The sequence below is a fragment of the Brassica napus genome, chromosome C4 (assembly GCF_020379485.1).
Source record: "Brassica napus cultivar Da-Ae chromosome C4, Da-Ae, whole genome shotgun sequence".
Lineage (NCBI taxonomy): Eukaryota > Viridiplantae > Streptophyta > Magnoliopsida > Brassicales > Brassicaceae > Brassica > Brassica napus.
Genome location: NC_063447.1, coordinates 55,474,823 through 55,530,166, shown reverse-complemented (window position 1 = coordinate 55,530,166; position 55,344 = coordinate 55,474,823). Strand labels below are relative to the sequence as shown.

The 55,344-nt window shown below is 38.3% G+C and overlaps 5 protein-coding genes across 5 annotated transcripts; 3 read left to right on the top strand and 2 right to left on the bottom strand.

The window, feature by feature from the left end:
- Positions 1-10,711: 10,711 nt before the first annotated feature.
- LOC106397052 (poly(ADP-ribose) glycohydrolase 1-like) lies at positions 10,712-18,330 on the top strand. Its single transcript, XM_013837594.3, has 20 exons — positions 10,712-11,225; positions 11,319-11,504; positions 11,724-11,827; positions 12,169-12,373; positions 12,469-12,573; positions 12,643-12,761; positions 13,013-13,156; positions 13,307-13,439; positions 13,569-13,760; positions 14,602-14,943; positions 15,037-15,222; positions 15,442-15,545; positions 15,887-16,091; positions 16,187-16,291; positions 16,361-16,479; positions 16,731-16,874; positions 17,025-17,157; positions 17,287-17,478; positions 17,684-17,746; positions 17,938-18,330. Exons 1-20 carry the CDS (start codon positions 10,977-10,979, stop codon positions 18,088-18,090), a joined length of 3,183 nt encoding a protein of 1,060 aa, XP_013693048.2. The 5' UTR covers positions 10,712-10,976; the 3' UTR covers positions 18,091-18,330.
- A 144-nt stretch (positions 18,331-18,474) lies between these two features.
- On the top strand, positions 18,475-21,335 carry LOC106446992 (probable poly(ADP-ribose) glycohydrolase 2). The gene is made up of 9 exons (XM_013888831.3): positions 18,475-18,815; positions 18,930-19,219; positions 19,305-19,515; positions 19,990-20,094; positions 20,181-20,299; positions 20,378-20,521; positions 20,607-20,814; positions 20,884-20,946; positions 21,033-21,335. The coding sequence occupies exons 1-9, from the start codon at positions 18,531-18,533 to the stop codon at positions 21,174-21,176; spliced, it is 1,569 nt and encodes a 522-aa protein (XP_013744285.2). The 5' UTR covers positions 18,475-18,530; the 3' UTR covers positions 21,177-21,335.
- A 2,776-nt stretch (positions 21,336-24,111) lies between these two features.
- On the top strand, positions 24,112-27,659 carry LOC125585096 (disease resistance protein RML1A-like). The gene is made up of 2 exons (XM_048753524.1): positions 24,112-24,976; positions 25,065-27,659. The coding sequence occupies exons 1-2, from the start codon at positions 24,498-24,500 to the stop codon at positions 26,311-26,313; spliced, it is 1,728 nt and encodes a 575-aa protein (XP_048609481.1). The 5' UTR covers positions 24,112-24,497; the 3' UTR covers positions 26,314-27,659.
- A 6,725-nt stretch (positions 27,660-34,384) lies between these two features.
- Positions 34,385-36,090, bottom strand: LOC125585095 (B3 domain-containing protein At2g24670-like). Its single transcript, XM_048753523.1, has one exon. It carries the CDS (start codon positions 35,808-35,810, stop codon positions 34,578-34,580), a length of 1,233 nt encoding a protein of 410 aa, XP_048609480.1. The 5' UTR covers positions 35,811-36,090; the 3' UTR covers positions 34,385-34,577.
- A 231-nt stretch (positions 36,091-36,321) lies between these two features.
- On the bottom strand, positions 36,322-39,745 carry LOC106401385 (ankyrin repeat-containing protein At5g02620). Its single transcript, XM_013841893.3, has 3 exons — positions 38,751-39,745; positions 37,810-38,219; positions 36,322-37,330 (listed from the first exon to the last, which is right to left on the bottom strand). Exons 1-3 carry the CDS (start codon positions 39,424-39,426, stop codon positions 36,464-36,466), a joined length of 1,953 nt encoding a protein of 650 aa, XP_013697347.1. The 5' UTR covers positions 39,427-39,745; the 3' UTR covers positions 36,322-36,463.
- Between the last annotated feature and the right edge of the window lie 15,599 nt (positions 39,746-55,344).

Genomic DNA, 55,344 nt, shown 5'->3' with positions numbered 1-55,344 from the left:
TGCAGCCCTACTGTGCATAAACACATATCGTGTCTGAGATCTAGCATTGTGTGGGTCAGATAAGTACCCAGCATCTGCATATCCGGCCAAGCTCTTTCCCGGCTGGTCGGTATAGAACAATCCAAGGTCCGTTGTTCCTTGCAGATATCTGAACAGATGTTTTATTCCATTCCAGTGCCTAAGTGTCGGACATGAACTGAATCTAGACAGTAAACTCACGGCAAAACTGATGTCCGGTCTTGTATGGCTAGCCAAGTACATTAAGGCTCCAATGGCACTTAGGTAAGGCACTTCCGGCCCGAGCATCTCCTCGTTCGGCTTCTTTGGTCCGAATGGGTCCTTTTCCAGGTCTAAGGACCTCACGACCATAGAACTTGACAAGGAATGAGCCTTGTCCATATTACACTGCTTGAGTATCTTTTCTGTATATGTCTTTTGATGCACAAGGATTCCATTGTCTACATACTCAAATTGCAGTCCCAAATAGAACTTAAAACTTAGTTTTTCCTAAGTCTTTCATTTCGAATTCTTTCTTTAGACATTCGACTGTTCGGGAAATCTCTCCAGAGGTTCCTATTATATTCAGGTCGTCCACATAAACCAACATGATCATGAAGCCCTTGCTGTAGAATCTCTTTATAAAAATACATGGACTTATTGGATCGTTCTTATAAACTTCTTTCACTAATTACTCTGATAATCTGTTGTACCACATTCGACCTGATTGTTTCAAACCATATAAGGCTTTATTCAGCTTAATACAATGCTGTTCTCGAGAACCTTTCTTATCTTTGAGCTCAATACCCTCTGGAACTCTCATATGAATTTCATTATCCAATGGGCCATATAGATACGTAGTTACTACATCCATTAGGCGCAGATCAAGTTTTCTTTCACAGCCAGACTGATCAAATATCGTAATGTAGTTGCGTCCACCACAGGGGAGTAAGTCTCCTCATAATCTATTTCTGGTCTCTGTGAGAATCCTTGTGCTACAAGCCGTGCTTTGTATCTCACTACTTCTCCTTTCTCATTTCTCTTTCTCACAAAGACCCATTTGTATCCCACTGGTTTGACATCTCTTGGTGTCACGGTTATAGGGCCAAAAATGCCTCTTTTCTTTAATGATTCTAACTCCACGTTTATAGCTTCTTTCTATTTGATCCAATATGATCTTTGCATGCATTCATATATGGACGTGGGTTCTAGATCCTCATCTTTTTCCATGATCTCAAGTGCTACTTTATATGCAAATATATCATCGACGTTGATATCTTTTCTGTTCCATTTTGTTCCAAACATTATATAGTTTATAGAGATCTCTTGACTGTCCGGCCCTTGTGTCCCATGAAGTTCGGCGTTCCGAACCCCATCATTTGGAACGGTCGGATCATTTGGTGTGGCCGGCTCACTTGGCTCGACCGTTCGGGTCGGCTCGGCCGGTCCATCAATGTTCTGGACGGTTTCCTTGATGCTCTCGGATCCAGCACCTCTCTTGGACTTCCGAGGCTGTTTATCTTTGGAACCAATAGGTCTACCACATTTGAGACGTTGTTTAGACTCTGTAGCCACTTGACCTTGTCCCTTCTGGACGTCTATTCTTATTGGTGCATTACAAGCCGATATGTATGACTTTGTCACTCTATTTGGGTCAGCAAATGAATCTGGCAGTTGATTAGCTAGCTTTTGAAGATGTATAATCTTTTGGACATTCATATCACATTCTTTAGTCCGAGGATCTTGCCAAGATACTGATGGTTGAGACCATTCGATTTCATTGCTCAACCGGCCGTTATCTCCCCCTAAGGTCGGATATGTGGATTCATCAAACTGTGTCTGCGTATCTGGCCTTAAACAAATCACCGGTTGTTGGCTCAAGATACTTTATAATGGTTGGGGAGTCATATCCAACATATATTTCCATCCTTCTCTGTGGTCCCATTTTCGTTCTCTGTGGTGGAGCAATTGGAACGTAAACGGCACATCCAAATATTTTGATGTGGGACACGTCTGGCTCATGACCCGTGATTAACTGGGATGGTGAATATCTATGCTCACTAGGTGGCCTGATGCGAATCAGTTCTGCTGCATGTAATACTGCATGTCCCCATGCTGATACCGGGAGTTGAGACCGCATTAGTAATGGCCGAGCTATCAGCTGGATACGTTTAATGAAGGATTCGGCCAAGCCGTTCTGTGTATGTACATGTGCCACGGAGTGTTCTACACTTACCCCCATGGACATACAATACTCATTAAACGCCTGGGACGTAAACTCACCAGCATTATCTAAACGTATAGTCTTTAGAGGGAAGTCTGGAAAGTGTGCCCTCAGTCTTATTATCTGAGCAAGCAGGCGTGCAAATGCCAGGTTTCAGGTGGATATTAGACAAACATGTGACCATCTGGTTGATGCATCAATCAGAACCATAAAGTATCTGAACGTCCCACTAGGTAGGTGTATTGGTCCACATATGTCTCCTTGAATCCTTTCCAGAAAGTTTATGATCTCTTTATTAACTTTAGCTGGTGATGGCCTAGTTATGAGTTTCCCTTGTGCACATGCTGCACATGTGAGATTGTTTGGGACAACTCCTTTGAACGTGTGCCCTTGTGAATTCATCATCAACTTTCGCATCATGTTATTACCGGGATGGCCAAGCCAGTTATGCCATAGAGTGAAAATTTCGTAGGCATTAGCCTCGATCATACTGATCTTTGCATAGTATAGACCAGTAGACATTGCAGGTATGGTTTCTAGGATCTTTCTGTTGCCTTTGGTGATCGAAATTATATTAAGGAATTCTTCATTTCCTTCTCCCCATGTTTCAAGATGGAAACCATTTAACCTTATGTCTTTGAAACTCAATAAGCTTCTTTTAGAGCTTGGGGAATACAAGACATTTTTGATCTCTAGATGAGTGCCATTAATTAGGCATCAGTACATATGCATGGCCGTGACCTTCAATCAGGCCGGCTACACCTGCAATGGTGTGTACGTTTGCACTTTGCATTGTGAGATTTACGAAATATCTTTTTTTCTCTAAGTATTGTGTGACTTGTGCCACTATCCACCACGAGTATGCTCATATCATCTTTCATTTCTATAAGTAATAAGATTTCTAATCTCAGAAACTTTATAAAACTTTAAAACTTTCATTTATTAAAGTTTCAGAACACCAACAATAAAATTAAAAACACCAAAGCAATCATAAAGCAATCATAAAGCAATAAAACAAGTCGTATCGAAAATTTTAGTCTTTGAGACAATCAGAAGTCTCAAAATTCATTTGATCATCATCAGCAGTGTCGGAATCATCATCAGCCTCATATCCGGAATCGTGAACCATGTGAGCCTCTGGGTTCTTGTTCTTAAGACTTTCTTGGTAGAGCTCACATAAGTGCTTAGGAGTTCTACAATTTTTGGCCCAATGGTTGCCCATCCCACATCTGTGACAAACGGATTTGGTCGAGTAAGACGGTTTGGATATACCGCCTCGACCTCGGCCACGGCCGGGATTGGAACCACGACCACGGTTATTGTGGTTTCCTTTCCGGCCAGCCAAGTATTTGTCTCGGTTTTTCGAGTAATTGTCACGATCACAGTTCTTGTATCCACCTTGGCTTTTGCCGTGTGATCTCTTATCATTCTAGATGTAACTGCACTCGTTGGGATCTTTCTTTTCAACCTCATTGGCGTCTGGTAATGCTGCTGTTCCAACAGGTCTAGCTTCATTGTTCTTCATCAGAAGCTCATTGTTTGCCTCGGCCAGTAGCAGGCACGAGATCAGATCAGTGTATGTGGCGAAGCCTTTCATTCGGTACTGCTGCTGCAGTATTATGTTTGATGAATGAAATGTAGAGAATGTTTTCTCAAGTAACTCTTCTTCGGTTACAAATTCACCACAAAGTCTCAGCATTGAGACCGTCTTAAATAAGACTGAATTGTACTCATCCACTGACTTATAATCCATGAATCTTAGATTCTTCCAGTCATTTCTAGCCTTTGGGAGTAACACCATTTTCTGGTGATCATATCTATGCTGTAAAGCATCCCAAAGCTCTAGTGGATTTTCCATCGTGATGTACTGATCTTTTAGACCTTCAATGAGATGATGGCGTATAATACTTATAGCCCTGTACCGATTCTTATCAGCCTCATTGTTGCCCCTGATGATTGTATCACCAAGTCCCTTTGACCTTAGACTGATATTTGTATCTAGCGCCCACTGCAAGTAGTTATCTCCGGAGAGATTAAGGGCTGCATAGTCTCTGTTTGAGATTTTCGACATCTGAATCACATTATCATTCACAATTTAGGTTCATAATGTGATCATGTGGCCGCATGGTAATTAACAAGCTCGGCCACAAACCTGTCTTACGCATTTATGAAAAACTAATCGACCATGGTGCGAAACAATCATCAAGCCACACGTCCATGTAGTTCTATCTAATGCAACCGGTTTCAAGATTGTATAAACTACATGATGGTCGATTCTTATTTAAACAGTATGAATGCAATCTATATTCAGATTCATATGTATGCAAGTAATCTAAAACAATCCTAGGGTTTCCGATTTAAACACTAGTAGGATTCGATTACAAATTTAAGGTTTCAAGGCCTTTAAGATTTAAATTCTAGATCAGATTATTTCAATCAATCTAACAATCCTAAACCTCAGGTTTTATCAATTCAATCAATCAATCAAGAACAAAATAAAATCGGATTCAAGTTTTAAGTTTAGGGTTTTTCGATTCCAAAATTAGGGTTTCTCAAATTCGGATCAGAAACAAATAATCAATCAATTATGTTCTAATGGAATCGATCCTTGTTACTAGTTATGGGATTTGTAGATTTAAAATTTTTAATTTCTAGGGTTTCATCAGGAACAAAGTTTCCATAATAATGGATTAGAGTTTTGATCTTTCTAGGTTCCCAGATTAAGTTATACCTTTGCTTTGTAGAGGTTTAGAACCGGACCACCAAAGAGAGAGAGAACAGGAACGGATGAAACTCCAAGCTGAGACAAACGGACGCTTGCTGCCTCCTATCGGGTTGCGGAATCGGGCCGGACGCGAGCTGGGGGGTTTGTCTCGGGTGCGAGGTGTCTCGGATGCGATCTGCGAGCTGGACGGGTTTCGTCTGAGCTGGGACGTGAGCTTGGGACGTCCAGGGGTTGAGATGGATCGTCTGATTAATTGAACTGACGAAGAACGTTCTTAGGGTTTAAGAGAAGTCGCCGGTTTAGGCTTTTAGGTTTCGATTTTGGTGTCGGGGTTTTGGAGGCTATCGTGCTGATAACGTGTTGTAAAAGATTGGGGAAACTGTATATCTTATTTCTGAATAATAAGTTCCTTTTATATAAGGGTTACAAGGAAGAGATAAATGGAAAGAGTACAAAACCTAATCCAAGAGGAAATAGGAAAACTACTAAAGATAATAAGAAAATGAAAACATCATAATCCTAAGTCGGCCAAGGCTAGACGACTTAATACTAAGTCATCCAAGGCTAGCCGACCTAATACTAAGTCGGCCAAGGCTAGCCGACCTAATACTAAGTCGGCCAAGGGTAGCCGGCTCTCTCTCTCTCCCTTGGTCGCGGCTGCAGCTGGACTTGGTCGTGGCTGATGGGTCTTCTCTTCTGATTTTGGTTAATAGCAATCCACTCCATGATTTATAACAGTTACGTTAGATTTGTGGAGTTATCGTTATTTGACTTTACAAATATAGCTTGGTTTAATAACATACAAAACTCGGTTTAATCTAAAGTTTTACTGAACCAGATTATATTTAAAATTCGATGGCCCACATAAATTAGTTATCTTCATTTTCATTTTGCAAATCTCCATCATTCCGTCTTTGTAGCTGATTTATCTCACACTTTCTAATAAAAAATGGTATTTGTTTCAAGACAACTTATCTGGGACTCGGTTTTGTGTGTGTGTGTTTGTTTTGGTTTCTTGGCTTTCAAGAAAGAAAGCATGTTTATAAACAAATTGCTTTATTATTTATATTGTTGTATAATAAAATGTAAATTTCCATTTATAGATTCTTCTTTCAACAAATATGGAGAAATAATTGGGGTAGAAATGGAGATAGACTGAGCCAATCATATAACTAAGATCACATGGTGTACGTCAATCAAACTCCACATTCTTTACCTATAAGGAAACAATCGATCAAAATAGCTCATTGGTTTTCTTTTGAAAAACATTTTAAATTTTAAATTTTATTTAAAAATAAATATTTCCATTATTTTGAATTACCAAATTCAATAATTTTATCATTTTATGAAATGTATAAAATATAAATATGTTTTTTTAAATGGATTTTCAAATAACTTCTTTTTTTCATTTCAAACAGTTTTATTTTTTTTTAAACTGTGAAATATTTTTTTTTTTTCTTAAAAAGTTTCAAATACCATCATAGTATAGGTGGTACTTTGATTCATTACTTTTTCATCAGAAAATGTCATGTAACCCCTCCTCCCCTCCCTCCCCCATCAAATCTTATTTGATAGATGTTTATTAACAAAATCAATATTTTTCAATAAATTAGAACTAGATTTTGAACCCACGCGCCCGCGCGGATATATGTTAAAACTTATTATGTGTTAAACATTGATGTTACTGTTTCATATTTTTTGAGTTTTTAGATTGATGTAAACCTAAAAGAAAGCTCGGTTCATTTTATTACCAACATTAAACCCAACATGAAAAAGTAATTGTTTTTAAATTTGTTGTTGATTGTTTATATTGTGATGGGACATTAGACAAATCAAAACGATTTATTATATAAGATATTTGTCAATTAGTAATACTTAACTACATTATCCTATTTATAATGTAATTATATATTTATGTAAATTTATAATTCTAAATTTTCAAAATAAAACATCTTATGTAAATTATAAATAGATGGGTTGATGTATAAACGATATGTATTATATTAACAACATGACAAATAAAACAATAACTACAGTAAAACCTCTATAAATTAATAATGTTGGGACTTTGAAATTTTATTAATTTATAGAGATATTAATTTACAAAAGTTTCCTTATTTAGATTTTTTATTTTAAGATATATTTATTCTAAGATAAGAAAAATATTTTATTTTAGTGTATAGACATTAATTGTTATTTTTTTAAAATTTGACATTTATATTAGTTTTATTATATTATTTGTTGTATATAATATATATTGCATAGATCTTCAATGTGGTTTTAGATATAATATTACTACATCTCATCAAAAATATATGAAGTGTTAAGAAAATATAAAAATAACTTCATTGTGAATATAAAACAAACAATACAATAATAAATGCTTATTTATATAAATTATGTATACATATAAATTATTAATTTATAACCATATATTTACATAGAATTTTCCAAAAAAATATTATCTTATTATTTTATCGAGTTATGTCAAATTTTGAAACCGGCCCAAGTTGAGATTGGCAAAATTTATTAATTTATCCGAGTATTAATTTATAAAGGTTCTACTGTATTTGATATATGTGGATTAGGCTTTAATTATATTTTAATGGACCAAGCCCATAAAATACTAAACATGTTAGTCTGGTTAAATGATATGATTTTAAACGTGATTTGCAAGATAAGAAATCCAAAAAATCTTGTGCTAGTTATGTGAATGATTTGATATCGTGATTGTTACAAAGACTTGCTAAAATATAGGAATAGATTTAGGAAGGTCATTTTTTTTAGAAAATTAATAAATGATTAGTTTTGATTTTAAACAAAATAATTTAGACGGATATTATCTTATTGTTTTGATGTTGATTTTTTTTAATTTGTATAAAACATTATATATATATTATGATCGAAAGAATACAATTGTCAAGCTTTCTTAATCAATTACATGGATTAGTTCTATCTAATATTAGTGTTTTGATTGTCCAGACTGAGAAAACAGGTGGTGTTATAAGATGAAGATGCCATGTAATACAGGAAGAAGGTACTATCACAATTTAATACAATGTTTTATCAATGGTTTTCCTTGATATGTAGGAAACCAGCTCATCTAGTTTGATGATTTTTAATGGTTTGTTTTAGTATCGGTTTCTAATTGTATGGTTTAGTAACAAGGCAAAACACTGTGTTTTATTAATTGTATAGAACTATATGTGGGCAATTGAAGATGAATTGGTTTAGTAGTTTTCTAGTTTATTAATAAGGAAAATCGTGTATTTAATTAAAAGTAAAATTTCTGTGTTTAATATCAGTGGCGTAAGAAAGTAATTATTGAACAAAACTAAGGGTTAAGTACAAAATGTACTTCCCTTTTAATAGATTAGATTTGAGAGAATTTTTACTAATGACTAATCAAATAAATTTGAATTAGTCATATGTGATTTATAAATGCTAGATACAATAAAAAGGGGGTTTTAAAAAAAAATCCTCTCAAATTCTTAAAGAAAATCCTCTCAAATTTTTAATCTAATAACATTTTCTTAATATTACAAATTGAAAAAACACCCGCACGGGCGTGCGGGTCAAAATCTAGTTTTTCTTTATATATGGAGAAAAAAATTTCAGTAAGGTTAAATATTTTTGATTCAGAAGACTTTCAAGTAAGTCTAATAGAAGACTTACTAGACGACTTACTTATAAGTCACCCAGAACACTTCAATATTTTTAGCGAGAAACTAAAATATTTTTAGCGGGAGTTAGAAGACTTTCAGAGAAGTCTTCTAATCGCCAGAGGACTTACTTGTTAGTTGTCTAGACCGTAAACATAACCCCTAAACTAAATTAACTAACGAAACACTTCATAAAATCAAATTAAACTTAAAAAATGTTTACTATACACATAAATAAACACATAAAAAAAATTAAGCTTTCTAAAATCTAACCCTAAGAATACATACAATACTACAACATATGTTGTCAAACTCTAAGCCAAAGAATATCATGATTAACTATTTTCACTCATCTATGATGAAAACTATTCAATTTTATTATATCTTAATTATATCACTTAAAACTGTTTATAATTACATGATTTTAATTTTTCGCTTGTCAAATATTTTTAAAAAATTTTTAAAATTATTTTTAAGATCGACTACACCAGAAGACTTCCTTGGAAGTCGTCTAAACGACTTACAATCTATCAGAAGACTCAGACGATTTTTTGGGGCTATATTCGTAAAAATGAGTTATGTTTTTTTGTTTGGTCACAAAGGGATGACTGTAATTTCACAAAGCTTTTAGGTTAGTTTTGCATTTGATTCAACTTTGGATATAGTTTTGTATTTAAAATCAAATTTTGAGTCATATTTGGCAAATCCTCCTAAAATCTACTACCCGAATCCCCTATATGTTATTTGAGAAGCATTTCAACTTTTTTTTGTACCCACATGTCATCAATAGAATGATTCTTAGAATCATTAGAGAAATATATTGGTCCATCTAATTATATAATAAGCTTTTTATTAAACTAACAATAAATTCATCATTAATGTACTTTATCATTTCCTTAAATAAAATTTACGGAATTGCCTAATATGACTAAAGTATATATGACAATTAATGATTTTGAATAATAAAGATTTGATAAAAAATAGTGTATCTTCTATCATATTTATTTAATTTTAAACTATTAAATAAATTAAACAACCACAATAACCATATAATAAAAAATTTAGATTTTTATGTATATCTTATATTTGAATTTTTTCAAACAGTTATAAATTACTAAAACTGTTAAAAGTCTCACATTCACATTTTATGATCGATGGTTTAAAATTTTTGTTATGACAAAATACAAATGATTACAAAAATTATATAAGTAAAAAGTCTAATTTAATTAATTATTAAGATTAATAAATATATCGTTTTAAATTAAACTCTACACCATATAAAATACAATATTTTAGTTTCAAAATTTACTTTGAACAACTTTTTTGATAAAAGTTTTGAACGATCATTGACAAATTATTTTTTTTTTAAATTATAAATTAGTAAAACTATTAATCCCACAATGAAAATTTTGTTATCAGTAATTTAAATTTTTTTCTATAAAAGATACAAATGATCAAAAAAACTATATGAGTAGAAATCATCATTTAATAGACATTAATATTAAAAATATACTAAAATATATTATCTATGTTAGTATCATTTAAATTTAATAACATATCCTATCAAATATTAAAAAAATATTTTTTGGATTAATAAAATTGATTATTTGTTCACAGCAATTTAATTATATATTTAATAGTTACTGACTTTTAATAATTTAATATATATTTATTATTTTATAATATGTAAAAATATTTAATACATAAAATAATTTATATATATAATGTTGATCCCGCGCAAGATGCGGATCTTAACCTAGTACTTATTAATTTGGGTAAAAGATCGACTTTGAAACAAATATTTCGGATGCTGGTCAATTTCAAGAAGGAAGTTTACTAACCTTTTAAAAGTTGAAGAAACTTAGAAATGCTTTTAATAAATTTTCATAATTTTTTTGACAAATTAATCTATCCATAATTTTAAATCTAAAGATACAAAATTTCAAAATCAAATTATTACATATATACTGAGAAAATACAATAAAAATGCGAATATAACAATATTTAAATAAGAAAGCTTTATTCAATTTTTAATTGATTTTCTTTAATAAAGAAATAAATATCTAAATGTATCATTTGGATACACATTCTATTCGATTTTTATTATAGGATTTGATTGGTCTTGGGCTAAAAGCTGTGGATAAATCACGAAAACCAAAGCGATAAACCACATAGCAAACCGGGGTGAACCGGTTCATTTCGGTTAAGTTCAACTTCCCGGTTCAAGCAAACTGGTTCACCCCGCCGTCGTCCTCACTCTTTGACTTTTTCACAGACTTCAAGTTTCTCTCCGAGCGGCGGCAGAAACTTGTCGCAGAAGCGATTCGCATACTCTTTCCAAGACCAAGCGAGATCAGAGAATCCGAAAATGGAGAGCCGGGACGATCTCAACTCCATTCTCCCCTACCTCCCGCTTCTCATCCGTTCATCCTCTCTCTATTGGCCACCGCGCGTGGTGGAAGCCCTTAAAGCCATGTCCGAAGGCCCGTCTCACAGCCGAGTCGACTCAGGAGAAGTTCTATGGCAAGCCATTTCCGATATGAGACAATCACTCTCCCTATCAGCTCGCCTTCTCTCCCCCTCTGCTCCTCAAGGCTACGCCCTCCTCTTCGACGAAGTGAGTGATTTGTTTTTTTACATGCAAAATCGAATTTTCTTGTGATGGGTTTAAGTAGTGGGATTAAAAGGTTTCATCTTTATATACTTGCAGCTGATTCATGGGAGAGAATCAAAGAGATGGTTCGATGAGATTATCCCGGCGTTGGCGAGGTTGCTCCTTCAGCTTCCATCTCTATTGGAAATGCATTTTCAGAAGGCTGATGATGTTGTTAGTGGAGTGAAGACGGGTTTGCGGTTGTTAGCGCCCCAACAAGCTGGCGTAGTTTTCCTCAGCCAGGTATTGATTCAAAGTGCTATTAACTACATGATGTTGCGAGTTTGTTAGATATGAAAGTTTTGTTCTTTTGGTTTTTTGCATAGTTTATTTGTTAGATTTTATTAGGTTAGTGGAACATGTGTTTGGAAGAGTAGTGATCTGGTTTTGTTGAAGATGTAGTGTTAGTCTCTGTGGATTATCTGCTTTCCTTACATGTCCATTGCACTTTCAACTTTGCAGGAGTTAATTGGAGCTCTTCTTGCCTGCGGTTTCTTTTGTTTGTTTCCAGTTTCTAATAGAGGTGCAAAAGACCTTTCAGTCATCAACTTTGATAACTTGTTTGCGTATGTGATCTCTCTCTCTCTCTTTGACTTCTAAACTTTTCCTAACTATTAGGCCTACATTGGTTATAGGTATGGAAGAAATGTGTAATATTTAAAAGTCTGTTTTATTTAGCCTAAGTGATAAGTGATCAAACAAGTTCTTTGAAAGAAAGGAACTTTTGATTTTTATGTCATTAAATAAAGTAAACCATCTAGAGATCCTACATGGGCTTCACTATCCATTGAAAGCTCACTTGTTAAGCTGGCCACCATCTTGTCTTGTGTCCAATTGAGTAAGTCTGTTTGAAGTCTTCAAATTCTTATAGATGCAGTGAGACATCATAGTTTCATTTGCTTTTCAGGAGCCTTTATGAAAGTTACAGTGAAAGTCATGAAAGCAAGATACGGTGTATCATGCATTACTTCGAAAGGGTCTGCTCCTGTATGCCCACTGGGACTGTTTCATTTGAACGCAAGATTCTTCCAGCCGAATACCCCAATTCTTCTACCACTGCTCCTGACGCTGATTTTTGGAGCAAGTCTGACATCTCCCTTTGTGCTTTTAAGGTAATTATAATAAGGTTGTAACATTACTTACTTTTGCGCCAAAATATTTGCAAATGCTTGTAGATTAGATATTCCAACAGCTTTGAATGTTTTAGGTTCACTCTTCTGGGCTGATAGAAGATCAATCTGACAATGCTCTGGAAGTGGACTTCGCAAACAAGTATCTTGGAGGTGGTTCCCTGAATAGGGGGTGCGTACAGGTTTGAGACTCATAATGCATATTCGTTCCTTTTTGGGTATAAAAGACTTCTAAACGGATTCTTCTGCAGGAGGAGATACGCTTCATGATCAACCCTGAATTAATCGCTGGCATGCTTTTCTTGCCTCGCATGGATGACAATGAGGCTATAGAAATAGTTGGTGCAGAAAGATTTTCATGTTACACAGGGTGAGATTTTGTAGTTCTGTAGCATCGTTCTATGTTTACTTGTTAACCTATGTAGATTGATAGTTCTATGGACCAGTAAGCTCGTTGCATGTCAGTCTGTAAAAATCCTGTTTTGGTCACCGCTGAATTATAGTAATGGAAGTGTGCAACTAAACTATATGTTTTATGACGTAGAAATGGTTGGCATCTATATCACCAAGGTTTGAATAATGGTTGATTCTTTATAGTTATTGCCCTTCTTTCTGCTGTAGGTATGCATCTTCGTTTCGGTTTGCTGGTGACTACATTGACAAGAAGACAGTGGATGCTTTCAAAAGGCGAAGAACCAGAATTGTTGCAATAGATGCATTATGTGCCCCGAAGATGAGACACTTTAAAGATATATGCCTTCTGCGGTATGTGAAACCTTCTTTTGGGGATTCATAGGTTCTTTAGATAATCTAAAGTTTGTGTTTATTTGACATTTTGGAGGCTTTTCTACTCTTTGATTCTCTTTACACTTGAAATCTAATGTCTTTTTTTTCCTCTATTTTTGTCTTTTGCAGGGAGATTAACAAGGCTCTATGTGGCTTTTTAATTCAAAGAAAATCTTGGCAGCACCAGAATAAAGGAGACAATGAAATTCAGCTTGCCAGTAACGACGAAGATTCTGGTCTCTTGCATACAGAAACCTCAACGGTTGGAACTTTTGCTACAAATCTGTAGTGCCCTTTTTCATTTGTGGCCTTGTAGGCATTATTTAGGTAAATCTTTTCGAAAGTAAAAGTTTCAGACTCTTTTTGTTTTTGTCTGATGCTGCTGGTACAGTCTCATGGAGCTGCATTGGATGATGCCGAGACAAATAGACAAAAACAAGCTAGCAATTTTGTCAGAGATGTGGAAGGATCCGATTGCATGGATCATGAAGCTGTTGGTGTGGCGACTGGGAATTGGGGGTGTGGGGTTTTTGGAGGAGACCCAGAACTAAAGGCTATGATCCAATGGCTTGCTGCCTCCCGGGTACCATTTCTCATCATAGTTATTACTTCTCTCTAAGACCATGAACTTAGTGTGTGTTTTTTGACTTGAAGACGCACCCCTCGTCAGTTTTGAGTCCTGACTAATACTTTCTAGAATTAAACTCAGATTTTTGGTTTGGAAGATGAGATATATATATAAATAAAATTGATTATTTGTTCACAGCAATTTAATTATATATTTAATAGTTACTGACTTTTAATAATTTAATATATATTTATTATTTTATAATATGTAAAAATATTTAATACATAAAATAATTTATATATATAATGTTGATCCCGCGCAAGATGCGGATCTTAACCTAGTACTTATTAATTTGGGTAAAAGATCGACTTTGAAACAAATATTTCGGATGCTGGTCAATTTCAAGAAGGAAGTTTACTAACCTTTTAAAAGTTGAAGAAACTTAGAAATGCTTTTAATAAATTTTCATAATTTTTTTGACAAATTAATCTATCCATAATTTTAAATCTAAAGATACAAAATTTCAAAATCAAATTATTACATATATACTGAGAAAATACAATAAAAATGCGAATATAACAATATTTAAATAAGAAAGCTTTATTCAATTTTTAATTGATTTTCTTTAATAAAGAAATAAATATCTAAATGTATCATTTGGATACACATTCTATTCGATTTTTATTATAGGATTTGATTGGTCTTGGGCTAAAAGCTGTGGATAAATCACGAAAACCAAAGCGATAAACCACATAGCAAACCGGGGTGAACCGGTTCATTTCGGTTAAGTTCAACTTCCCGGTTCAAGCAAACTGGTTCACCCCGCCGTCGTCCTCACTCTTTGACTTTTTCACAGACTTCAAGTTTCTCTCCGAGCGGCGGCAGAAACTTGTCGCAGAAGCGATTCGCATACTCTTTCCAAGACCAAGCGAGATCAGAGAATCCGAAAATGGAGAGCCGGGACGATCTCAACTCCATTCTCCCCTACCTCCCGCTTCTCATCCGTTCATCCTCTCTCTATTGGCCACCGCGCGTGGTGGAAGCCCTTAAAGCCATGTCCGAAGGCCCGTCTCACAGCCGAGTCGACTCAGGAGAAGTTCTATGGCAAGCCATTTCCGATATGAGACAATCACTCTCCCTATCAGCTCGCCTTCTCTCCCCCTCTGCTCCTCAAGGCTACGCCCTCCTCTTCGACGAAGTGAGTGATTTGTTTTTTTACATGCAAAATCGAATTTTCTTGTGATGGGTTTAAGTAGTGGGATTAAAAGGTTTCATCTTTATATACTTGCAGCTGATTCATGGGAGAGAATCAAAGAGATGGTTCGATGAGATTATCCCGGCGTTGGCGAGGTTGCTCCTTCAGCTTCCATCTCTATTGGAAATGCATTTTCAGAAGGCTGATGATGTTGTTAGTGGAGTGAAGACGGGTTTGCGGTTGTTAGCGCCCCAACAAGCTGGCGTAGTTTTCCTCAGCCAGGTATTGATTCAAAGTGCTATTAACTACATGATGTTGCGAGTTTGTTAGATATGAAAGTTTTGTTCTTTTGGTTTTTTGCATAGTTTATTTGTTAGATTTTATTAGGTTAGTGGAACATGTGTTTGGAAGAGTAGTGATCTGGTTTTGTTGAAGATGTAGTGTTAGTCTCTGTGGATTATCTGCTTTCCTTACATGTCCATTGCACTTTCAACTTTGCAGGAGTTAATTGGAGCTCTTCTTGCCTGCGGTTTCTTTTGTTTGTTTCCAGTTTCTAATAGAGGTGCAAAAGACCTTTCAGTCATCAACTTTGATAACTTGTTTGCGTATGTGATCTCTCTCTCTCTCTTTGACTTCTAAACTTTTCCTAACTATTAGGCCTACATTGGTTATAGGTATGGAAGAAATGTGTAATATTTAAAAGTCTGTTTTATTTAGCCTAAGTGATAAGTGATCAAACAAGTTCTTTGAAAGAAAGGAACTTTTGATTTTTATGTCATTAAATAAAGTAAACCATCTAGAGATCCTACATGGGCTTCACTATCCATTGAAAGCTCACTTGTTAAGCTGGCCACCATCTTGTCTTGTGTCCAATTGAGTAAGTCTGTTTGAAGTCTTCAAATTCTTATAGATGCAGTGAGACATCATAGTTTCATTTGCTTTTCAGGAGCCTTTATGAAAGTTACAGTGAAAGTCATGAAAGCAAGATACGGTGTATCATGCATTACTTCGAAAGGGTCTGCTCCTGTATGCCCACTGGGACTGTTTCATTTGAACGCAAGATTCTTCCAGCCGAATACCCCAATTCTTCTACCACTGCTCCTGACGCTGATTTTTGGAGCAAGTCTGACATCTCCCTTTGTGCTTTTAAGGTAATTATAATAAGGTTGTAACATTACTTACTTTTGCGCCAAAATATTTGCAAATGCTTGTAGATTAGATATTCCAACAGCTTTGAATGTTTTAGGTTCACTCTTCTGGGCTGATAGAAGATCAATCTGACAATGCTCTGGAAGTGGACTTCGCAAACAAGTATCTTGGAGGTGGTTCCCTGAATAGGGGGTGCGTACAGGTTTGAGACTCATAATGCATATTCGTTCCTTTTTGGGTATAAAAGACTTCTAAACGGATTCTTCTGCAGGAGGAGATACGCTTCATGATCAACCCTGAATTAATCGCTGGCATGCTTTTCTTGCCTCGCATGGATGACAATGAGGCTATAGAAATAGTTGGTGCAGAAAGATTTTCATGTTACACAGGGTGAGATTTTGTAGTTCTGTAGCATCGTTCTATGTTTACTTGTTAACCTATGTAGATTGATAGTTCTATGGACCAGTAAGCTCGTTGCATGTCAGTCTGTAAAAATCCTGTTTTGGTCACCGCTGAATTATAGTAATGGAAGTGTGCAACTAAACTATATGTTTTATGACGTAGAAATGGTTGGCATCTATATCACCAAGGTTTGAATAATGGTTGATTCTTTATAGTTATTGCCCTTCTTTCTGCTGTAGGTATGCATCTTCGTTTCGGTTTGCTGGTGACTACATTGACAAGAAGACAGTGGATGCTTTCAAAAGGCGAAGAACCAGAATTGTTGCAATAGATGCATTATGTGCCCCGAAGATGAGACACTTTAAAGATATATGCCTTCTGCGGTATGTGAAACCTTCTTTTGGGGATTCATAGGTTCTTTAGATAATCTAAAGTTTGTGTTTATTTGACATTTTGGAGGCTTTTCTACTCTTTGATTCTCTTTACACTTGAAATCTAATGTCTTTTTTTTCCTCTATTTTTGTCTTTTGCAGGGAGATTAACAAGGCTCTATGTGGCTTTTTAATTCAAAGAAAATCTTGGCAGCACCAGAATAAAGGAGACAATGAAATTCAGCTTGCCAGTAACGACGAAGATTCTGGTCTCTTGCATACAGAAACCTCAACGGTTGGAACTTTTGCTACAAATCTGTAGTGCCCTTTTTCATTTGTGGCCTTGTAGGCATTATTTAGGTAAATCTTTTCGAAAGTAAAAGTTTCAGACTCTTTTTGTTTTTGTCTGATGCTGCTGGTACAGTCTCATGGAGCTGCATTGGATGATGCCGAGACAAATAGACAAAAACAAGCTAGCAATTTTGTCAGAGATGTGGAAGGATCCGATTGCATGGATCATGAAGCTGTTGGTGTGGCGACTGGGAATTGGGGGTGTGGGGTTTTTGGAGGAGACCCAGAACTAAAGGCTATGATCCAATGGCTTGCTGCCTCCCGGGTACCATTTCTCATCATAGTTATTACTTCTCTCTAAGACCATGAACTTAGTGTGTGTTTTTTGACTTGAAGACGCACCCCTCGTCAGTTTTGAGTCCTGACTAATACTTTCTAGAATTAAACTCAGATTTTTGGTTTGGAAGATGAGATATATAGCGGTTTTCATTTGATGCCTGTTTCTTGACTTGGTCATGTCTACTTTCCAGGCGCGGAGACCATTTATATCATACTATACTTTTGGAGCGCAGGCCCTCGAAAACCTAGATCAGGTAACCTCTCTTGCTCTTTAAAACTCCACAAATCTAAATCCTCTTTTTCATATTCTTCTTTTCCTCCTCTACTTTCAGAGCTGATATTTACTAAGAATTGGGTCTGTAGTAAGCGGAATGGAGTATCTAGTGTATAGGACTGTTTAGGCCGTGTGTGTACTTACAACTAATATATCATCTTGCAAGGGCAGGTGACCAAGTGGATCCTTTCCCATGATTGGACCGTTGGAGATCTCTGGAACATGATGCTAGAATATTCTGCTCAAAGGCTGTACAAGCAAACACATCTTGGCTTCTTCTCTTGGCTACTTCCATCTCTATGTAGCAACAATGAGGCCATCTAGCCGTCTTGACTCTCTGCAAATTCGCCTTGATCAAGTCGATTGCCGCATTTCAAACTGTACCTAAGCGTTTTCCCACACAGATATGTAAAAGTGATTATTTTCAACTAAGTTGTATTATCACTAGTCTGATCATCAAGCATCATTCATTAAGTGCAGTAGTCATGCTGCTGTATGGTGGTACTGGTCAATTGTTTGAATCACTCTTAATATTTGAATGAAACAACTTCTTTTGTCTTGTTATATGCTGAAATTTCCCGGTTACACAAACATTTGTTGACAGAGTAAATGAATGTAGACTGAGTCTCTGAGTAAAACCTGTTCTTGTTTGACTTTGTTGCCGTCTGTTATAAAGAGATAAAAGTAGATATATATATATACAACCTCAGATAATTATTTCTTCTCCTTTAGTCCATTCCATACTTTTATCTTCTGCTTTGTAAATGTCTTTCTGGAAATTTGGAAAGGCGAAAAGGATGGAGAAGAAGGAATATCTTGGGTCGTTTCTTAAGTATTTGCCTCTTGTGGCTCAGTCTTCATCTCTAGCCTGGCCACCTTCTGTTGAGCAAGAGCTCCAAACAATCTCCGAGGGACCGACCAAGTCTATGGTCAACTCTGGCGAGGTTCTTGCCTCGCATATCACGAACATGCGCAAGTCCCTCTCCTTGGATGCATGTGATCTCTCACCTAATCCATTACTACAAGGGTATGCTACTTTCTTTGACAAGGTAACAATTCTTATTATCTTTTCATCTATCCTCTTGTTTTTATTTTGTTTCTTAATTCATTGTCTCATTAAGAAATGGCATGGCCTCACAAAAGATTGTTTTCTTGTGATGCAGAAAATTTCCAGAGAAGAATCAGCTAAGTTTTTTGGTGAGGTGGTTCCTGCGTTGTGCGGATTACTTCTCCAGTTACCTTCAATGTTAGAAACGCATTATCAGAATGCAGACCATGTTCTTGATGGAGTTACATCCGGCCTTCGCCTATTAGCCCCTCAAGAAGCTGGCGTCGTGTTTCTTAGCCAGGAGTTGATTGCAGCTCTTCTTGCATGTTCCTTCTTTTGTTTGTTTCCTGAAGCTGACAGACGCTCAAAGCATCTTCAAAGCATCAACTTTGATGATTTGATTTGGTATGTTGGCTCCTTTCTTATCCTTACAAGTCACAACTATACACTGCCTGGAAGTAACAAATCCTACTTTTGTTTTTTTTTAAAGGTTTCCGTTTATGAGTTACTGCTCGAAGCGGGAAAACAAAATAAGATGTCTTCTCCATTACTTTGAAAGAGTATGTCAATGTATGCCCACCGGCTTTGTTTCATTTGAGAGGAAAGTTCTTCCGCGAGGACACAAACATAATCCTCACTATGTTTCTTATCCTGACGCTGAGTACTGGGCCAAATCCACCACCCCGCTTTGCTCCGTTGAGGTAACATCGAAACACTAGTTGAATTCATTTCTTTTAGACGATTTTGTAAGTATGCTTTAGTTTAGGCTTGCGGGTTCGGGTAGTTCCGTTCGACCAAAATCTTGCCAAATTGAACCTGAAAAAGTTCAGTTCTGTTCGGTTTTTAATTTTTTACCGAAACTAACCGAAGTTTTTGGTTTCCATTATATTTTGGTTAAAAACTCAGTTAGATTTGGGTAATTCTGGTTAGTTTAGTTAAAAACTCAGCTAGTTTGGTTATTTCGATTCGAAATTTTGGTTAATTCGGTTAGTTTGGTTCAAAATTTGGCTAACAAAATTTTTCTTTTATGAAAAATCGAAATTACCAAATCAAAAACCAAGTTTTTTAAACCTGCCGAATCAAACCGAACTAACCAAAATTTTGGTTCAGTTCGGTTCAAAGTTCCAGCCTACTTTAGTATATCATCCTTTTAATCCATTTTTTTACTGGAGTAGATTCATACCTCAGGAGCTATAGAAGATCAACCTGGTGAAGCTCTTGAAGTGGATTTTGCAGATGAGTATATTGGAGGCCTTACTCTGAGTTATGATACTCTACAGGTATATGACTTGTTACCTCCCTTCTTTCTCCATTTCTCTGCAAACGCTACCATCTTATGAACATGTCAAAACGTCTTCCTGTGTAGGAAGAAATAAGGTTTGTGATTAATCCAGAACTTATAGCCGGGATGATCTTCTTGCCACGTATGGATGTAAATGAAGCTATTGAGATTGTTGGTGTTGAAAGATTTTCACGTTACACAGGGTAAGTACCCACCAGTGAACTTAAGTAGATGCTAAGCTTATTAATAGTCTTCATCTAACACATGGTGGCACCATTTAGGTATGGACCTTCGTTCCAATACGCTGGCGATTACACAGACGAGAAAGACTTTGACGCTTTCAAGAGGAGAAAGACAAGAGTCATAGCGATAGATGCACTTCCCAACCCAGGAAGTACACAGTACAAACCTGAGCGCCTACTTCGGTAATCAAAACTTGCCTCTTAGGTCCTTTCTTTTCATCTAGTTTAAGGTTTGTAAATTTCTCAGTTACTCCTGTTTGGTCTATAGAGAGATTAACAAGGCCTTTAGCGGATACTTGCATCAATGTAAACATCAAGCTGGTCCTCCTCCATCGTCAGCTGTAGAAAGCTCAAAAAGATGGTGTATGGATGATCATGAAGAGAAGATTGGTGTAGCTACAGGGAACTGGGGTTGCGGTGTGTTTGGAGGCGATCCAGAAGTAAAGATCATGCTTCAGTGGCTTGCCATTTCACAGGTACGCTTCATTGCTTCTCTTGTAAAAAACAGTTATCATTCTATAACACTCTCAATCTACTTTCTCCAGTCTGGAAGACCATTCATGTCATACTACACATTTGGACTTCAAGCCTTGCAAAATGTCAATCAGGTTATTAGAATCCTAACTCATTGAAACTACATCACTATCTCAAGACCTTAAGAAAGCATGTTATATATACAGTATAAGCTTTTCAGGTGATTGAAAGGATTGGTCTGCAAGAAATGAAGGTAGGAGAGCTTTGGAGTAAGCTAGTGGAGTATTCTGCAGAGAGGTTAAGCAGAAGCACAAGGCTTGGCTTCTTCTCTTGGTTCATGGCCTCACTCTCTGCCACCAATTGAGTAGAAGCTACATCTTCTTTTCTTAATACTATGAGATCACATTTCTCTTATCTGTTTTATGACAATCTTAAGTCTGTTTATTTGTTGTTTCTTTGCTGCATTGTATTTGCGTGGATTATATCTTTCCTTTGTGTAAATAATTGGTTTATCCTGGTTAAAGCATTTACTCAACCACATAGTTAAACCATATTGAAACGCAAATCACCAACAATAAGGAAAAAAGAATAACCAAAAAATTCATTTGAATGAGCTGACTTGGTTTAACCTAGATTCATCGCTCCCATAAGCATCGATGGGAGCGATGAATCTAGGTTAAACCAAGTGTCTGAAGTGAAAAATGGTGGAAACTGTGAGGATGAACCCATAAAAGTGCCTGGAGACCCTTGCAATAGTGATAGACTATGTGACTTGAAATCAGAGAAGGTATTCGAAGTAGACAATGTCAAAGGAAAAGAACACATAAACTGTTGGAGTTGGCTCTTCATCTGCTTCAGTCTCTCCCATTACCACGTGGAAAATTAAGGTTTGAGAGATGGGGAAGAAGGCTCAAAAATCTAGAAAGGAGTTGTTCATCACAAATACATCAGCAGGCAAAAATGATGGCGCGGTAATTGTGGCAGAATACTCTTGTTGTTTCTTTTGTATTTAGCTCCTGAGGTTTATCAGTGATTGAAAATCTAATCCTCTGGGTAATCTGAAATCAGGAAACAACTTGCTTGATCCGTAAGTAACAAAAGATTTTGAAACCGTTTCAGGTCATAGTGAACATCATCAATTCTGTTCCACGTCTTTATAACAATCCCCAGCTGATCTCATTGTGTTTTAATGAGTGAAACTGGAAGAAAATGAGTAATCTGCTCTTCCTAAGTGTTACTGGAGAAGATATGAAGGAAAGGTTCATATGCTGACAACAATCATGAATATTTCACCACATCTAATGTGACTGCGTTGGCTTTCATTACCCGTATAAGATCAAAGTTGGTATGTCATATAGCAAGCTGCCGAAGCTCTGAAAAGGAAAGTCTTGTTTTATATATCAACCAAATTTCAAATCTTTATTGAATTCAAAGCAGAGCTCGAGTCTTTCAAAGCTTGAAGGTCCGCACAGTAAAAAAGTTTAGCTTCCTACAAGACTTAAAGAACCAAACATTTTTTAAAATTTTTAGAAGGGTCTTAACTTTCTCTTTTTGGACAATTATGTATAATTCAAACAGTAGAAGTACTTTATTTAATCCAATATACAAGGCATAAGCTCTGAAATTATCGAGAAGAAAATTTAAGACTATATTTTTTAAGCTTCTTCTCTCATTAGTCATAAAACTTGTTTATTTTACTATGTCTTTCCAGTAAAAATGCAGTATGAATTGTGTGGTTTTGTTCCCTCAAATTGTCTTAAACTTTTTCTGTGAGTAACGCAAACAGTTTACTACAATGGGTTTTTGATGTTGGATGGTCAAGGTTGAAAGAAGCCAGGAGATTTCCCCGGGAAAACGGCTTATTCATGCCCCCACTATGAAGCCAGAGAAAATACATATCCAAACAATATTAATGTGCCACAAAACATTCCTAAACTAAATAAGAATTTGAATTGCGTACCTAAACTCATAATAAATAGCTAAAACATGTCTATATCCGGTTATATGATGATTTGGACTATTTTTTTTAAATTTTTTGTAGTTTAGTCCCTATAATTCTATTTTTTGTTAATATACCTTAAACAATTTAAATAATCAAATTTATCGTATTTATAATTTTAATTTGAAAAGTACAATTTTTTTTACCAGATTTTAATTAAATTTAAATAATAAATTTAATTATTTATCAGAAATTTAGATAGTTATCATATACAATATATTAATTAATTTAGTTATCAAACTATGTTATCTACCTTATTAAAACATGAGAATTAATTATAAATAATCTTACTCATATGTAATATTTACAAGAAATACCACTCAATTTATATTTATATAAATTTTTTTTACAAATATAGTCATTCAAATTTTAATCAACATAACTAAAAATACTCTTTAGAAATTTGATTTTACAGTAGATATCTTTAATAATATCACTCTTACTTAATAAAAAGAAAAGAATGGCTAGTTAACCACTAGACCATATTACATTATTTTTATTTTGCTACAAAACTAGTATGTAATATTAATAATACACAAAAAGTTTACAAAACTATTTCCCGATTAATTCTCGTATAATTACCAAATAATTGATTCGGCGCTAGGTTAGAGTCAAGCGCACACATTATGCATAGTGTATTGGTTTTGATAACTACAAACAAAAATTACAAAATTTTAATTTTATTTATATTATATATATCACGCAAGCATATAATAAGATTTGCAACTAAAATAACCTAAGAAAATATAAAAAATATTTTATAAACTTTAAGAACTAGTGAGATTAAATTAGGCTTTAAATTATGATACTGTTTTTATGTTGTTTTCTATTTATTTAAATATTTTTTGTATCAAATATTTCAATATGAAATAATAATAATATATTTATATTAGTAAATCTATTTTATTTGATAAAAAATATTTCTATTTTATATATCACCATATATTAAAATTTATTTCCAATTTTGAAATTATAAATAAGGCCAATTTGATGATTTTAATTATTTGTGGCACTTTACAAACAAATAAAATGACAAAAACTAAAAGATAATAATTTTAAAAAATAAATCAATACATTTTAAAATGGACTGACACGTGTCAGTTACGAAACATGTTTTACCTATTTATTATGAGTTTAGGTATGCAATTCAAATTCCTATTTAGTTTAGGAATATTTTGGCACGTTAATATTGTTTGGGTATTTATTTTCGCTAACTTCGTAGTGCGAGCATGAAAAAAGCTGTTATCCCATATTTCCCCTTCACATGAGATATAAGACAATCGAAGATCTCAATTATGATGGTCATGACCATTTTGTCACTGTGAGACTGTGAGTCACCTGTTACCAATTAACACCACCTCTTCGTAACGCGAAAGGTTATCCTAATTTCTAATATACAGATAGAGTTTGCGTGTGATTTGTTTTCTAGTTATGAACTTGAGATAATATTTAGATAGTGTTTGTGTGTGCATTTTTCTTTAGATTGTAGGTGATGTGTTCCGGTCTACATAATTATATTAACTCAGGGAAGAGGTCAACATTTTTCTCCTCTCATGAGGAGACTGACTTGGTTATTGAATCGAAACCAAAGATACAAAAAGCTCGACTGAAAAAAGCAAAGAAACTTCATCTCCAGAGACAACTTTGTATATCTGATCTGTGCAATTTCCTTGTTACCCTAGTCTCATGGCTTCCTCCTCTTCTTCTTCTTCTTTACCTCAAACCTGGAGATACCGTGTCTTCACGAGCTTCCACGGCCCGGACGTCCGTAAAACGCTGCTCAGTCATGTACGCAAACAGTTTAGTTGCAATGGGATTTCGATGTTCGATGATCAGTGGATCGAGAGAAGCCAAACCATTGCTCCTGCACTCACACAAGCGATTAGAGAATCCAGGATCTCCATCGTGGTGCTCTCGAAGAACTATGCTTCTTCCAGCTGGTGTTTGGATGAGCTGGTCGAGATTCTCAAGTGCAAGGAAAGTATGGGACAAATTGTGATGACTGTCTTTTACGGAGTAGATCCATCTCATGTTCGGAACCAGACCAGAGATTTTGGGATTGCTTTCGATGAAGCTTGTGAAGGGAAAACAGAGGAGAAGATGCGAATATGGAGACAGGCTTTGACCAATGTGGGAAACATAGCTGGAGAACACTTTCTAAACTGGTTTGTTTCAATTAAGTTTGGATTTTATATTACTGTTTGGGGCATTTTCCTTGTGAAATTTCACATGGTGATTTCTCTACGTTGTTAGGGACAATGAATCGATGATGATTGAAAAGATTGCTAGAGATGTTTCACACAAACTAAACACTAGAATCTCTAGAGACTTTGAAGACATGGTGGGTATTGAAACACATTTGAAGAAGATGCAGTCTTCGTTACATTTAGATGATGATGATGAGGACGAAGCTATGATAGTTGGAATCTGTGGCCCTACAGGCATTGGCAAGACTACCATTGCCAGAGCTTTGCATAGCCGATTCTCTAGCAGTTTCCAGCTTACTTGTTTTATGGAGAATATTAGGGGAAGCTGTAACAGTGGCCTTGACGAGTATGGATTGAAGATGCATCTGCAAGGAAACCTTCTTTCAAAGATTTTGAACCAAAATAGTATGAAACTATACCATTTAGGTGCGATACAGGAAAGACTATGCGACCTAAAAGTGCTTATTGTTCTTGATGATGTGGACGACCTGAAGAAACTTGAGGCTCTGGCTGATGAAACTAGGTGGTTTGGTCCTGGAAGCAGGATTATCGTAACCACAGAAGACCAAGAGATTTTGGAGCAACATGGTATCAGCAATACATACCATGTGGATTTTCCAACTAGAGAAGAAGCTCGTCAGATCTTCAGTAGATTTGCTTTTAGACAGAGCTATCCGCCCTATAATTTTGGAAGACTTGTGGAAAGAGTAACAAAGCTTTGCAGCAACCTTCCATTGGGTCTCCGTGTCATGGGTTCATCTTTGCGCGGAAAGAAAGAAAATGAGTGGGAAGTTATTCTGAATAGGCTAGAAAATAGCCTTTGTCAAGATATCGAGAGAGTACTCAAAGTTGGATACGACAATTTACATGAGAATGATCAATCTTTATTTCTTCACATTGCATGCTTTTTCAACTTGGAGCAGGACGATTATGTGATGGCCATGCTCTCTGAGGGTAACTTAGGGTTAAAAACCCTGGCGTATAAATCTCTAATAGAAATATCCACCCAAGGAAAAGTAGTGATGCACAAGTTACTACAACAAATGGGTTCACAAGTTGTTCAAAGACAAGAGCCTTGGAAACGCCAAATCTTAATTGATGCTCATGAGATTTGTGATGTCCTGGAAACTGATTCGGTAATTTCTTTTTCTATATTTGATAATCCTTTAAACTGGATAATTTGGCAAAGACCCTCCTCATATGATCATATATCTTACAAATCTCAAGAAGATGAATCTGAACGGGTCCAAGCATCTGAAGGAATTCCCGGATCTTTCAAATGCTACGAATCTTGAGGATTTGGTTCTGGATAACTGCGAAAGTTGCTCTGTTGGAAGTCTTCATAAATTAAAGTATTTGTTTATGGCAAACTGTTTGAATCTACAACATGGTCCGACTCACTGTAATTTGGCATCTCTTAAAATTTTCAAGCTGATAGGAAGCCGGAACTTGAGGAAAATTCCAGATCTTTCCACCAACATCACTACACTCCTAGTCATGGAAACAATGTTGGAAGAAGTGCCTGACTCATTTAGGCATTGGTCTCGCCTTAGGCGTCTCTGTATATATAGCTGGGTGCCAACTCTTGAGAAAATTCCAGAGTTCATCAAATACCTTCATGGGTTAAAAGTGCTTCAGTTACGAAACTTGCATCGCTGCCAGAGCTCCCTGGCTCGCTCACAAGTCTAATGGTAGCCTCTTCTGTATTGCTGGAGACGGTATCCTTCTCTTTTGACTCTACAATTGAGATTCTCTGTTTCCCCAACTGCTTCAAATTAGGCAGAGAAGCAAGCAGAGTAATTACGACGATTGCATTGCCTACCTGGAAGCAAAATACCTGTGGAGTTTGATCACCGAGCTGTAGGAAACTCCCTGATCATTCGTTCAGATTTCAAAAGATTTAGGATTTGTGTCGTAATTTCCCTTAAGGAGAAGATGGAAAAAGATTTTCCCGAGTTATTGTGTCGCATAGGCATAAACGATTGCTACGCTGAGAAGCTCATACCCGAGGGTGTCCAAAGAATAGAAACAGAGCATATGCTTATATCTTCCTTCGACTTGCTTGACAAAGACGGGTGGCTTCGTTTGAATTCAGCGCCACGTCTCAGAACCTCGAAATTATTGAATGTGGTGTCCAGATCTTGGTAGACAAAACCGACTGAAACAGAAGCTATTAGATCAAGAACACTCCAGTAACTCGCGAGGAACATCAAAAGCTGTTCGACAGCAGCAGGCAAGATGATGACAATGCTGTTGTTTGCAGAATGCTCAGCTGGTTGTCTCTTGCTCCTTTAGCTTTTAGAGGTTTCTTAGTCATTGAAAATCAAATTCTCTTTGGTGATCTGAAGTTTGGAAACTCTTTCGGATCATAACCAATGGATTTTAGAGTTGATTGTTGGATCTGGCTCCTCCTCTGTTTTGAATCTCTCCGATTTCCTTAGAAGCACTGCAAGCTTGTTTTGGAGAAGAAGACAGATATAATCAAGCTAGAACGTGTTCTTTGTTTGACTTTGTTGCCGTCTGTTATAAAGAGATAAAAGTAGATTATTTTTTTTTTTGAAACACAACTTCATTAAATTTAGTGACCAATGTTTGGTGGTGCCATAATGGCAAGTTCATCTAGTAAGCTATGTTTTGCTAAGCTATCGGCTATTACATTCCTCTCACGAGGGATCCATACAAAAGAGATGCAATTAAAAGAGGCGGCAAGCTCAATGATGTCCGCTACAACACCATAGAGTTCCGCGCTGGAGGTCTCCGAGTTCAGAGATTTGATAAGGGTTGTCGAGTCCGATTCACACCTCACCTTCGAGATACCAAGTTCCTTACACTTCAAGACGGCTTCTCTCATTGCCAGTCCCTCCGCCATGAGAGGAGATCGAACGTGGTGTGCTGGGGCAGAATATGAAGCATTGAGTTCTGCGTCATCGACGGTCCAACCGAGTCCGGCAAGCTGTTTGTCCTCTTTCCAGGCCGCATCAGATTTAACAATAGCTGTATCTGCAGTAGGATACAGAGGCGGAGCTCTGGGTTTCCCTGAAGCTATCTTTAGTTGGCACTGGGTCCACTCACGCGCCGCTGCTACCGCTTTGGAGACGACTTCATCTGAGGAGCAGCGTCAGTCATTAAAGACCAAGTTGTTCCTAGCTAGCCACAATTGCCGGAGGATCCACGGGGCCAGAGGGCCCTCTCCAACCCCCGTAGGAGGAAGGGATTTACGTTGACAAAAGCTTTCCCATAACGACCTTAAATCTAGTGATCCGCTAATCTCAATTCCGGGAGACACCGGAACGCATTTCCAAACCTGTTGGCTGAAGCTGCAATGGAGAAAAAGATGATCTATAGATTCAGGTAAGCCGCAGCTTTTGCACTTTCCATCGATCTTAATCTGTCTTGCTCTGAGCTGTTCTCCCACCGGCAAAGCCCCATGAAAAATTTTCCATAGGAAAAGCTTTATTTTGGGCGCGGTGTGTAGGTTCCACACGTTCTTCTTCCAGTCAAACGGGGTGGGGTTCATATCCGGTGGATTTATACTCGCGATTCTGGAGCTTACAGCCGCATACCCCGATTTAGTAGAGTACTCTCCTGACTCGTTTTTCGGCCAAATTGGCTTGTCCGGGGTGCCTGTTAAGCTTGGTTTGATCGTCAGGATGGACTTTTCTTCGAAGGGGAGAACCTGTCGTATTCTTTCCACATCCCAATCATTTTTCTCTGGGAGAAAGAGGTCTGAGACAGTTAAGTTCTGGTACTGTTCTGGAGCAGGGCCCATAGGTCGTTGCTGGTTTGAGAGATTTAGCCATGGAGCCTCCCAAATGTTCAAGCTGGAGCCGTTTCCTACCGCCCATCCTGCATCGTTGATGATAACGTCTCTTCCCACCAATATGCTGCGCCACCCGTGGGAGCATGAGGCTCGTGTTGGGCAGGTAAGGAAGCTCTCTGTATTACAGTACTTTCCCATGAGAATACGCGCTAGTAGCCCTTCCGGGTTGTTCATGATCCGCCAACTAAGCTTTGCAAGGTATGCATCGTTCACACTCTGTATATCACGAAAATCCAAACCGCCTTGCTCTTTAGGTAGAGCCATCTTTGCCCAGGCTACCCAAGCCATTTTGCGGGTTCCGGCCTGTCTGTCCCACCAGAATCGTGAAAGCTCAGACTGTATACGTTTACACAGTGATACCGGGAGCTTGAAGCACGTCATTGAGTAAGATGGTATAGGGGACAGAACACTCTTCAGCATGATCATCTTCCCAGCCGAGGATAGATATCTATTCGACCAGTTACTCGCCTTTTGTTTGATCCTGTCTATGGTGGAGGAGAATATATCTCTATTCTTTCTCCCGAAGTGCTCCGGGAGACCGAGGTATTTGCCTATGCTGCCTTCTTTTTGGATTCCCAGAGCGTTCATTGCTGCCAGTTTCAGCGAGCCTGGGGACTTTCAAGAGAAAGTAATGGAGGACTTGTCAGCGTTAATAGACTGTCCCGATGCCTCTTCATATCTCTTTAGTAAACGACTCAGCGCCAAGCTAGTTTCCTTTGTAGCTTTGATGAAAAACATAGTGTCGCCTGCAAAGAGGAGATGGTTTAGTCGAGGACTCCCTCGAGCTACACAGATTCCGCTTAAGGAACCATCCTCTTGTGCTTTGTTACACAGGCCCAAAAGTACCTCACTACACAATAAGAAAATGTATGGTGAGAGAGGGTCTCCTTGACGGATTCCTCTAGTCGGGTTAACTCTTCCTCTAGGCGAGCCGTTGATGAGGAAAGAGTAGGTAACAGTGGATACACACTGCATGATCATCGCGATCCATTTCGGGTGGAAACCTAAGCGCTGGAAGACGAGCCGGATGAAGTCCCATTCGAGCCTGTCATATGCCTTGCTCATGTCCGTCTTCACCGCCATGGAGCATCTTTTCTCAGCTTTGGAAGTCTTGAGGTAGTGGAGAACCTCGTGGGTGATGAGAACGTTATATGAGATCGCTCGTCCCGGTACGAATGCGGACTGGTTTTCGGAGATGATCCCATCCAGCAGGGGCTTGAGCCTCTTTGTCAAGATCTTTGAGATAATTTTGTAGTACACATTGCAAAGGGCAATGGGTCTATACTCCACTACCGTCTTCGGACTACGAACCTTCGGGATAAGACGAATATGGGTCTCGTTTATCTTTGGCGGGAGCGTTGCTGTTTCGAATATCAGTTGGATCTCCTTAACTATGTCTTCGCCGATCTCCAGCCAGTGGGTGTGAAAAAATCCCGCAGAGAATCCATCGGGTCCCGGCGCCTTGTCCGCGTGGATAGAGTAGATAGCGTCTTTGATCTCTACAGCTGTTGGTATGCAGATCAGCCGTTGGTTCTCTTCCTCAGTCACCATCGGCGATAAGGCGTAATTCACTGTATCTTCTCTGTTCCTGTCCATGGCAGTGAAGAGGCTCTCGAAATAGCTGACAATGACTTTGGAAATTTGGTCCTCTTCATAGACGTTTGTTCCATCAGCATTCTCGATGACTGAAAGCCATTTATCCTCTTCCTGTTCTTTGCCGTGGCGTGGAAGAAACCCATATTTCTATCACCAAGGCTGAGCCACATCAGTCTACTTATTTGTTTCCAATAGCTCTCTTCCGCCAGATATGCTGCGTTTAGCTCTTCAGTTACCTTGGTGATTGGTCCGACGTTGTTCTCTTCGCTAGACAGGGCAGCTTCGAGCTCTTTTTTTTTCCTCTCGATAAGAGCTCTGCTATTGAGCCTTTGTTGCTTACTCCATTCAGAGATGGCAGTCCTTACTCTTGAAATTATGTCATTGACAGGCAAGTCTCCCGCCTCTTTCCAGGTTTGTGTGACCAGTTCCTTGACCTCGGGGTTGTCTTTGAGACGTCTATCATAGCGGAACATGGGTCTTCGTTTTTTCTTGTTCGGTTCAAAATAGGAGATTATCGGTCTATGATCCGAGCCTTCATATGCCATGTACTGTGATCTCGCCTTGGGAAAGAGTTCTGCCCAGTCGCTATTGGCCACTGCTCGGTCCAATCTACAGCGGATGAAATGATCACCTCTCTGTCCTCTCCAAGATAAGAAGTCCCCCGACTGTTGTAAGTCATAGAGGTCTCCTTCCGAGAAGAAAGTTCGCATCTCCGAAAAGGATCCCTCAGCTCGCATAGGCCCTCCACTCTTTTCATCATTACTGAGTAGATCGTTGAAGTCTCCGGTAAGAAACCACGGAGCTTCCCGTGCGTTTTGGTTCAGTAAGTGATCCCACAACTGACGTCTTTTTGGTTTGTCTGTGTCCCCATAAATAAAAGAAGCATAGAAAGTCTTTCCTTCAAATATAATCCGAGTATCAATACAGTTAGCATTTGAGCTTAGAACTTGTAGATTAACTTCTTGCTTCCACAGGAGGGCAAGACCGCCCGCTCCATGCCCCACAGGAGCCACCAGGTGAGAGTTTTCGTATTGTAGGGACTCTGTCTTCGAAAGTACGAAGGCATCGGGATTTTTGGTCTCCATCAGGAAAGTAATGTCCGGGGAATTTGATTTCTTCAGTTCCCGGAGAGGTCGAACTGTCCGGGGGTTCCCTAACTCCTGACATATCCAGCTTAGTATCTTTAAGGACCGAGAGAAGGCGGATTGTGAAAATCCACCCTTCTCTTTGTGGCCGTCGGGATCAGGTTGCAAAGTGGTTGATTCTCGGAATTTTTGGTCGAGCTTGTAGTGCCTCTAGAGTCTCTGGGTCCTCTGGAAGTTCCTGCTCTTTTTGGTTTTGGGGTTCGCACTTTACCGGCAACATTGTTAACTTTTCTCCTAGGAAGCGGGGGCTTTATCACTTGTGTCTTCCTTTTCCTTGAGCAGGACCCCTTAATCAGTTTGGGGCTCACCTGGCTTGCGTGTTGTTTCTTTATTCCAGGGGGTCGGCCCGGTTTGCGTTTTGTAGCTGGTTCCTGCAATGTAACAGTAGCCTCCGCCATCGGAGTAGAAGGGGGCCCCAATCTCAGGACCGCAGGGATTCTCTCTGCAGATAGTTGTTCTTCAACCATGGGAGGAGGGGCAGGAGACGTGACCCTAAGGGAGAACTCGGTTGTAGGTCCTTGGGCACGAACCATACGAGCCGCTGCTTCTTCTAGTTGACCCTCTTCTTCAGCTTTTCGGAATCTCTCTTTTCTTGCTGCACTCTCCGATGGGTCAGCGCATTGAGTATATTGTAACATAACTTCTCTGACCTCTCCTAGTGCTTCCTCAAAAGCAGCAGGAGGGGGAGCTAGATCCTTTTGGACCCGAAGAGGATTCCCTCTTGCAGGTTGGATCGTAGCCTCCTTTGATGATCCAGATTCTTCTCGCTGTTCAAGTCGATTAGTTCTTGTCGTATTAAGTCGAGCAGACCGGTCATGGGACCCTAGTCTCTCCTTTTCTTCCCATCTTCCTGCTGATTTCCTAGCGTAGTAGTCCCCTTGCTGTGGAGTAGATTCTCTATGGTAAGGGTATCTGAAGTCATTTGACCTCTGCCAGTCTCTTGGCGGTTCCTTGTAGGGTCGTCTGGATACACTTTCCTGGCTTGAACTATCCCTTCTACGCGCATCTAGTACGTGTCTAGCATCATGACGGTAGTCTCTCTAGCGGTCAGATGCTTGGTAGCTTCTATTCTCTGTTCTGTTCTCTCTAGCAGTAGAGAAGTGATAGGGTTCTGGGTGTTGAGCAGCACAAGGTTTACTCTGTTCCATGACTGAAGCGTTGGACACAGGTTCTTTTTGTTGTAGGGCGCGCGCCTCATGTTTAGCCACAAGGCAGTCTTTAACTTCATGGTCCAATCTGAAGCACTTCAGGCAATCTCTTTCAAGTTTTTCATAGACAAAAGTTGCTGTTACCTCATCCCCATTGGGGTACTCTATGACCGAAGATTTGATTAGAGGTAGCAACCCATTGATTTGAACTCTCATCCTGATTGAGAAGTCGGTAATTTCCGCTTCTTCATAGATTCCTATGTCTTCTCCTAGGCTCTTAACAGTCTCCTCTTTCCACAAATGGAGGGGGATCCCTTGAACCTTGATCCAAAAAGGGGTAAGAGATGGAAAGGAGGTATCTACTGTGGGTTCCCAGCGCTGGAGGATTATCATCCATTTAGCGAAATGGTAGGGTCTTTTATCCAGGACAGCAAGTAGGTCTGCTTCATTTTCAAACTGAAACTGGAATTGGCCATTTCCTAAATCAGAGCCGACTGGCCTTCCCATAGCTTTCCAGTGCTCCGTAAAATGTGGGATTAGGGACCAAATCTTCTGAACTGACCGATTTGTGAGTCTTCCAATAAGCGTTAGAGACAGCTTACGGGTGTGTGCCGAGATGTCAGACGCTTGAGCTTTGATTCGCCCTGCACGCGGCGGTTGGGGGGGGGGGGGTGGGGTTTGCACCAGCCCTTTACCTTTTGCTTCTCTGGAGAGTCTTCCTTCCATTCTAACTATGGCTGTATCAATCTGGGTTTTGTTGGTGTTATTAGGATCGAGATTCCTCGTTGGATTGGAGCTTAAACTTAAACTTGCGAAAACATGAAAGATTAAACAGGATTCCCGTTATAATCTACAGATCTTCAAACCAGTTTATCCAGACTCATTCAAGGTGTCTTCCATCACTGTGAGCAACAACTACAGAGGTTTTGGTAGCTGCTTTGTAGTTCCGGTGGTTTGGGCAACCTCCGGTGGTCTTCAGGCGGTCCCTCCGACCCGGGTCGGGGGAGAGAACCCGGTTGTTTGTGTGACAGCACTTGCTTTGGACCGATGGATAAAGCACTAAAAGGGAAGGAATTTGAAAAAGTTGGGAATAATGCAGTGAATTTCAGACGAAAAGGGGAAAGAACTGACGGTTAATAGATGGTTAATAGGTGGACAGTGTCAACTCGCCAGTTAAAGACCTTTCTCGGGGTAGTCGTCTGGGAGAGATTTTTTGATTTTTTATCTTTTTCTTAGATAAAAGTAGATATAATATATATACAACATCAGATATTTATTTATTTTCCTTAGTCCATTCCATACTTTTATCTTCAGCTTTGTAAATGTCTTTCTGGAAATTTGGAAAGGCGAAAAGGATGGAGAAGAAGGACGCTCTTGGGTCAATTCTTAAGCACAAGGCTTGGCTTCTTCTCTTGGTTCATGGCCTCACTCTCTGCTACTAATTGAGCAGAAGCTACATCTGCTTTTCTGAATACTATGACATCACATTTCTCTCATCTGTTTAATGACATCTGAAGTCTGTTTATTTGTTGTTTCTGTGCTGCATTGAATTTGCTTTGATTATCTTTCCTTTGTGTAAATAATTGGTTTATCCCTGGTTAAAGCATTTACTCATCCACATAGTCAAACCATATTGAAATGCAAATCACCAAAAATAAACATTGTTTATCATCCATTCATACGATCAAGGTAGCTACAACACTCAACAATAAGGAAAAAAGAATAACCAAAAAATTCATTTGAATGCCTAAAAGAATATACTTGCATGACACGGCAATAGAGAAAGCTAGGGTTCAGAATAAACAAAGACCAAGTCACATAGCAGAGCTGTTTCCCCCAGGAATCTCTAGCTACAACCTGAGCTCTAGGTCCACCGTGGTCGTCTCTGTGAAGGATACTAGTGAGGTCTCTGTGATGGCTTCCTGTGATGTCCACCTAATATGCCTCTCTTGTACAGCCTCGAGAGGATCCATCTCTGGAGGTGGTGTTCTGTTTAGATCCAAACCCTCGTCGAGGTAGAGGTTACTGGAGTCACTTGTTGGAGGCGAAACACAAACACGAGGAGATCTGCTACTCCTTGGAATTTTAGGTAAAAGTCTCCTGTTTCTCTCTTCACACACAAACGGATCCTCCTCACAAGTTACAACCAGAGCGATGGATGAAGATGAAGCTTCAGGGTTAAATGGAACCAAAGCTAGAGCCATACCCTCATCTTGAGATTGTGGTTGAGCTGGAGTGAGAGGATTGAAAGCAAGAAAGAGCGTCCCATCTCGAGAGTGAAAGGACCATAGGCGACGAGTCTGGTTAACCTCTAAGTCGTTTTCCTTGACGAACTGGTTCCAACCAGAACACAAGGCGTAGTTGAAACTGCTCCTCATCCCCCATATCCTCAGATTAGCGTTCCATTGCCGCTCAGCATCATTACTATTCAACAAGATCACATCAACTCCTTTGAGTCCTTCATCACGATCTGCTCTGTGATGCTCCTCCACGATGCTCAACTCTCTCTCGTTCAAGAAGTCGTTCTCTGTTATTTGTTTAAAGGGGATCAAGAGACGTCCTTGGTCTGGCTTGAGATCGGTCTTTGTAATCACCTTCTCTATCACCAGCTTCGCATCCACGCCGTTTTTTCTCCTCATCAGCTCAACCAACCATCCGGGCGTCACCCCAGGCTCTCTTCTGACCGGTTCCTTTTGCTTAACCGGTCTCTTTCTTTCCTTAACCGGAGGTTTGATTTCTCTAATCGGTTGTGCTCTGATGGGTTCGTCATTGGACTCCACCACACGACGCCTCTTTGACTCAACGACGTGGGACGAACTTGAAGATGAAGCAGTGTTTTCTTGATTCTTGCACTCAACATCAATCTTTCGCTTGCCTCGCAAGAAAGTGTTGGTGGCTGCACTAGTGATAGTGTGGATCATAAGCATGTTTCTCGCTTGCACGTCTTGTCCTCGTCTCGCTCTTGTTTCGTCGTCACCGTAAGCGTGAAGCAGCGCCGCAAAAAGATCAAAGCATCTCTTCTCCCCCTCCTGAGAAGAACCCTCGCCGTGTTTGTTAACATCATCATCATCACGGGTCACCATCTTCCTCCTCGAAAAGCCGCAGAGTTTCTTTTCTTTTCTTTTTCTTGGCGATGAATCAAATCTCTCTGGGAGAAATATAATAAAACAACAATAAGAAGATAGTAGTGGTGAGAAAGGAGGATGAGAAAGGGACTCCTGTTTATATAGGCCTTTTCATTCACCCTTTACGGACACATTGAAATAGAAAATTTCCTTTTGTCTTTATGTATTTGATTAGTGAAAATAATCTGATATCCGTTAGAAACTCCACCTCTTTCCTTTTTTCTTTTAAATCCGTATTTTAATTGGTTAGTTTTAATTATCGCTAACAAAAAACACATAATTTCCTTTTCTTAAATTATTAGCTGCCTCTATTCCCCTTTTTTCTTTTTAAATCTGTATTTATCTTCGTATTGTTTAACGGTAACAAAAATAATAATACAAATGTAAACATTATTAAGTGAATCTCAGGAGATTCTCTAGTCAGTTTTAAGTCCACGCACGTGTGACATTCTTTGGAGAAAGAAACCAATCATATTAACATTATATATACTTTGATTCATCAGATATAATAAAACTATACTGTATATTGCGTTGATGATACTTCAACGAATAGCGTTACAAAAATACCAAGTATATATAAATTGGTTATTCTTACATGAGGAGACTGTTGTTCATAGTGCATACATTCTCTTGTTGTATTCACCATTTAGAATCTCCGAATCAGAAGCCATACGAGACATAGAGAAAGACTGCGACTTACTCCTCTCTTTCCTTATGCTCCTCAACTTAGACTCCTCCATCCTATGCATCACCACGCAGTAACACATCGCACCGATCGTCGGCAACATGATGGTCCCTCCAATAACAGTCGCACACACGGCCAACCACTCATCCTCTTTGCCGACAACAATGTAAGAGAGAGACACAAAGGCAATGGATATGAACAAACAAGCGCACCACATGAGCTTGTTGATCACGAACACAAGCTTCTTCTTCGCCTTCTGCTCGATCACAACCACCGAAGTCTGCACCACGACGACAGCCAAGGATATAAACAGCGCCAAGCTGTCGAAAACGAAGAAGACCAGGAACGGCGCTCTGTTCGCTATGTGAGCTTGTCCTAACAACGCTCCTTTCGACGGGTCCTCCTCGTATTGGCCTGGGATTGTGAAGATGGCTGCGAACGCCACCGTGGCGATAAGCACGGCCACCACGGTCGCTGAGTTAATGGCGTTGTTGAGACCGCTGATGTGGAGCTTCTTGAGTCTTTTCGCTATCTTCTGGACTCTTACGCCGGTTTGTTTGGACTGCTGGAGCTGAGATTGTACCTCGTGTTTGATGTCGCTGACCGTTTGCTTCAGTTGCTTAGCTGGGTTCTGAGGCTTCCCAAGATCTTTAGCTGTAGCGGCTCCTGCTTCCTTTAGAACTGAGACAAGCTCTCCGTTGCCTATCTTTTCGGCTATGTCGAGTGGTGTGTCTCCAGCTTTGTTTATTGGGTTGAGGTTAATGCCTTCAAAAGATTCCAAACACTGCACTATCTGCATAAAAGCCAATTAATTTTTATATAAGAACTAATATAAATTGGCTAATAGGCCTCGGCCTTCCGGGTTCCAATTTGGTTTGGTTGATCTGGATTTTCAGATTTTCAGTATTATGAGTTCCATTCAGGATTTACTTATTTTTGGGTCAAATTCAGTTTAGTTCCTTCGGAATTAGGTTTGGATCGTATTATAACCGATGCCTAAAAAATAGCAAATAAAATAAACTACAAAAATCTGTAAAATAATCAAAAATATCTAAATTACTTTAATATTATTTAACTGATTTCGGATATTTTCAAATTTTATTTTGGATTTCGGTTTGGTCTGGGTTGCACCTCAACACCGAAATACTAAGTTATTAAGTCTCATTCGGATATTTTGTATAACAGTTTGGATGGTATTTTTTTTTTTTTTTCGTTCGGGTTGGGGTAAAGCCGCCCAGACCTATTGGCTAATATGAAAGCATAGAGGTCTACCTTAACACGGCCCTTGTTTGTGGCAATGTGCAACGGTGTGTTTCCTTTGTTATCCTCAACGCTCAAAACCGCTACATCAGGTTTCACCAACTCAACAACGATCTCATCGTTTTGACCTTTCACAGCCATGTGAAGAGCAGTTTGTCCCTTTTTATCGGTTCTAAACCCAATGCTTGGATCATTACCTATCAAAGATTTAACAACTTCCACATGACCCATCCTCGCTGCTGAGTGAAGCGCGGTTTTACCGTTGTTCTTAGCAATCTTAGCCAAATTAGAATCTGTCTCCAAAAGAAGATTCACCACGTCAATGTGTCCTTGTGCTGCAGCTGTGTGTAACGCAGTTGTACATGATAAATCTGTTGTCATTGCCAAGTTCGGGAATGTCTCCAACAGTTTCTTCAACACCTCTGCACAAACAGAAGAGCCAAAGTAAGAGAACTATCCATGGATGGTTCTAGGCCTGGGATTTTGAACCGAACCTAAATTTCACCTAAATTTTGGTTAGTTCAGTTAGTTCAATGAGAAGTTTGGTTTGATTCAGCAAGTTTTCTACAAAAAAATTGGTTCGGTTCGGCAATCGGTTACTTCGGTTTTCTTCTTCTAAAAAATTATACTCAAACCTTACAAGAAAAACAGAAACAAACTAACCAAATTTCGGACCAAACTAACCGAAATAACCAAAATGAAGCGGAATAAACTGAATTGATCCGGAATTTTAACAAAATTAAACCGAAATCAAAAACTTCAGTAGGATTTTCAAAAACCAAACTAAATCGAATACTGAACCGAAGTTGATTTCGGACAAATTGGTAAGATTTATGTTGAACCGAACTAACCAAAAACCGAATTACCCAAACAGAATAACCAAAACTAACCAAACCAGCAGGTCTAGATGGTTCTATAGCAGGAGAAGTTTCACAGAAAGATCTTTTTCTTACCAAGATGGCCTTGTTTAGCTGCGACATGGAACGGATCAAAACCATTTCTAGCTGCAATCGAACCAGTTTCAAGACACATATGCTTCAACATCTCCTCAACAACAAACGAATGCCCATTCTCTGCAGCAGTATAAAGAGGAGTCTCTCCTTCAAGATTCTGCTTCGACAACAACTCTCTCAACTCTTCGTCACAACTACTACCTCTGATCAACTCTTTAACCTTCCCTAAGTTCCCGGTCCGAGCTGCTATATGAAGAGGCGAGTCGCCTCTCTTCCCAGGCGACTCAGTCTTCTTCCTCCTCTCGCCAATGAAACTCAGCTGCCTCTCCATCACCACACGGAAGCTTTTCTGCTTCTCTAGAAACCCGCCGCGGAAACTCTTCTGCCTCTCCATTGATGGTGCTTTGCCAAAGCTAGGAAGCTTCTCCATAACCCCACGTTTCTGATTATTCTCCACACCTCGAAAACTCAGCTGCTTCTCCATTGACCTTCCTAGTCTGCTTGGCTGCACATTCACGCCTTGGAAACTCACTTGTTTCTCTAAAGCTCTCGCCTTTCTCGGCTGGTTAGTCTCAGTACATCCAAAACTCTGTTGCTTCTCCTTTGGTTCTGTCTGGTTAAAGCTCTGCTGCTTCTCTGAGACAGGGCTACTCTGCTTCTCCTCCATTATAGTCATACTATTACTCTAGTTTTTTCGTCGTAATCAACAACAGAAACCTAAACCCAGATTGTTTCTTATCCCCAATCTAACAAAGAAGCCTAATCTAATCGGAACAATACCTTAGAGAGAGAGAAAAAACAAGCTTTTCTTGATTATCACCTCGAAGATTCCATGTTTAGAGGAAAAAGAGAGGAACTTTAATACTATGGGAAACGAATTGGAGAGGAGACAGCAGCTTTCATGTTCGGTTTGAAGAAGAAAAAAGGTTTAGTCTTTTATGTTCTAGAGAGAGAGAGAGAATGACAGAAGCAGAACATCAGCATCATCTTTAGTTTTGAAGAATCTTTATTAGCAGCCACACTTCTTTGTATGTTAGTGCCTCGTTTTTAACACGCCTTACCTTTAATTTCACCTCACTCATCTTCTTTGGAGGTCTCTGTGACTATAGTCTATAGATAGATATTATTGACTTCTGTATTTGATGGTGCCATGTCACCTACTCCGAGTTAAAAGTCTAGGCAAGGTAAAATATTTAAAACACAATTCAACTTGTCATCTCTACTATTTACAGTTGAATGCTCTGTTAAAAGTCAAGTCAATGTCACTTAGAGAAGGTAGCGTTTTGGTTTAATCACTTTGGTAGTTAATTAACGATTTTCTCTTTAGTTTTGTACAGTAGTATAGTGTTGTCTAATCAAAGAATTGTCTTGTAACAAGACAAAACTAAAGACGGCTATAAAACTTTCATTTTCTTTTACAACTACTAGATATTTTTTCCGCGCTACGCGCGAATAATATATTTAAATTTGTTACATTTATCATTTTTATTTGTATGCAAATTTTTGTATGTTAAATTATATTTAACTAATTTTTAAATTTGATTTTTTATATATTTTTAGTTTGAAGTAAGCATTTCTATTATATGTAACACAATTAACTAATAAAATATGAAAAATCAAATCCGAGATTTTAGAGTTATGTAAAAAAATATAATTATAAATAAAACATATATTAACTTAGTTTAAAAGATCAGAATCTCATCTTGAATAAATTCACGAAAAGAAAAAGTACTCCAATAACCTACTTAAAATATAAAACCCATTTTTCAAAAAATAAACGTACTTAATAATAGTTTTTATGTGTAATAGTTGAAAACTGACAATTGAATATCAATCTATAATATTATTTTAATATATCTAAAGGTAAAATATTAATTGTAATAAACAATTTTTGAATTTTGTAATATTACATGAATTAGAAGTCTTTAAAATCTAAAATCTATTTTATTAACATAATATATTTTTATTCATTTATTATTTTGACGTTACAAAATATTGCTTTAGTTTTATTTGTATATTAATTTTTTAATAATTTAGTTTCTTTTTAAGTAATTTTAAAATTATCAAGAATATAATATATTTAAAATTATTTATTTAAATATATCCAAATATGATGTCTCACTTTTATGTATGTTTGCGTTGAGCATATTTAATTTGTAGTTTATATATTTAATAACACCTTGTTTTTTTACTCTTTATATTTAATCAATTTTTAATTAAGAAATTGCATTCTCTTATATGGATTTTTGTACCCAATATATACACGCACATATATATATACACGAATTGAAAAAAAAAATTGAATGAACTTTTAGTTTCATTGATACCAAAGCAGATTCAGTTTGGAAACCAGATTTGGATGTGGCAGATGTGCGATTTCATTGCTTGAGTGATGGAATAGCTCCTGGTCTCTTGTAACTTTTGTGGTTTCTCAAACATAATCTGTAGGTACTGCCCTGTTTTCCAATCTTTAATTGCAAGGACCATTGAATCTGGGGCATATAAATTAAACAACATCAGATACAAATAGGCTAAGACTCTTTTTGGTTAGAAAGCAGACAAATGTTAGCTTTTAACAGCTATGCAGGTGAAGTTTTTATCTCGGCTCAGCTCATGGAAACGTTTCTAAGCTTCCACTTGTAACATTGGAGCTCATGTGATCTCGAAGATCCTGGTAAAAAAAGAGTGGCAAAATTAAACATTTAAGTAATACTATAGCAATCAAATTCTGAACAACTACGAAAGATGATTCCAGGTTTGTTACGTAGTTAGAACATAGAAATTCGTGTTTTAATGTCAAGAGATTTGATATCTTTAATAGATGTCAACTTCTTCACTTGAGAAGAAGATTACCAACTTCAATAAATGTCAACTGCCGATACCAACTTTAATAGATATCTTTAATAGATGTCAACTGCCGTTACGTAGCGACCGAACTCTCCCAAAACATTAATATTATATTTATTTAATAAACATTGGAATTTGTATTTTAGGATATTTTATTGCAGTATGGTGATTTAAATGTAACAACTTAAAATCTCGATCGAGTTTTCGCATTTAAGATTTGATTTGCAGTTCCTTTTAAAGAATTTCAACTTGTTTTGATAAGTTTGTCCGCTCTTATTGATGGGCCACATCAATCTAGTTGTTACAGTAATTAACAAATGGGTCCAAATTAATATTTTCGAATTTTAATTTTCGAATTTTATATTTTCGAATTTAAATTTCAAAAATTTTATTTTATTTAAAAAATTAATATTTTTTACATTCCGAGGAAATTTATTACATTTTTTACTCGATCGATGCGTTTTTGGACATAAGTCCATCGATCGATCTGTTTATAAAAAAACGTTCGGAATATACCGAGGGACACCTTTCCTCAGAATATACCGAGGGAACGGTTCCTCGGTATATTCCGAGGGACACCTTTCCTCGGAATATACCGAGGGAACGGTTCCTCGGTATATTCCGAGGGACATTTTCCTCGGAATATTCCGAGGAACATGTCCCTCGGTATATTCCGATCGATCGATGTATATATGTCCAAAAATGCATCGATCGATGAATTCCGAGGAAATATCCCGACGAAGTTCTCCCTCGGTATATTCCGAGGAGATTTCTGACAAACTAGTGATCCTCGGAATTTCCTCGGAAATTTGGTTCCTCGGAATTCCGTCGGAAATTTCCGAGGGATTTCCGAGGAAATTTCCGAGGGATTTCCGAGGAAAGAAGAAATTCCGAGGAATTATTTCCGAGGACTTGTTTCGTCGGTATGTCGTCGGAATAACGATATTCCGACGAAATTCCGACGATTTTTTCCCTCAGAATCCTTGCTGTTTTCTTGTAGTGTTATCTTTGTCGAGATCAATCCGGTTCTTTTGGGTGATTGAATTTATCAAGACCGCTACCCCTTTTTTCCTACGTGGATTTTATTTTACGTAAAATATTTTGTTCACAATTCAGTCTGTAACGAAGGTTTAATTTGAGGTTTCGCAACCGTCGGCAAATATGATGTTCCGCACTCATAGCCCAGTAAACCGCTATTTTCTAAGTTAAACGCGAGTCATGCTCAGTTAATGAATGGAATTAGGCTTTTATAGTAAAACCAAAACATAGTTTTGGATTAAAGATAGGCCTGAATAATAAGGTAAAATGAGCTGGGCCGAACATGACTTTAAAACTATTCAGTATTTTTTTTGTTGATCAATACCCTAGTTCTATGATTTTTTTCATGTATACTACGAATATTTTGTTAGTTAGTGGTATGTTGGAAATTATTATCTTTACTTTTGAATAACTCTTTCAAAAACTCATGGGAACAATCATCTGTGATGATCCACTTATGGTCGGTGTTCTTTTTGGAAACGTCGGATTATGTTTTCATTTTGAAAAACGGAAAGAAATTTGAGGATTTGTATATCACTTGGATCATCAATTATACTCTCTTTTGACTAATTGTAAACGCAAAACAATTTTAATATTCCATGCCCTAGCTTGGACTTTGTAGCTAAGACCAAGTAGGCAAGTAGTAGTTGCTTGCTGACAAAAAAAAAGAAGCTAGACCAAGCATGTAAGCAATATAGCAACCATCAAATTATCCAAACATCTGAGTTCATCATAATATACACAACATAACATAGAAACTTATAAAATGTTGATAAAATAAATATTTTAATAAGATAACGAAATGAGACCAAAGGTGCATATATAGTTTCTTCCGCTTTACTCCTCGGTCTTCTCAGCGGCGACTTCACCAACAGCCACAACTTCCTCTGCCTCAGCCTTCTTCTCCTCCTCCACAACCGCCGGAGTTTCAGTCACCTCCTCCTTCTGATGCGCCTCGGATCATAGACCCGGGCCAGGATGATGCGACCATGGCTGAGCCAGATGATTCTTCAACAAAAGACAAACCAGGATGGATTAATGGTGAGGATACTGATCTAAAACCAGCTGATGAGACTGAGGACGAGCTGGAACCAGCTGAAGAGAGTATGCTTGAGCTGAAACCAGCTGAAGTGATAGTAGATGAGCTAGATGAGCTGAGTGAGCTAAGTGATACTAGCTTGGAGCTGAATGAGCTAAGTGACACTGAAGATGGAGCTGGTTTAGTTGCTGGGCGAAATGAGCATTTTTCAGCCCAAAGAAAAATTCATAACAAATTCAATTTGGGTCGGTTTTACACCAAATTCGACCAGACCTTTCCTCAGTCCATTTCAAGCCCATTCTCATCAAGAATGCCAAGAGGGAGTCAGCAAGGAAGTCTTGGTCGTGCATGGGAAAAAGAATTCAACAAAAATCATTAATTTCGGTCTTTAGTCAAAGTCTTCATTTCTAGTTTCCATGTCTTGTTTTTAGCACATTCTTCTTTGGATTTCTACAACTTGTAATCCTATATATAGGGCCTAAGAGCCACGAAATAAGAGAAGCTTTTTCCCCTTTTATTTGAGTTTATCTATTTGTTCTTTGTAGAACACTTCTTTGTTTCTTGGTGAGGTTATCTCCGAGTAAACAGCCTCTAATTCGTTGGACCTGTGCGTCATATCAGGCAACGTTTAGAAATCCTTCTTTTGGTGGACTTGTGAGTCATATCAAGCACCAACTGAAGTCTGGTAGTATCATTGGGCCATCCGCAACCCATTGTGTCACCGTTCAATCCATCAGTTCTCCCTTTTGGCGAGTTCATATCCCTTTAGTCCGGTCGAGTGATCCTTCCCTATTTTTAGGGCGTATCAAGTGGTATCAGAGCCACTCAACCGGTACTATCTATCCATCTTTCTCATCTTTCATTTCTAAACACTTCTTCTTCATCTTTCTATCTCAAATCCGGGCCACTACCTTACCTATCGCCATTCTTCTATAAAAAAAAAAAAGAGAAAAGAAAAGAAAAAAAAAAAAAAGATCTATCAAAAAAAAAGAGAAAAGAAAAAAAAAAGTTTGATTTATTTGGCTAGGTGGTGGAAGAGAAATCCTGCTGGCTGAGGAGAAATCCAGCCTTGGAGTGGTTAATACGGATTTCAAAACCAATTCTCTTTATCTTTCTATCTTGTGTTCATCTCTTGCTTGCTTGGAGAAATCCATTGGGTTATTTGATTTGTTCTCTTAGAACTTTGAGAGGAGACTCTTGAGTGACCATAAAATCTGAGAGAAACACTTGTGTGGGTGAGATCAAACACTTGAGAGTGTGAGGATTATTTTTATCTGTTAACCTTTTGTGTTGAGAACTTTCAGGTTAAGATGTTTGAAGCTGATCAAAGAAGGCTTTTCAGTCAGTTTGAAGTCTGGGAGTTTTGTGACAACCTTGTGGAGGGTGTGGTGAAAGCCCTCAAGGACGTCAGCAAGATCCAAAAGAAGAGCACAACCACACGTGCATCTGTAGCTAAGCCTTCCTTATTCATCAATGAAAAACCCAAAGGTAAATCTGAAAACAACCTTGAAGATCAAAAAGATTTTTCAGATTCTTTACCAATTTTTGATGAGTATGATGAAGAGATGATTGAAAGTTTGATCATTTGTGAGGATGAATGTGATCTTCCATCTCCAAAATCTGATTTTATGTTTGATGATGAAGAGACTAATGGACTAACCTGTTTTGAACCGGAGCATCCGAGTAGTCTTGTTCTATTTTCACAGGATTTTAAGGAAGAACCATTCGACTACTCACATCAAGGACTGCTTCTTGGCACCAGGAGACCCATGGACGATGATCTAGGTCCCATATTTGATGAGGAAGGCGAACCTGGTCCAACCTTTGAAGCGGAAGCACCAAGCATAACATCCATCATCATGGAGAACCAACTTTGCTTTGATCCCGGCACAACTCCTACGCCTTTGACCACATACATTCAAGAGCACTGTGAGAAACTTGATTTGATTAATTTTCTGCCTGATCTGTTTGATAAAGTCAGTTCCAATGACATAAAACTTTCTGGTCTTGATCATCTTGAAAAGTCATCTGAGCTTGATTTGCAACAACTAGTTTTCTGCTCTAGAAAATCGTTTGATTCATTTGTCTTCAAAGAAAATAGCTTTAGTCTGAGATCTTATGGACATGAACTGATCACTGGAATTTTGTTTGCATCCTCATATGCTTTGGAAGATTTTATGGTTAGCACATTGCTGGAACAGAATTCACATAAAGCTGAAACAGATTTTTGTGGTGATTCTGTTTTGAAACCTGTCCATTCTTATTCTGAATCTGATCTTGAACTAAAACTTTTGTGTTCTGAATCTGATCAAGTTAGGCACGTTTTGGAAATGTTCTATGGTAGTTCATGCCTCGAAAACATTCTGATTTACAACACCTTCTTTGATAAACATGCTGAGCCTTGGATAAGAAATTCTCAATTTGAACTTAATCTTTTGTGTTCTAAATCTGAGAAACTTGCGCATGATTTGAATTTGTTCTTTAGGAACTGTGCTATCACGTGCCCTGACACCATTCTGGTGTACAAGACTTACTTTGATAGGCTTCATGATGATCTGAAACGTGTGCTACATGTTCTAGGGAAAGAAACTTTGGTTTATGATCTGAACAAGTACTTGTCTTGTACATATGATCCTGGTATTTTAATGTTTGTTTTGAGTGTCCAGGATAAACAGGATCAGTCTCCAAGAGGTGTCAGGAACAGAAGCAGAGATCGTGCTTATCAGTTTAAGACTTGGAGATGCATGTACTCGAGGAAACCAACTTCAAAACTCCAAGGAAGTTTCTTTCCAAAATTTTCCTTCACTAAATTTTACATGATTTTTAAATTCTTTTTGTCTGATTCATTTCCTTTTGATACAGGTAAAATGGATTTGAGGTCAAATCCTTTTCAAGAGGGAGGGAATGATGCGCCTCGGATCATAGACCCGGGCCAGGATGATGCGACCATGGCTGAGCCAGATGATTCTTCAACAAAAGACAAACCAGGATGGATTAATGGTGAGGATACTGATCTAAAACCAGCTGATGAGACTGAGGACGAGCTGGAACCAGCTGAAGAGAGTATGCTTGAGCTGAAACCAGCTGAAGTGATAGTAGATGAGCTAGATGAGCTGAGTGAGCTAAGTGATACTAGCTTGGAGCTGAATGAGCTAAGTGACACTGAAGATGGAGCTGGTTTAGTTGCTGGGCGAAATGAGCATTTTTCAGCCCAAAGAAAAATTCATAACAAATTCAATTTGGGTCGGTTTTACACCAAATTCGACCAGACCTTTCCTCAGTCCATTTCAAGCCCATTCTCATCAAGAATGCCAAGAGGGAGTCAGCAAGGAAGTCTTGGTCGTGCATGGGAAAAAGAATTCAACAAAAATCATTAATTTCGGTCTTTAGTCAAAGTCTTCATTTCTAGTTTCCATGTCTTGTTTTTAGCACATTCTTCTTTGGATTTCTACATCTTGTAATCTTATATATAGGGCCTAAGAGCCACGAAATAAGAGAAGCTTTTTCCCCTTTTATTTGAGTTTATCTATTTGTTCTTTGTAGAACACTTCTTTGTTTCTTGGTGAGGTTATCTCCGAGTAAACAGCCTCTAATTCGTTGGACCTGTGCGTCATATCAGGCAACGTTTAGAAATCCTTCTTTTGGTGGACTTGTGAGTCATATCAAGCACCAACTGAAGTCTGGTAGTATCATTGGGCCATCCGCAACCCATTGTGTCACCGTTCAATCCATCAGTTCTCCCTTTTGGCGAGTTCATATCCCTTTAGTCCGGTCGAGTGATCCTTCCCTATTTTAGGGCGTATCACCTTCTCTTCTGTTTTTGCCTCCTCCACAACGACCGGAGTTTCTGTCTTGTCTTCTTCCTCCTCTACCTTTGGCTCCTCTGGTTTCTTCTCAGTTTCTTCGTCTTTTTTCTCTGCCTCTTCCACAACCACTTCCTTGCTCGCTCCTTCGACTGGTGCTTTGGATTGTTCAGTTACGGCGACTGGAGCTGGAGCAGACTCTGTCGCGGCCACGACTTCTTCCGCCTGTTCGGTAACCACAACGGGTTCCTCCACTGTCTTGGTTGGTACCTCAACGTTTTCTGCTGCAGGAGCAATCACTTGGATCGAAATGTTTTTTCGTCGAGATCAACCTACCTTGTAGAAGATATCGAAAGGGGTGATGTTGCAGTCAGCAATTCAGCTGCTGAACCAGAGGTCGACCCAACACCCTACTCAACCAGCCAAGGCGCCAACCAGGATATACGTGCACTAAAAATGCCATATCTTACAAACCATGAGGGTTTAAATCACGAGTCTAATTTTTATGGATTCTACACTCAAGAAGGAGTCCAGGCGAATTGGAATTGGGCCAATATATTCACGGAGCAAGAAGTTATGAATTTTACAATTCAGAGGTTTCTCAACCCGTCCATCTGCGAGTACCCGACTTTAGAAGAAGATTCAAGCTCAATTAAGGAGCGGCCTAAAGCAAAGCCCATCATAGGAGTCAAGAGGAGTTTATCAGCTTTCCAGAAAGCCCAAGATCAGGATAAATGGCCACGGAAATTAGGAGTTATGATCAATTCCCCAGAACCGGCCAAACCGACGTCATCTATGGAAAGTCTTCAACCAATTCAACTTGGTTCGACCCAGAGCTATTTATGGGAACCAGGAGATCATCTTAACCAATCAGGAGGTATTCCAGAAGTCCTTAGCTGCACCAGAATCCAGGAGATCAGTTGGTTCAATGGAGAATCACTTAAACCCAACCGGAGCTATTTATGGAAAGATTGGATAATCTTTCGGTTTGATCCATTCCAAGCAATTCCAATCCAACCAGGAGAACCAGACGACATCCAGACAAAACCAAGACATCCAGGAGACATTATACACGAGCCAGAAGAGTTCTACAACTTCATCCCATGCACCAGCCCACATAGGAATAAGAAGATCCCCATTATCACCAAACTGCCTTATTTGGAGTCTCTTGCATTCAAACTCCAACAGCTCTTTTTCTACCAAGGCAAGGACGAGATCAGCACCTTCCAGAACATTAAGAAGATTCCCAGGAAGCTCACTTACCCCCTCAAACCGTCCAGATACAAGGAGGACACCATCTACATTCATTTGGCCAAGATTCTCATCATTAAGCCTCCAACGGCTAGTTTTCAAGGAGCCATCAATTCCTTTGCTTCCAAGTTTATTATTTCGATTTTATTTCTTTCCTTATGTCATTTTATGACTGTTAGAGAGTCCTTGGTCGAGCCTATAAAGCTCTAGTCTTTATTTCATTGTAAATTACCCCATTTTGAAAGTAATAAGAATTATTCAGTTTTCTAGTTTTCTTAAAACTATTGTTCTAAGTCTTTTGAGCTTGTGTGAAGCAACTCCAAAGCACCTTGACTTATCAAGGCTCCTTTCCATAGAGTCTTGTGGCGTCCTCAACCCCCCCCCCCCCCCCCCCCCCCCATCCTTCCATTCCAATTCGTTTGCCAAGCTTGAGAGTGATACACATCCAGCAAGCAAAGCACCATCTCAATCCACTTCAATCATCAACTGATTAGGCTGAGAGTGTCACACGACCAGCAGCCTAATTCCATCCTATCTATCTTTATTTATCTTGTTTTATCATATTAGAAATCATATCTCATTTGTTTTTGCATTTGTTTTCAGGATCATAATTTGCATTCCATCATATCGCCCATCCGATCATATCTTTGGTCGATCCATCAAGCTTCCATCAACCATTTTGCCATCCCTGATTTCCAGCCTGCAACATTTGGTATCAGAGCTCAAGCTCCTGAATCAGGTCCATCTATCCTTGCATCATTCATATTTGCTTGAATTTGTTTTTCCATTCATAAACCAAAAAAAAAAAAAAAACAGTTTTTGCATTGTTATTGTTCTTAAAAAAAAAAACAAAAGAGAAGATGTTTCTTGCATTTGATTCACGAAATTAGTTTGAAATTTTTGTCTAGTTGTTTGCATTCATTTCCCCAGCTCCACTTGCCATTTTTAGATTTTGTGCATTCATTAAAAAATATATATATATATATGCATACCATATTTGTTTCTTCTTTGAATCTTGCATAAAAATAAAAATAAAAAGGCATAGCATTTTATTAATTTCGTGCATTACATATTGTTTCATCATTTTGTTTCTTGCATTCAGAAAAGAAAATAAAAATATCATTCATCTTAGTTTATATCATTTTGGTCCAAGCATACATATTTGTTTCCATTTCCGGGTTGCATTTCATCCTTAAAAAAAAATATCCTTGTTAGTTTGTTTCCATAAGTCTTTCCATTTATTGTTCATAGCATCCCATACTGATTTATTTCGTGCTTGCATCAAGAATAAAAAAAAAAAATTATTTAGAGCATAGTTCATATCATTTGCATATTGTGGTTTAATTGTTGCATCTTAAGAAAATTCAAAAAAAAAAATCCATTGCTAGTTTGCTTTTCATATTTTCTTTCCATTTGTGTTTCTTATCATATAATATAGATTCATTTCTAATTTACTTTCAGAAAACCAAAAGAAAAATCATTTATTGCATAATTAGTTCATATCGGTTCACATTTGCATAATTCTCGGTTTAGTGTAAATTGCATCATTGCATCTATCTTATTTTGGTTCTACCAAAACTTTCCATACCTTCACTTGTTCTTTGAGATTGTTTTTAGGAAGCAATGGAGGAGGAGAGACACGGCCAAAACCTAAGGGCCACCTTGAGCCAACAGACCGCAGCTCTACAAAAGCTCCAAATTAAGATTGCTCAATTGGAGAAAAGAAATCAGGCACAAGGCCAACGACCACAGCAAGGAAAAACAAGATTTGGAGATGTACCAGGGGCTATATATGTCGATCCCAAGCCACCAGATCCTTCAAAGACCAATCAAACTCCAACTTCTAAAACCCACAACAATCATGTTGTTAATCCTCGGTTTGATTATAACTCTTTTGCTGATAAAATTGAACTCTTTAAATTTTCAGGAAAAAGAGGTTATCTTAGATGGGAAAGAAACCTTGATGAGTGGTTTCACTACAACAACATCCAGAAAAAGGAGAGGTTGTTTTATGCCATTGATCAACTAAAAGATGATGCCTTTAAATGGTGGGTACAAGAAGAAGATGATAGGTGGTTTTACAAGGAGCCAACTATCAAAACATGGAGAGCTCTTAAGGAAGTCATGAGATATGAGTTTGCACCAGATTTTACAAGTTCTGAAATCCAGGAACTTTATCCAAGGAGGTATCCAACTCATGGTTCCAAAGAGGCAAAGAGAATGGTGCCACAACAAAGCCATAGAAGCTTAATCCACCAAGACCAGATTCGGCCAAACAAGAGGTCCACGGTTTTATATGATCAATACCAGACTTATGAGGTCCCAAAGGCCATGGAGAAGAAGAAATTTGTCAGCCAAGAAACATTGGCCAGGCACAAAGAAAAATCAGACAAACCGATTTTTCAAGAAAAGGCCAAGGTAAGTCCTATATTTGATAAATGTGTTTATAAATCATCTCCCACTGGTATGAGTCACTTGTCTTTGTCCAAGGATGTAGAGCCAGGTCCTGAAGTCAAGAAAGACACGATCTCAAAGTCCTTGTTGGATTTAAAAGTTGTTCATGATTTAAGCCCAAGGAATGATGAGATTTCAAACCCAAAGAAAGAAGAGGCATCAAGCCAAGGTAAGTCTTCTAAATTTAAATATTTAAAAGATCAGACATGTTCTAGATGTCATAAAAGAGGACACTTTGCTGTAGTTTGTCCTACCAAGAAAGCATTGATAGAAACATCACTAGAAGAGAAAACAGAATTATCTATGAAAAGTGATAGTTTTATTCAATCTGATTCATTGGTTCCATATTCTTGTGTAATGCACTTGTCTTTGTCAAAGGGTGATGTAACAGGAACTAAGGGGCATGAATTCAAAGGAGAGGAGCCACCAGGCGCCACACCTGTGATGGACCAGAAGATAGTTCAAGACACAATGCAGTCCATGTTGCTTAAAGAAGCAAAATCGGTCCTAAAAGTATCCCACCAAGGTAAGTGTCTAACACCAACTTTGGATACTAATACTGACGTGTGTGTTCTTGGTGTAGGGAGAATAAATTGAAGCTATAAGCTTATTGAAGTTCCAAAGAAAGAACCAGACCATAAGCTCAGCCATGAACTCACTCCCAAGTGGAAACCGAAATCTGAACAATCTATTGTTCAAGTTCCAAAACCTATGGTAAGATTCATTTTAGATCAGCATGTTCTTAATATTTCCATGACAGATATAATGCACTTGCTTTTTGTCCAGAGTGTTGAGATTATTTCAGGTTGCCAAGAAGAAAGCTTCAAAGAAATCCCACCGGATAATCTTTTGTTGCTAGGAGAATCAAACCCAAAGATGGTCAGAACTGAGCCTACTAGGAGTATGAAGGACCATCCACTGAAGGAGATAAGAAATGCCAAAGTCAAAAGCAGAGGCGTGATCCTATCCTATTTTCTGAAAGAAGAGCCACCTGATGCACAATCCATCCCCAAACCGAAACAATATCAAGGTAAGACCTTAGAATCTCAAAAGAGTATGAAAGCTGACTTGCTCTATCTTGGTGCAGGTTATAAAGTTTCGAGGTCGAAACCTTTTCAAGGGGGAGGGAATGTTGCAGCCAGCAATTCAGCAGCTGAACCAGAGGTCGACCCAACACCCTACTCAACCAGCCAAGGCGCTAACCAGGATATACGTGCACTAAAAATGCCATATCTTACGAACCATGAGGTTTTAAATCACGAGTCTAATTTTTATGGATTCTACACTCAAGAAGGAGTCCAGGCCAATTGGAATTGGGCCAATATATTCACGGAGAAAGAAGTTATAAATTTTACAATTCAGAGGTTTCTCAACCCGTCCATCTGCGAGTACCCGACTTTAGAAGAAGATTCAAGCTCAATTAAGGAGCGGCCTAAAGCAAAGCCCATCATAGGAGTCAAGAGGAGTTTATCAGCTTTCCAGAAAGCCCAAGTTCAGGAGAAATGGCCACGGAAATTAGGAGTTATGATCAATTCCCCAGAACCGGCCAAACCGACGTCATCTATGGAAAGTCTTCAACCAATTCAACTTGGTTCGACCCAGAGCTATTTATGGGAACCAGGAGATCATCTTAACCAATCAGGAGGTATTCCAGAAGTCCTTAGCTGCACCAGAATCCAGGAGATCAGTTGGTTCAATGGAGAATCACTTAAACCCAACCGGAGCTATTTATGGAAAGATTGGATAATCTTTCGGTTTGATCCATTCCAAGCAATTCCAATCCAACCAGGAGAACCAGACGACATCCAGACAAAACCAAGACATCCAAGAGACATTATACACGAGCCAGAAGAGTTCTACAACTTCATCCCATGCACCAGCCCACATAGGAATAAGAAGATCCCCATTATCACCAAACTGCCTTATTTGGAATCTCTTGCATTCAAACTCCAACAGCTCTTTTTCTACCAAGGCAAGGACGAGATCAGCACCTTCCAGACCATTAAGAAGATTCCCAGGAAGCTCACTTACCCCCTCAAACCGTCCAGATACAAGGAGGACACCATCTACATTCATTTGGCCAAGATTCTCATCATTAAGCCTCCAACGGCTAGTTTTCAAGGAGCCATCAATTCCTTTGCTTCCAAGTTTATTATTTCGATTTTATTTTTTTCCTTATGTCATTTTATGACTGTTAGAGAGTCTTTGGTCGAGCCTATAAAGCTCTAGTCTTTGTTTCATTGTAAATTACCCCATTTTGAAAGTAATAAGAATTATTCAGTTTTCTAGTTTTCTTAAAACTATTGTTCTAAGTCTTTCGAGCTTGTGTGAAGCAACTCCAAAGCATCTTGACTTATCAAGGCTCCTTTTCCATAGAGTATTGTGGCGTCCTCAACCCCCCCATTGCCATCCCTGATTTCCAGCCTGCAACAGGTGATGGGAATGATCACAACAGAGAGATACAAAACAATCTGGAAAACATCAGAAAAAAATGTCAAAACTCTATGAAACAAAATGAATAAAAAATATCTCTAAAAATAAGAGAAGATGCATATATTACACTGGTTGAGAAGCAGCCAAGGACACATCTCCATGGGAGTATAGATACAGATACGCAGTCATGCTAGTTAATATTATCGTCGTCATCCACCTAGCACACTGTTACACCCTCAGATTTTTTAGAAAATCATTGGATAAAGATGGTAGGTAACTAAGGAATTGTAATACCTTCCATATCTCTTTGTGACTATGATGATCTGGTCCTAGATAAAATATTGCTGCGTAATCAACTCCAGTTCGAGAAAACACCCATAGATTAACATCCCAGAGCCAAACCATCATTGTCTGAAAGTAATTGAATATATATTAGAGGAATGAAACACACGTTAAGGGTTTGAGTTTCTGATTTAGACAAAGACTTACAATGAGAAGGAGAGGGTTGTAATATAGAAATGTTTCATAGAAGAACAGTTCTCGTGTGTCTTGTCCCATTTTCATTACAGATTCCCATCCAATCTGCAAGTTTTTTAAACATGTTCATATAATGAAAAGAGTTCAAAACTAAAGAGGCAAATCAAAAGCTAAATCAAAATCTCCAACCTTTCCACAAATATAAAGACCACCAACATACAGAGCAACCTGAAGAATCAAAGATTTAAATCTCAAATCAGTCCATTATATTACACAGAAAAAGAAAAAGCCAAACATGAGAGCTCCTTTCTATGCTACAAAATCAAATCTCTACAGAAAGTCCAAGAATTTGGGTGAAAGAAGAAAAAACCTTAAGGCTGCTAAGGACTAAAAGGGCTTCACAATTTGGCAATAGTACCTAGCCATGAGTTTCAATGATTATCAAATGGAAGCTAGACATAACAGAAGCTTTCTGGTAGTCACTAACTCTCTTCTCGAAGAAGTTCGTTTTCCCCTGAAGCGAAATCAACTCCATCCAATCAAACGGATTCGCCACACCGTACACCTTCCCGTACCCAAGCGCACCCAAAAGCCTATCCACCACGGACTCGATATACTGACTCATCAGCTCACGGGTCATCCACACCAACGCACACGGAAGCGCGTCGCACACAAACTCCCTCTCGATCTCGACCGCGTTGCAGACAATCGACTTCACGTGCTCCTCCGTGAGCTTCATCCTCAGGAGGGTATAGATCAGGCACGCGAATTCGCAGTGCAAGCCTTCGTCTCATGAGTATACTTCCAGATTTGCGCAAGTGAGGATTATTCACAGGCACAGAAAATACGCCTCTAAACATAGATTCCAAAAGCAAATGGCCTGTGGGTTACGATTAATTGTAAACGCATGAAACTAAGACGACGGAGAAGAAGAGAAAGGTCCGAGATTAGATTTTGGGAAAATAAGGGTTTGTCAACGCGTATCTAAGGTGGTAGAGAGCTGTTCTCCTATTGGTCAATTTTTTCTGTCGGCGTAGACACCCTCCCCATGGTTTATATTCTCTTAGTATTGTATTGATTTCTGCATTTCTAATCGAAGTATACTGTAGAAGTTTCCTTGGTTTAGTAGTTTGACCAAAAATTTAATTAATATTGGTAAATTAAAAATTTTGAGATTTGATTTATAGAGTATTCTTATAATTAGTTAGTTAAATTTATAGAAAACATTCTATATAATCATAGTTTAGTACGC

What these genes read in the sequence shown, in the direction of transcription:
- LOC106397052 (XM_013837594.3), top strand. Translation starts at nt 10,977, where the DNA reads ATGGAGAGCCGGGACGATCTCAACTCCATTCTCCCCTACCTCCCGCTT. An exon ending in AATGGCTTGCTGCCTCCCGG is followed by an intron (nt 13,761 to 14,601) that starts GTACCATTTCTC and finishes ACTTTTTCACAG; the next exon opens with ACTTCAAGTTTCTCTCCGAG. An exon ending in TGCATACAGAAACCTCAACG is followed by an intron (nt 17,158 to 17,286) that starts GTTGGAACTTTT and finishes CTGCTGGTACAG; the next exon opens with TCTCATGGAGCTGCATTGGA.
- LOC106446992 (XM_013888831.3), top strand. Translation starts at nt 18,531, where the DNA reads ATGTCTTTCTGGAAATTTGGAAAGGCGAAAAGGATGGAGAAGAAGGAA. An exon ending in AAACCTGAGCGCCTACTTCG is followed by an intron (nt 20,522 to 20,606) that starts GTAATCAAAACT and finishes TTTGGTCTATAG; the next exon opens with AGAGATTAACAAGGCCTTTA. An exon ending in AGTGGCTTGCCATTTCACAG is followed by an intron (nt 20,815 to 20,883) that starts GTACGCTTCATT and finishes TACTTTCTCCAG; the next exon opens with TCTGGAAGACCATTCATGTC.
- LOC125585096 (XM_048753524.1), top strand. Translation starts at nt 24,498, where the DNA reads ATGGCTTCCTCCTCTTCTTCTTCTTCTTTACCTCAAACCTGGAGATAC. An exon ending in GGAGAACACTTTCTAAACTG is followed by an intron (nt 24,977 to 25,064) that starts GTTTGTTTCAAT and finishes CTACGTTGTTAG; the next exon opens with GGACAATGAATCGATGATGA.
- LOC125585095 (XM_048753523.1), bottom strand. Translation starts at nt 35,810, where the DNA reads ATGGTGACCCGTGATGATGATGATGTTAACAAACACGGCGAGGGTTCT.
- LOC106401385 (XM_013841893.3), bottom strand. Translation starts at nt 39,426, where the DNA reads ATGACTATAATGGAGGAGAAGCAGAGTAGCCCTGTCTCAGAGAAGCAG. An exon ending in AGCTAAACAAGGCCATCTTG is followed by an intron (nt 38,220 to 38,750) that starts GTAAGAAAAAGA and finishes CTGTTTGTGCAG; the next exon opens with AGGTGTTGAAGAAACTGTTG. An exon ending in CAAACAAGGGCCGTGTTAAG is followed by an intron (nt 37,331 to 37,809) that starts GTAGACCTCTAT and finishes GCTTTTATGCAG; the next exon opens with ATAGTGCAGTGTTTGGAATC.